A 71096-nucleotide genomic window follows, 5' to 3' on the forward strand; every position below is an offset into this window, starting at 1 on the left:
GCTTCTGGCCTGTGTAGGCCCAAAGCTGGCACACTCTTGTTTTAATCTTAAAACAGTGGATCAAGCTTAAAGAAGGCAAGCACAACAACCAATACTGAACCCCCCCCCCCACCATCAAACATTGTCTGCCCAACCTGTCCCCCAGGCCATACCTGTGTGTGGCCCACAGGCTGGCACAGTTGATCAGGACGGAGCCTGTTGGGAATCCTTGCAAGCAGGGGACCAGACACAGAAAAGCAAGCCACACCATTCCAGATTGTGGAGCACAACTGTGAGTGCCAGGCCTGCAACCAAAAAGGGTTACCTTGGCCAAACCGGCATACCTGTGTGTGGCCCACAGGCTGGCACAGTTGATCAGGACGGAGCCTGTTGGGAATCCTTGCAAGCAGGGGACCAGACACAGAAAAACAAGCCACACCATTCCAGATTGTGGAGCACAACTGTGAGAGCCAGCCAGAAGAAAGGCTTCTGGCCTGTGTAGGCCCAAAGCTGGCACACTCTTGTTTTAATCTTAAAACAGTGGATCAAGCTTAAAGAAGGCAAGCACAACAACCAATACTGAACCCCCCCCCCCACCATCAAACATTGTCTGCCCAACCTGTCCCCCAGGCCATACCTGTGTGTGGCCCACAGGCTGGCACAGTTGATCAGGACGGAGCCTGTTGGGAATCCTTGCAAGCAGGGGACCAGACACAGAAAAGCAAGCCACACCATTCCAGATTGTGGAGCACAACTGTGAGTGCCAGGCCTGCAACCAAAAAGGGTTACCTTGGCCAAAGCAGCATACCTGTGTGTGGCCCACAGGCTGGCACAGTTGATCAGGACGGAGCCTGTTGGGAATCCTTGCAAGCAGGGGACCAGACACAGAAAAGCAAGCCACACCATTCCAGATTGTGAAGCACAACTGTGAGAGCCAGCCAGAAGAAAGGCTTCTGGCCTGTGTAGGCCCAAAGCTGGCACACTCTTGTTTTAATCTTAAAACAGTGGATCAAGCTTAAAGAAGGCAAGCACAACAACCAATGCTGAACCCCCCCCCCCACCATCAAACATTGTCTGCCCAACCTGTCCCCCAGGCCATACCTGTGTGTGGCCCACAGGCTGGCACAGTTGATCAGGACGGAGCCTGTTGGGAATCCTTGCAAGCAGGGGACCAGACACAGAAAAGCAAGCCACACCATTCCAGATTGTGAAGCACAACTGTGAGAGCCAGCCAGAAGAAAGGCTTCTGGCCTGTGTAGGCCCAAAGCTGGCACACTCTTGTTTTAATCTTAAAACAGTGGATCAAGCTTAAAGAAGGCAAGCACAACAACCAATGCTGAAACCCCCACCCCACCATCAAACATTGTCTGCCCAACCTGTCCCCCAGGCCATACCTGTGTGTGGCCCACAGGCTGGCACAGTTGATCAGGACGGAGCCTGTTGGGAATCCTTGCAAGCAGGGGACCAGACACAGAAAAGCAAGCCACACCATTCCAGATTGTGAAGCACAACTGTGAGAGCCAGCCAGAAGAAAGGCTTCTGGCCTGTGTAGGCCCAAAGCTGGCACACTCTTGTTTTAATCTTAAAACAGTGGATCAAGCTTAAAGAAGGCAAGCACAACAACCAATGCTGAAACCCCCACCCCACCATTAAACATTGTCTGCCCAACCTGTCCCCCAGGCCATGCCAAGAATAAACTGCAACACCTTTTTGCAGAGGCAGGCCACAGCAGCACATTGCCCAGCATCAAAAAAATTTACAAAAATTTTAAAAAGGCCTACCAGGTGTCCTCTCAGGATGTCCAGCACAGTTGATCCTCCAGGCAGATGTCCTCCAGGCTCCAGGTGCAGTCTCTCTTCTTCTCCTCTCTCGGTCACAGCTCAGCAGCAGCAGCAACAGAAGTGTTCCAGACAGTCTTGCTCCAAATTTAAATCCCCTGCTGCAGCCTCAGCCAAAGATTTAAATCTATTGGCTGGCATGAGAATGCAGCAGTGGGATTGGTGACTCCTAAAGTCCCCACTCCCCTGCCTTTCCCCACCCACACTCCAAGAGCCACCCTCCTCCTGCTCCCCCTCCCCTACCTGTTAGTTTTGGCGGGAATCTCTGCTGCTTTGCAAATGCAAAGTGCAATGCAATGCTTGCACCTTGCATTTGCAAGGCAAAGCAGGATTCCCTATCCTCCTTTGCAAGAGGGGTGGGGGGTGACAGAAGGAGTGAGTGATTCACTCCTTCTCCCCCCCTCCCCTCTTCTAAGAGCCTGCAGGAAGCCTTTGCTTCCAGCAGGATTTTGCTAGCCGCTTGCTAAGGCAAACGGCTAGCAAAAACAAAATGGCGATTCTCGAATGCCGAAAGAATGCCGAAAGAATCCTGAAACGTTTCGGGTTTTTCTTTCGGCAATCCCGAAACGTTTCGGCATTCCCCGAAACGTTTCGGGATTCCTGAAGAATGCCGAAACACTTTTGTTTCGGCATTCTTTCGGCATTCTGAATGCCGAAACGCACATCCCTACCCACCACAGTGTATCTGTTTGGTATATGTATTATCCTCCTCTTAATGCATTTCCCCCTCCTTTTGTGAAACTATTTTCTGCATCATTTGACAGATACTTTTGGGTTTGTTTAATATTTTTTGCAATCCTATGACATTAATTATTTAGATACCACATCTTTTACATTGCAGGTGCCACTGTCTGGCTTGATGAACAGCAATGAACGAGGCTTGCAATGACCACCTGTTCGTTTAGAATGGGGCCTCACGACCAACTTGTTCACAAACAGCAGATTGGGCTGTTCGTGGCTTTTTTTTTGTTTGTATTGCTGTTCGTGCCCATCTCTAATTACCAGTTGAGGCAGCCATCCACAAAAGTTCCTGCCTCTCCTCCAGGCCTTTGAACAAATCCTTATGATTTTGGCCTTAAGGATATCAGCCAATCTGATCCCAAGAAATTCCACTGGGTGGAGAGGGCCTTAGTTCAAAAACTGGGAGGAGAAACTTCTCAGTTAGAGACTTGGAGGAGCCTCAGATTAGCCAGGGTTTTTAATTGTTCTTGGAATGGAAAGCAAGAACTTCTCTTACTGTAATTTAGCCCAGTGACAGTATTTGATCCCTTGGGGCAAGGTTTGTAATTGCTGGGTCATAGTTAAAAGTAATTTTACTCATTTAAGCTAAAACAGTCCACACGTAAAACTTACTTTATCGAATACCTATTTTTTTCTGCATTGTTTTCCCTTCACCCCTGTGTTACCTATGCAATCAACAATTTAGCAGCATGGTGACTAAATTTACCTCAAAAGTATATCCAACATTTATAAAAGTGTCTAAAGAAGAGACCTGTGGGGACACACTGTTTCCATGCTACCAACACTTCATCATAAACTCGAGTGACCCATTCTCATGAACATGGGCAGCTGGTGACTCAAAGAGAAACAAAGACTAGTGTAATGAGAGGATTTGTTCTAGGAAGGTTTATGGCAAATACATACGGTCCTAACATGTTCCTAAATGCAATAAAGCCTTGAGACTAGGATATAGTTGTTTTATGGTTTCATCCAAAACTACCAAACAGTACATTTCAAGGAAACAGTACATCTAATGAAACAGATACACTGTTTGCATTATTTACCAATAATTAAGACACATAAAAGAAGTCTCAGCAAAGAATCCCTTGGTAAGAACCATTAATCACCCAAAACTGCAGAATTAATGGAGACTACTTCCCCAATTTCAATTAGTTTATTAATGGAACTAAGAAAACAAATTTCTGAATAGTAATCAGTCATCAAATAGTCATAGGTATTCTTCTCCACTCTTTGTTCATATAACTTTTTTTTGGATGTTTATGGTCTGGACATAACAGCAAAACATAAATTGTTAGCTGATTTCGTACCTCAAATGGAATACAAATGTTAACCACTGTTTCAATTTCCTTACATGCCAAGCAAAAAATAAACAATACAGGACAGTCTTTAATTGTGCCTACATATTAGCTGCTCCCTCTTGTTCAACTCGGGCTTCCAAAGAATCACATAGCATTTAGGCAAAAAGATACAACCCAGTAACCCAGCACTGGAGGCCAAGATAGAGAAGATCTCCACGGCTACCATGTATTTCCCTTTGGTACTCAGATAGGTTGGAACAAAAGACACCCAAACACTGCAAAAGATCAACATACTGAAGGAGATGAACTTGGCTTCATTGAAACTGTCTGGCAGCTTTTGGGCAAAGAAAGCTACAGTCAAACTTATGATTGATAGAAGTCCCATGTAGCCTAGGACAATATAGAACATGACGACAGACCCTTCATTGCATCCTAAAATGATCTCTCTAGTTAATGACTGCATGTCAATATCTGGGAATGGGGGAGATGTTCCTAGCCAAACCATACAAATGCTTGATTGAATAAAGGAACAGGACAGAAGAATGGAGTTGGTCAGTCTTTTCCCCACCCACTTCCTTATCCTGGATCCTGGTTTGGTGGCCATGAAAGCTGCAACCACAGTGACGGTTTTGGCCAGCACACAAGAAACAGCCACTGTGAAGATGATGCTGAAAGCAGATTGCTGGAGGAAGCAGGTCACCTTCCTTGGTTCTCCAAGAAATAGCAACGAACAGAGGAAGCAGAGAAGGAGAGCAATGAGAAGAGTGTAGGTGATATCCCGGTTGTTGGCTTTGACGATGGGGGTATCTCTGTGCTTAATAAAAGTTCCTAGAACCAAGGCTGTGATCAGGGAACTAGAAATTGCAATGGAAGCCAAACTGATTCCTAAAGGATCTTCATAAGAAAGGAAGCTTATTGTCTTGGGAATGCATTGATTGTTGTCCTTGCTTGCATACTGATCATCTGGGCATTTGATACAGTCCTCCATATCTACAAAAAAGAAAAGAAAGAAAGAACAGTGGTTATCTCAGTGTCTGTCCCATCTTGATTTAGGGCCAGTTACCCATGATCTTGAAGATGCAGGAATCTTGATGCTGATTTCTTCTTGCTGCCTCTGTCTATGGATGTCATCCTCTGAAAAGCCATTTTAGTATCCTTGAAAAATCGTGATAAGTTAATGTTAGCTATTTTATTTTATTTATTTTCGATTTAACCCATTTTAACCCATTTTAAACTCTTTGTGTTGAAATGAGGCCATGTCATGAGGTAACTTAGTTTGGAAGGATGACTGCAGAGATTGGAGCTCATAGAAGTAGGAGAGGAGTATTGACGAAACCCCATAGTGCTGTCGGTGAATAACTGGGAGTACATCGTTTTAAACTGGGTTCAGAAAAAAAAGAGTTATTTTGTGGTATCATCAGATTTTCTAAACCCTGAGGTTACATTACAGCTGCATTGCCTCAGACATCTCGATATAAGCCAGAAAGACCAGATATCCATGACAGCAAGCCACCTTCTGAAACCAGTGGTGGAGTGAGTACTCCTTCTTCTGTATATACTGGAAATGAATATGCAATTCTAGTTCATTCATTGACCTAAAAGTATTAATAGCCTTTTAGAAAGCTTGATTCCATAATTCTAAAATAAGGGATGTAGAGATATACTGTTATTATTTTTCCTTTCCTTTTGGTTTGCACATGTTGTTGCGGTAACCTTTTGGTTGTTGTCATCTGTGACTGCTCAGAAGAGCTATATGTCACAACCTACCCTTCTCATTTGAAATCTTTTCTTCCACACATGGAACACAATCATAACAGCAAAATTTCTCCCTTTCCTTCTTTTTCTTGTGATGACCAGGATGGCACTAGTCATTGCACACAGAGAGGGGAGGAACCTATCCATGGAGATGTACAAAATACAATATTATATTATTTATATTATTTATTGGCTGATCAAAAATAAGGAAGTAACCAGTTGTAAAGTAAGAATATAAAATATTAAGGAACCAATAATCTGGTGCCATTTTGCTGATCATTGTAATTAGACATGGGCACGAACCTAATTACGAACCAAAAAAACCCCACGAACTGCCTGATCGTCTATTCATGATCTGGCGGTTCGTGAGGGTCCATGGCCAACGAACCAGCGTTCGTTGGAAGCCTGGTTTGTTGTCGCCCGCAGTTCGTGAAACCAGACAGTCGTGAAACCAATCAATTCCCTTGGAAATGGAGCTGGGGGAATGCCTGAACTCTGTCTACACTCCTTCTGTCACCCTGGAAACCCAAATTGAAGCCCAGCTTACCTTGATTGGCAAGTCTTCCTTCCAACCATGGAGCTGCAAATTGGTTACAATTGGTTACATGGGAGAAGACACCCAGGGTGAGGGAGGGGGAAGGGGGGGTGTTCTGTAAGCATGGGCACTCCAATCTCATCCCTACAAATCCTGATAGGCAGTTCTGATGGCCAACCTCTTGTACGCTGGGCCAACATCAACTGTTGGCTCTAATTGTATTGAGTATGAACCAAAAAAACCCACGAACCAGCCCGGTTTATGGGTTTTTATGGGAGGAGTTTTTATGGGAGGGGTGAAATGTGGCACTGGACATATAACTGTTAAACCTCTTGTGAAATAGTGAAGAAGAAGGAGAAGAAACATGGCAATTCCGCCCTGAGCCCACTTGGTTGGGGAGGGCGGACTATAAATCTAAGTAAATACATAAATAATAAATAAATAAAATTCCTTCTCCCAAATTATCCATTTAGGGACTGGAGTAGATCTTGAAAACACCATGGAATTCAGACCTGGTTAAAACCTCTCTGCCATACAATTAAATCCTCATGAATGATCAGTTCTTTTCCTTCACGGGCATTGGGATCCACTCTTCCAACTTTCACCCTATGGACAGATTTGTTTGGGAATGTGACCAAGGTTGTGATGTCAAATCCAGCCACCATTTCCATATTACTGTCAAACGACACTGTTTCTCCTGCTGAGTTATTAAATGAAATGCCTTGAAGAAATGGATGCAGCTGGTTGATAAAAAAGAAAAAGGGTTATAACATTTTGGAGTTTTCAAGCAGAAATTTATGAACTTCTTTTCTTGGAGATCAATGACTTTATTTCATGTAGACCTAACATGACAGCTCAGCTCTGTTTGCAACTGTACCTTTTTTGTAGGCTGCATGTTCAGGTAAGACACTGAGCATAAGTTACGTTTTGTGGAATTTTATTCAACTCAGCTCCTTATTTATATTTCCCTAGGCCTAGCCAAGAGTGAGACTTGTAAAAATGATAGAACACCCAAACCACCTGGGCATTTTGGAATACACAACACCTTTATTCAGGTAGCTGAAATACTTTTTAAATATTTTGCAGGCCAATTTCCTTTTTTTAGCCTGCACTGTCAACATCTATAGATCATATGCTGAAATTGTGTATATAATTGATATTCTGCCTTCTTAACTTTCCCTAGTTAAGACAAAAAAGGAGACTTACATGTGCAGACCAAAATGAATTGTACACATTACTAATCTGTTAAAATACATCAAGTTGAGTAACCATTTTAGTCTGTCTGTAGCAGTAGAAAAGAGCAAGAGACCAGTAGCACCTATAAGACTATCAAAATTTATTGTATTTATCAAGTTGTATCTGAAGAAGTCAGCTGTGACTCACAAAAGTTCAAACCTCTTGCTCTTTTCTACTGTTAAAATACAGTTTATAAAGGATAGGGTTCAGAATGACAATAAAATACCAGCCTACAAAACTTCATCAATGGACTATATGCATAACCATTTAACCATCATTCATTCATGGTGAAATGTGGATCTTGTAGACATTTCATATAAATCCATTACCTTCCAAGGCTGTCGATCTTGAAGTTCAGCCCTCTGATGACCTATCACAGCTTTTTGGTTGGACATGGTCATGGCATTCAAAGCATGTGCCACCGCATAGGCAGCATTATAGATGCCGTAACTGTGGCCACTCATAGTTATTTCAAAAAGAGTCCCGGGGAGGCTTTCTAGCTTCTCCTCCCCAGTACATGTTCTATTATCTTCCACTAAACCTGCACTATTTGGAAATAAACAATCAAATGCTTGCTCCCAGAAGTCCTTGAGAAAGCTTCTGTGTTGTTCCCGATGAGGCTTTATGTTTTGAAGAAATTTCTGAAATCCATGAAGCTCATTTGAATGAATTGTGAAGGAGATTGCACCATGGAATAACTGGACGTCCCAGTTCCGTTGAAGGCCTGTGACTACAAAATCAATCTGGGCTGTCATAATACAAACCTTTCTAAATGTTTTTTTCATCATTGACAGAGCTGCCTAGAAATCTAAGATCATTAAATGCGACAATGGTCCGAGATTCTCCATAGAGAATACATGTCCTGACTTTGCTGTCTGTCAAAAGCGAATACTTATTAAAGATGAAATGGTTAAGGTCAGCCAAGGAATCCCATTCAGATTGGTTTTGGATGCTGTCTGTGAAGGCCAAACAGATTCCGTATTGGGACAGCAAAGACTCTATGACCTGCACAAAATGTTCTCCACTGTCATCATCCACAGCAAAGAGCCCAATCCATGTCCATCCAAAATGTTGAAGCAATCGGACAATCCCCATGTACTGTTGGTCTTCATTTGGGACCATGCGGTAAAAAGATGGGGACTGTCTTGTATCCTTCTTCTCTGAGGCAAAAGACCCATATGTGATCTGTAATGAAACAGAACAGTTAACTCATCTGAGATGTGTGTGTTAGCAGGTAGGTTTATTTACAGTTAATAACCAATACAAACTTGTAAAAACATAAGTGAGTATCATACGAAAAATACATCACTTTATAAAAAAATAATTGTATGAAAACTTGACAATATAAATACAAAAGTGTGGGCTTTCAGGATTAAGGGTAAAACCAAGTGTTACTCCTTTGCACATTCCCTGCGGATTTTACAAGCTGCAGCTAAAAATCTGGCACTAGCCATGATCTGGGGATCGGCACCTAACAGGAGCTTATTAGTTAGCTCTGTGCCGGGAAGACTTGAAAGTTTCTCCAATACAGGTTGAATATATTTTATATGTATTTCATGGTAGAACTTACAGGCAAGCATAATTGTTTCTACTTTCCCTGTCTTGCATGGGCAAACACGCTCAGCCATTGGGACCTTTTTGTAACGGCCTTCAAGTACTGCAGATTTAAATATATTTCATCGGGCCAATGAGAAAGCCCTACGATGGGACGGGATTTCCAGACTTGATAGATAGGAGGCTGGAGAAACCACATATCTTGTTTGTGGGGGGGCTAGGAAGTTTGAGACCCTAGCAAGATCCCTCTGTCTTTCAACATCCAATATTCACTGTTTGACCACAGCCCTTGCCTGGTCTGGGGCCATTATCTGTAGGGATTCAAATGTGAAGCCCAGCATTGTTAATTTCTGATAGATGGTCCCGAGCCAGGCAGAACAGTGCCTATCTTTAAGAATTAGGGAAGTGATATCCGATGGAGTTGTGTGTGTTTATACACGAAATATTTGCTGAAGGAAGTGGCAGGTTTAAGATTTCTTCAGGTTGAATTTGTTTCAAGAACCCGGTTTCAGGAAAAAGGACATAGGAAAGTAATGTAGTGGAAGCACCTTACATTACCCTCTGTAATCGCCTCCCAGCATGTACCCCTCCATAGCAACTCAATTTGAATATGTCCATTTATGCATGAGATGAAATTTTATTTTTGAACGATGATACTTCTTCCTGCTTTATGAGACACCCAATAGTTCCCAGATATAGAAAATAAATCACTAATACTTCTGTGCACCCATCTCACCTGTGGGATTTTGTAGAGACCTAGAATGTTGGCCACATGTAAGGAGATATCCAAGCCAAGTCCCCCGATGACAGCCATTAGATTCTTTGGGCTGTCACATTCATAGTTGGGGAAATATCTAAGCAATTTGCAGAGAAGATCCAGAGTGGAACGATAGATCAGCTTCTCATTATAGTAGCTGTCGTAGATGTGGAACCCCAGGGTGACATTGGGCAAGATCTTAGAATTCTCATTGATCTCCTCTATTGCAAATGCCAGAGCCAAGTTGTGCTGGTAAAACTTTGTCAACATTCTTTAAAAAAGAGTGAAAAGTTCTCTTAGAGAAGAATTCTAAAATACCCCAAGTCTTTAGAACACAATTCTGGTCTAAAGGATACTCTTACATGTATTGCTAATGGTTTCTGAATTGTTTCTCATATTTCTTTTCTGTCCAACAACATTTATTAATTTATTGGGTCTCTTTCTTTGGAGGTTTAGAACACAATTCTGGTTTGAACTGGCTGTAACGAGATCGAGCTCTACCATGCTGCCGTCTCACCTCCATCAACAATAACAACATTTAAAAGCAACTTCAAAGAATCCGCTTTGCATGCCATGCAAGGGAAAAGCAGCAGCAACACTACTAGCCCCAACATCTGGAAGTAGTGTGGGCCTCTCAAAGCAGCCCTTGTGTCTATAGATAGTCCCACCCTCGTCTAGGATGGTAGCTGAGTCTTTTGAATGGATTGCTCAGGCCCGCTCAGAATCTTGTCCCATTTTATTCAGTGGGGTGCACTCCAAAGAAAATGTTCTTAGCATTGCATCTTGTATGCATCAGCATCTTTTTAGCTTCAGCAGGGTTTGATATGCAGTGCCGAGGGTTCCAACTGATACTTCCAATACCCTAATTTCAAGGATGTTTGTTTAACACCAAAAACGAGAAATCAATTTCTCAAGCTTCTGACTATACCACATCATTTATACTCACTCTCAAAAACAAGTTTTTGATTATACTTATTGTTAGCTCTTTTCGTCACTTTCTGATACCTCTAGAACTTTGATCAGTTACATAATTATGTTGATTTGGATAATTCCAGGGTGAGATAATTAGCTCTGAGTGACACCATGGTAGCAAACTTTGTTTTGTTTTCCAGATTTGGTCAACAAAGTCTCTTTGGTCATCTCTTCTTGTTTTTCAGATTTCCATGATGCGCAAACATGAACAAGAAAGTTGCAGCCGAAAATGTGTGCTTGAATGTGAACATGGTACAGCATTGGTTTCTATGCTATGCAATCTCTAAGCATTCTTGTTCAGAAATAAGCACAACAGAGTTCAGAGGAGTTCACCGTTTTTCAAAGGTTCTAAAGGAACGTATCTCTCTCTATTTCAAACATTTCTACTCAACATTTCTATACTCACTCCAGTTGACTTTCGGGATCCTTCCTGAGAAGAAAGCCACTGCCTCGACCCAATCTTATCAAGGGCCTGAATTTTAATATATGATCAGTGATTGTGTCAACAACACTTGAACCTTTTTTTAAAACCATAAGTAGTTATATTGATCTGTTGCAGGATAAGGAATCTGTTGGAACATGGCAAATCTGTGTTGTTATCACTGTGTGTCAGACGGAAATTGTGATTATCATATATAATTGCCAAAGGAGGAATTTTTCAGGAGAATGAGAATAATTTGATGAAGAAGAAAGGGGAGGGCAAAATCTTTTCAGGGGTATTAATAGTTCTCCTTAGTAAAATACATGGGCACTGAAGACCTAGACTCCATTTTGCATGGAAAGATGATTCAGACATAGAATCAAGAATCATAGGGTTGGAAGGGACCGCCAGGGTCATCTAGTCCAACCATCTTGTTTTAAATGAATGAGAAATTATTTCCCTCCTTTACCTTTAGTTCTCTACATGCATTGAATATTTCCCTCCTTTACCTTTAGTTCTCTACATACATTGCCCTCCTTTACTTTTCAATATTCTCCACGTGAATATTGCCCTCCTTTACCTTTAGTTCTCTACATGCATTGAATATTTCAGACCTTGAAGTAAGAGAGGTAGTTGTTCTGAGGAGTTTCTGCTTATTTAATTAATCTACTTAAAAGATTTTTATCCTTTATGCTACCAAGTCTGCATATTTCCCTGATATTTACACACACACCCCACTTCAAATAAGAAGCCTTTTGAAACAGAATGTATTGATTTCTTCAACCAAACATAGAAGCTGTCAGGGGTCAGAGGAGCAAAAGATGCATCCTGAATTCCATTCATCGTAACAGAGGAACAATTCAACAACCATCTCCCCTCGTGTGTTCTGTCTCACTTACGCATGGACACACAGAGCGAGAGAATAGAAGACAAATATACAAAGTAGGAGACAGAAGTTAGAGGTGGGAAGATAGAAGCTTGGCCATTACCCTCTGTATAGCAAGGTGGATAGAAACATAGAGACTAATAAAAGACGTGCTAAGTATAGGGAAGAGATTGCTTGCTTCAACATGGCATAATGCTGTGGTTAGTCATTGTGGAATGTGTTGGGTTTAGTTAATGATGGCTGGACCAGTCAGACAGCCCTTCCTTTCTTTATTAAGAAAGGGCTCCTCCTGAGGTTCAGTACAGCAACGTGGCCTAAACTAATATTTACCACACCATCTTATAGATTGCACACAGAGATCCTCCCATTTGAGTTAAAGAACCAATAATGGTTTATTTATTTAGAGAAGTACGTTAACAAGTATAGCGGAAAGAGAGAGAGTGACTAAGTAATCTAGCTAACTAGGATGGCTTCAGATGGATAACAGGCCATCTGCTTCATTTTGTCCCAGGAGGAGATGACATGCTGCTCCTCCTGGTGCAGGCAGGAAAAGGGAAGAAAGAAAAAGGAAGGAAGTTCCCTAGGACTACATTCTACCAATCAGAGAAAGTGAGTGATAATAGAGGAGGCAGGAAGGAGACTGATACTAAGGTGATCTGGCTGTGACATCTGTCACCCCATCGATCACCAGCGTTGATTCGGCTGATCTGGCTGGCTAGGCGGGTGTCCCCTTCCTCCTTCACCGCTCCATGTGCATCCCTCCTGAAGCTGCACGCTCGGTGGAAGAGGACGACAATCCCAGATAGAAGGAGTTTACCGTTCTTCAGTCAAGGGGATACGATAGCTGTGCTCTCCTGCTAGAACCTCCTACTAAGCTATCTATCTATCTAGCTCTATGGTTCTTATCTCCTTTTTATTGTTTGTAATCTTGAAGGTCTGAGCCAGAAATATCACCAGTCCCCTTTTCTAACAGAATGGTCTTCTAAGATCACTAGATAAGGAGGCATCTTAAGAGGTAGGGAGGATGGAAATGTCTAATTGCTAACTTGCTATCAGTTACATTGAAAACAGTAAAGATCGACTTAGAATAATATAGATGAGATATATAATTGTTTCTCCTGGTTAGTTGCTCCCTCTTATTCAACTCTGGCCTCAGGAGAATCATATAGCATTTAGGCAAAAAGATAAAAGCCAAAAGCCCAGCACTGGAGGCTAGATAGAAAAGATTTCCACAACCACCATATATTTCCCTTTGGTGCTCAGATAGGTTGGAACAAAAGACAACCAAACACTGCAGAAGACCAACATACTAAAGGACATGGACACACAGAGTAAAGAAGACGGCAACCCCCAGCCACGGCACAGCCGTTAAGGCTGGGTGCCTCTTTTGATGCCCTGGAAGGAGAGAGAGCAGAGCTCCCCTTCCAGGACCCGTGGGGTGGGCGGAGCTTGCACGTTTAGGCGCGCTCCGCCCGTTTCCCCTCAGTCGGTGCCTCGAGCTCGGAGAGGAAGGAGCCTCTCGGCAGAGCTCCGAGCTGCGAGGCCTGGGGGGCGAGCGGCAGCGGCGTTATCTGCTGCATTGGCAGCAGCGTGTGCGGCGGCAAGCGGGGCGGCATGCGGCGCTTCCACGCAGTGCTCGGCTTGCCGCTTGGGCGGCCCGGTTTGTAGCGCGGCGGGCTTCACAGCGGCGGCGCTGCTCGTTGGAGCCTTCAGGGAGTGCGGGCTTCGTGGCTGCGTGCCCGCCCAGTGTGGCCTGTCTTGAGCGGGGGCCTTGGGTGACCCATTAAACCCCTCTCCCTGCCCTGCGGAGTTCTCTGCACGCTGGTGGTGCTTGGCGCGCTTTTCAGCGGGGTTTTTCTTCCCCCCCCCTTTTCCCTGTGCAGGGTTTGCAGGAGGCTTCTGCTAGCCCGGTGGCCATTTTGTCCCCGGGTGGGCTATTTCTGGCGGCAGCCATTTTGTGAGGCTGCTGCCTCTGGGTGGCAATATCTAATACAGGGGCCTTGGGGATTGGGGCAAGCGGCCAATTGGGGGGTTTCTTCCTTTGGCTGCCAGAATTTGCCATCCCTATTGGCATTCTATATAATTTGAATTAGATTTCAGGAGTGAGCAATATTTATACTACTTCTATAATGTTACCTGGGTAGTGCGAGCCTTCGGTGGGGTCACATCATTTAGAAGGGTGGTGCTACTTGTTGCCCAGATACAGGTGATATAAATAAATAATTCAGAGATGCCACCTAAGAAAGGAGTGGGTACCTCTAAAGGGAAGCAGCCTGCAAAGCGGCCTCCCGCTAAGCGGGCTCCCCCACCTGCGTTATCCTCATCTGATGATGAGGGTGTTGATGATGCTCAGCAGGAGATCTTGGCGCGCATAGCAGCGTTGGAGAGCAGTCGGGGAGTTTCCGCCCCTTCTGGTGGGAGTGCGAAGAGGCCTAGGTCCACTAGGGCATCTTCGCGTTTAACTTTTCAGGCAGAGGTTCTTAAACGTTTGTCTGCCCTTGAAGGTGCTGCCAATCCGGCTGGGGACGACGTCGACAGAGCTGTGGAGTCTGGTGAGCCTGACCTTCCTGGAGAGTCAGGGGTTGAGGACCAAGCTGGATCGCAGGTGGCCCTGCCAGTGGCTGTCGCGGTTGATAACACCATGGGAGATGGTAAGTCGACCTTAACACAACATACAGCTGCCTGGCCTTGGGGTCAGGGTGGGCAGGCCTCATCTGCTGGCGGCAGTGCCCCTGGGCCTTACCCTTCTTGTAGTTACTGGCCTGCTGTACCTGCTGGATCGCAGTCACCATTGGAGCCATACGTTAGGCCAGGGTCAGGTCCGGCTGCGTCCCACTTCCTGGTGGGGGCATGGCCACAGTGGGGTTCACCCGGCTGGCAAACAAGTGGCGCTGCCATGCCTGCGGCTTCCCAAACTGTGCCCAATGCTCAGCAGTTTATGCTTTCCTCTTCACAGGGCCTGGCTGGGCAGCCTAGCTGGTTCTCTGGTCCTGGTTTTTTCTGGCAGGGTCAGCCTTATGTTCAGACCCCTTATGGGTCTGTGCCATTCAGAGCTTTACCCTTTGGCGATACCGCCTTACCGTTGGGGGACCATTTGACCCCGTCCACTCGTGATAAAATATTAAAGGGGGAGTACATCGACGTCTTCACCCTTCTCTTCAGGGAACTGGAGAAGAAGGACAAGGAGGACTTAGATGACAGGGAGAAGGAAAGGTTAAAGCGTAGACGGGTGGATAGGACGTGGTTTAACTGGTTGCCGGGGTTCCTTATATATGCAGGTGTCCTGGCTAGGGCACAGCCTTGGAGGGCAGCCTCGCTTATCCAGTACATGGATATAATTTACAAGGGCTATTCGGACTTCAGTGGTGCTGCATGGTTGCAGTACGACGAGGAGTTCCGGATGCGGGCTGCCATGAACCCCGCTATACCGTGGGACCAGATACACCAGCAATTGTGGTTGCAGGTGATGTCCCCTGCTAAGCCTAACTTCGGGGATAGGTCTGATAGTGGGCACTTGGTGCACAGGGCATCAACTTCTTCTGGCACCCGCGCCTCCGCGGGGCAGTCGGTTCAGACACGGCTGCTTTGCTGGGAGTTTGCCTCACAGGGTGTCTGTGCCAGGAAGTCTTGCCCTTATAAGCATGAATGCCCCATGTGCGCAGGGCCCCATGCTTTTACAGCCTGTCCCAGATCCAAGAAAAGGGGTGGAGGTAGGCGCCCCTGGGGAGGTAACCAGCCTCCGTCTGGAAAAGGGTCCCAGCCCCATAAATCTGAGAATCCTCAGTGAGTTGTTATTGGGTTACCCACGGCGGGACGATGCAGTTTACTTGTTGAATGGGTTTAAGTTTGGGTTCCGCATTCCTTTTCAGGGGCCAAGGTCCTCCTTCATGTCAACGAACCTCAGGTCTGTCGTTGGCATGGAAGGAGTGGTTAGAAGTAAGATAGCGAAGGAATGTGCGGCAGGCCGTGTTCTGGGCCCGTTTTTAGCCCCTCCTGTGCCATGCCTGCGTGTTTCTCCTTTGGGGGTGGTGCCCAAGAAGGCTGCGGGCGAGTATCGCCTGATACACCACCTCTCTTACCCAAAGGGGGCATCAGTGAATGATGCCATCCCCGATCATCTGTGCACGGTCCGCTACACGTCTTTTGACCAGGCTATGCGAGTGGTTAGACGGTGTGGAGTTGGGGCGGAGATGGCCAAATGTGACATAAAGTCAGCGTTTCGCCTTCTCCCCGTGCACCCAGATGATTTTGAGCTGCTGGGTTTTGCTTTTGAGGGCCAGTATTACATGGATCGGGCTTTGCCTATGGGCTGTTCTATCTCATGTGCGGCCTTTGAACGGTTCAGCTCGTTTCTTGAATGGGCATTGCGTCAGCAGACAGGCTGTGGCGATACCAGTCATTATCTCGATGATTTTATTTTCGTTGGGAGGGCTGGCACGGGTCAGTGTGCGCGCTTGCTGGCAGGTTTTACTGAGCTAGCTCAGCGTCTGGGTGTTCCTCTTGCAGAGGAAAAAACGGAGGGACCCACGACGGTGCTAACCTATTTGGGGATTGAGCTTGATACCGTTCAGCAAACCTTTAGGCTGCCTGAGGCGAAGATGCATGACCTTCAGGAGCGTTTGGCCTCCCTTAAGGAGAAGCATAAGGTGTCCCTTCTTGAACTGCAGCAGGTTGTAGGGCACCTTAATTTTGCCTGCAAGGCTGTCGCCCCGGGGAGGGCATTTCTTAGGCGTCTATGTGACGCCATGGCTTCCTTGAGGCTGCCACATCACAGGTTGCGCATATCCAGGGGCATCAGGGAGGATTTGGAGGTTTGGGAATCGTTTCTTAACTCATTTAATGGGGTTGCCTTTTGGAGAGAGGACCTATTGCTTGAGGCCGAACTCCAGATCACTTCCGATGCCTCTGGCGCGACTGGCTTTGGGGTTTATTTTCGGGGGCACTGGTGCGCTGAAGAATGGCCAGCGGACTGGCATGATGGAGTTTTGGATAGGGATCTTACTTTTTTGGAATTTTTTCCGATTCTGGTAGCGATCTGGCTGTGGGGGAGGGAATTGGCCAACCACACGGTGCACTTTTGGTGCGATAATTTGGCTGTGGTACAGGTGATTAACTCCCTCACTTCCAGATCGCCTAGAGTAATGAGATTGGTTAGGTTGTTCACGCTCCGGTGCCTTCGACTGAACATTTTGTTCTTGGCAAAACACGTTCCAGGGGTAAACAATGGACTGGCAGACGCTTTGTCTCGCCAACAGATGGAACGGTTTCGCCAGCTTGCTCCCGAAGCCGATCCGCAGCCCTCCAGGATGCCAGTGGAGTTGTGGCGCCTTGGGAACGTGAGGTTCAGCGCGCCATTTCTCTAGCTATTGCCCCCAGCACCCGGAGGTCCTATGACCGTGCCGTTCAGCAGTTTGCCACTTTTTGGCTCGGGGCTGGACTGCCCCAATTGTGGCCGATTCCGGTTGAGCACATACTGCGATTCTGTGTTGATCGTAGAGGTAAGGGTTGTGCTCCTAGGACAATCAGAGGTCAGCTGGCAGCCTTGGCGTTTGTTAGCAAGGCTCGTGGCTGGCAGGATTTTACAGGGGACTTTAGAGTCCGCAAAATGTTAGAAGGTTGGGTGCGGGAGCTGGGAGCTGCGGTAGATGATAGGGAGCCTATGTCCCCGGCCATTTTGAAGGGGTTGGGAGCTACGTGGGCTGATGTATGTCGTTCTGACTTTGAGGCCAAGCTCTTCCATGCAGCGGCTCTTATTGCCTTCTTTGGGGCCCTGCGGGTAAGTGAGCTGGTGGTCCAGTCAGCTCGGGACTGCTCGAATCGGGCCTTGTTGGCCCGAGATGTTAAATTGACAGGGGATATGGTAGCAGTCACCATTAGGCGATCTAAGACTGATCAGCTGCAGAAGGGTTCGGTGGTGCAGCTGGGCTCCTGTGCTGATAAGGAGCTTTGTCCTGTGCGTGCGCTTAGAGCATATTTGGAGGCTCGAGGGGATGAGCCCGGGGTGTTGTTCATTCACAGGGACGGGGCTCCACTTACTCGTTTTCAGTTCTGGGCAGTTACTGCGCGGGCTCTTGCCAAGCTTGGTTTGGCCGGTTTTAGGTTTGGCACGCACTCTTTTCGGATTGGAGCAGCCTCGACGGCCGCTGCAATGGGTTATTCTGGTCCAGCCATTCAGAGGGTAGGCCGTTGGAGGTCTTCGGCTTACAGGTCATATGTGCGCCCCCTACCAGGGCCATTATAGTCTTTTAACTGTTGTCTTTTCTTAGGTGCTGTGGCGCGTTGAGGAAGGTGCTCTATCCTTATCTGCGGGCACAGCTTCGTCTTTTGGGCCGCCCACCAAGCTAAGAGGACGGCGTTCGGGTCCCAGCTTGGCCTGAGCCGGTGGGCTACAGTGGAGTGGCAGGGCCGTCGAGGCCTGCGTTGGCCTGGCCTGCTTCCACTATTATTTGAAGGCAGGTGTGCCCCTCCACCTCATATTCTCGTCATTCACCTGGGGGGGAATGACTTGGGTTTGGTGAAGGGCAAGGCCCTGTCACTGCAGGCACAGGCAGACTTGCAGTTGATAGGCAAGTGCTGGCCTGGTGTCTTAATTATATGGTCCGATATAATTCCCAGGAGGGTTTGGCGGGAGGCCTTGGATCATAAGGCCATTGAGGGAGCACATTATAAGGCCAATAAGGCTTTGCACAAGGCTTTGGAGAAGGGGTTGGGGGTTTATTTGCCCCACCCCTGTATAAGGGCTAATCTGCCGGACCTCTACCGAGGTGATGGAGTTCACCTTTCTTTTAAAGGCAACAACATATTTCTGGACGACTTGCGGCGGGGGTTGCTGGAGGCATTACGCCATATTTGGGGCGTCGAGGCCTAAGCAGAGGCTTGACCTCGTCGGTGGCAGGTTAGAGTTGGGATTTGAGAGCGGGCCGGTGAGTACCCTTGGCACATCCTCATTGGTGGGGAATTGGGGTCTGTCAGGAGCGGCTGCAGCCCTACGGCTCAGCTGCGAGGGCAGACTGCCTGGTGGGACCTCCCAGACAAGTCCTTATCCCAGGCTGTACGGCTTGGGGTGTTTGGAGCTTTATGGGGGGAACCATTCGCCTGGCCGGCCGGGCCCAAGCCATCTCCGTTGGATGGCTCGCACCCGGGGCAGTGGGTCTCGCCCAGGCAGGTTCAAGGAGAAGGTCCCATGGTGACCACTGGCTTGACCTGTACCGCTAGTTAGCTCCCCTTGTTGCCGCTGTTAAGGTTATGTTGTTGCTTTAATAAAGTAGCCCTTAGTACCCAAAACCTGTGTCTGCCTCTTTCTTCCGACTAGGGTATCAAGACGGCAACCCCCAGCCACGGCACAGCCGTTAAGGCTGGGTGCCTCTTTTGATGCCCTGGAAGGAGAGAGAGCAGAGCTCCCCTTCCAGGACCCGTGGGGTGGGCGGAGCTTGCACGTTTAGGCGCGCTCCGCCCGTTTCCCCTCAGTCGGTGCCTCGAGCTCGGCCCACCCTCCGCACCCTATAACAGGACAGGATTAGCCGGTCGCCTCATTTGGGGCCAGGTAGGAATTTTTCCCCCTTTTGCAAATTGGCATGGGCAACAGGGGTTTTTTCGCCTACCTTGTTCTGTTGTGGTGGTTGTGGTAATTGGCAGGCGGTGCCGCAGCCTGTTAGGTTAGTGGCAGGTTAGAGTTGGGATTTGAGAGCGGGCCGGTGAGTACCCTTGGCACATCCTCATTGGTGGGGAATTGGGGTCTGTCAGGAGCGGCTGCGGCCCTACGGCTCAGCTGCGAGGGCAGACTGCCTGGTGGGACCTCCCAGACAAGTCCTTATCCCAGGCTGTACGGCTTGGGGTGTTTGGAGCTTTATGGGGGGAACCGTTCGCCTGGCCGGCCGGGCCCAAGCCATCTCCGTTGGATGGCTCGCACCCGGGGCAGTGGGTCTCGCCCAGGCAGGTTCAAGGAGAAGGTCCCATGGTGACCACTGGCTTGACCTGTACCGCTAGTTAGCTCCCCTTGTTGCCGCTGTTAAGGTTATGTTGTTGCTTTAATAAAGTAGCCCTTAGTACCCAAAACCTGTGTCTGCCTCTTTCTTCCAACTAGGGTATCAATAGAAGACAAACATACATAGTAGAACACAAAAGCTAGGGGCAGGAAGACTGAAGCTTGGCCATCACAATCTATCTTGCTTGGAATATAGTCAGGTGGATAGGAACACAGAGACTAATAAAAACATGCTGAGGATGAGAGCCAGATGTTTTTTAAGCATGGCAAAAAGCTATGGTTAATCTTTGTGTCATGGACCAACCTGGCCCAGCGGAACAGAGAGACTCAGAGGATTCTTCTGAGGAAGAGGCAGCTGGTGAACCTGACCCAGATCCACAGCCAGTGGCAGAGGCACTGCAGGAGGATGCAGGCCCTGAAGGCTCAGATACTGATCCACAGCCAGGTCCCAGCACATGGGTTCCTCAGCTTCCAAGCCCTGGGATGGCTACAGAAAGCCAGGTTCAGGCCAGCTCTCCCCCTTCATCACCAGAGCCTCGGGAGTGCTGCCGGAGGAGGGCTAGAAGAGCCCTCCAAGCCAGAAGGCGCAGTGCCAGGCTAGAAGCACAGCACTGGCCCAGCATCATTAGTGATGATGAGTGCTCGCAGGAGCAGGACTGAGACAGCCGGCAGGTGCTTGCTGTAGCACAGGCAGCTGAGCACTGTGAGGGTTAAAAGCAGCTGAAGAGGGAGTGGCTGCGTGGAAGCAACGAGTCTGCTTATTACTGACCTTGCTGCTGTGTTTTGAACTGATTCTCTTGTCCCTGACCTTGGCCTGTTCCTGTGGATGTGTTTCTGGAAGTCCCCTTTGGACTTGAAACTGTGAGTGTGCCCAATTGGTGCCTGAACCTTAGAACTTGGTGCTGCCCTGCTCGGACAACATGGGAGTTTTCCCTTGCCTGCTGCCAGTGTGAGTCTGCATTGGGACACTTTGGTTAGTAGTCTTTTAAGTCTAGTAGTCTTTTGGTCTAGTAGTATTTTAAGACTACTAGATAAAGAGGCATCATAAGAGGTATGGAAGACAGAGACTATTGCATCACAGGTAAGTCAAGCACAGCAGCAGGAAATATCTTATCTAGCTGTTATCAGTTACTCAGGGCGAAGCTACACATGACCAATGACACTTGAACGGCAAGTGTATTTCTCCCTGTTCACTTGCCCTCCACTCAATCCACTTGCCGTTCAAGTGTCATTCGTCATGTGTAGCTTGGCCCTCAGAAACCAGCAAGGCCATAATTAGAATAAGATAGATGAAATATTTAATTGGTGGGGAGGATGGAGATAACTGCACCATGGCTAAGTCAAGAACAACAGTAGGAAATATCTAGTTGCTATCACTTACATTGAAAACAGTAAAGATCTACTTAGACTAAGATAGATATTTGTTTCTCCTGATTAGTTGCTCCCTTTTATTCAACTCTGGTCTCAATATAATCACATAGCATTTAGGCAAAAAGATACAAGCCAAAAGCCCAGCACTGGAGGCTAAGATAGAGAAGATTTCCACAACCACCATGTATTTCCCTTTGGTGCTCAGATAGGTTGGAACAAAAGACACCCAAACACTGCAAAAGATCAACATACTGAAGGAGATGAACTTGGCTTCATTGAAACTGTCCGGCAGTTTCCGGGCAAAGAAAGCTACAGTCAAACTTATGATTGATAGAAGTCCCATGTAGCCTAGGACAATATAGAACATGACGACAGACCCTTCATTGCATCCTAAAATGATCTCTTGAGTCAATGATTGCATGTCAAATTCTGGGAATGGGGGAGACATTCCTAGCCAAATTATACAAATACTTGATTGAGTAAAGGAACAGGACAGAAGAATGGAGTTGGTCAGTCTTTTCCCCAACCACTTCCTTATTCTGGACCCTGGTTTGGTGGCCATGAAAGCTGCAACCACAGTGACGGTTTTGGCCAGCACACAAGAAACGGCCACTGTGAAGAGGATGCCGAAAGCAGATTGCTGGAGGAAGCAGGTCACCTTCCTTGGTTCTCCAAGAAACAGCAAAGGACAGAGGAAGCAGAGAAGGAGAGCAATGAGAAGAGTGTAAGTGATATCCTCGTTGTTGGCTTTGATGATGGGGGTATCTCTGTGCTTAATGAAAGTTCCTAGGACCAAGGCTGTGATCAGGGAACTAGAAATTGCAATGGAAGCCAAACTGATTCCTAAAGGATCTTCATAAGAAAGGAAGCTTATTGTCTTGGGAACACATTGATCATTGTCCTTGCTTGCGTATTGATCCTCCGGGCATTCGATACAGTCCTCCACATCTGCAAAGAAAGAAAGAAACACAAGACAGAAAACTCAACTCTGAAACCAGTCTTGGAAATGAGTTATGTGGAGAGCCAACATGCAAGATTCTCTCACTGACTAGCTCAAAAGAATCATGGCACTTTTAGAATTTTAGATCTTCCAGTTTAGCATTAAGGAATCTATGGATATGATTATTATCTTTCATGTCACTCATGCATGTTGATTGCATTGAGTCTTTTTTTTTTTTTCGCCATTTGCACCCCCTCAGAAGTGCTGCATACAACAACCTACCCTTCACACTCGAAATCTTCTCTTCTGGGCATGGAACACAATCATAACAGCAAAATTTCTTCCCTTCCTTCTTTTTCTTGTGCTCACCCGTGTGGCAGTGGTCATTGCACAGAGAAAGAGGACGAACCTATCTGTGGACATGTAGAGAAAAAAAAAGTATTATGCTATTTATCTGCTGACCAAAAAATAAACCAGCGAACATATATTGTCGAAGGCTTTCACAGCCGGATAACGATGGTTGTTGTGGATTTTCCAGGTTCTATGGATGTGGTCTTGGCACTGTAGTTTCTGACGTTTTGCCAGCAGCTGTGACTGGCATCTTCAGAGGTGTAGCACTGAAAGACAGAGATCTCTCAGTGTCAATGTGTGGAGAAAAAATGTTTGCAGGTAATTTATATCTACTCAGAAAGGTGGGTTTGGGCTGAGTCATCCTGTAAGAGTTCCCCAGGGTGTGGAATGCTAATGAGGGGAAGCTTCACTGTATCCTGAGGAGGTTCTTTTGCATATGGATTGGTGGTTGATATGCTAATCTTATCTGCAGAGCAATTGCAAGATGTAGAGTATTTTGTTAGTCTGGTGTTTCTCAGGACTGGAAACCATGCCCTATTCATTCTTAAACTCTCTTCTTTCCTGTTGAAATTGTGTTTATGCTTATGAATTTCAATGGCTTCCCTGTGCAATCTGACAAAGTAGTTGGATGTGCTGATTTTTCAGGTTGGCCAAGTCTGCAGTGTCTTTCATGTTCTTTTATTCTTGTCTGGATGCTCAAAGAGTACACACACAGTATCTTATTCCAGGACACTAAAATACTGGACAATGCATCCAACACCAGACTAACAAAACAAAACATCAGGAACTACAATGCCAAGATCCAACGCCAAAACCACGGCTATACAACCCAGAAAATCCACAACAATCAAACAAGTGAACCATTACCATGAGGAAATATAGATCATGAAGCCTGCAACAATTTGGTGGTATTTTCCTGATCTGTGCTGCTAATGCCTTTTAAAGGTCATTTCCACATGTCCTGGCATAGCGCTAAACAAATGAGACAAGGTTGCCTTCCTGATGCAATTTCTGACTCATCACATCACAATCTCGTTTTCATGGCACGGTGACGTCAGAAATTGTGCCAGGAAGATGCCCTCGTTGCATTTGTTTAGTCCTATGCCAGGACGTGTGGAAACAACCAAAGTCTAATTTTGGCTAAGGAACGTTTGGAGATGAAAGAAAAGACACTGGCCACTAATTCTAGCTTCTTGCCCCACCGGATAAATGCTATCCAGCTTTCTCAGAAACCCCATAAATGTTAATGAAATTATGGAATGTGAATTCCATATGTGGAAAATATACAACTAAAAGTTGGGGGACCCTCAAGGACTTTCTGGGGGCATCTTTCTGGGGGCATCTCATTTCTCTCTCCCCCATCATGCCCTTTCTTGCTTCCTTCTCTCCTTCCCGCACACCTTTATGTGCTTCACTGTCTTCAGCTCCTCCTGCCCTGTCAGCCTTTCTCCTATGATCCAGCTGCTTTGTGCCAGTTGCTCTGGGCCCAGGAACCTGCAAGAACTTGCTGGGAGTACATCACTTTCTCCTGTATCCTCTTCCTCATACTATTTCTTCTTTCCCTTCTCCTGGTAGCCCCATATGCTCACCTTTCCCCAATTCCTTCTCTCCTTCAAACCTACTAAACAACATACCTTTTCTCTGTCTCCATCTTCATCTATATTTCCCAATTTACTTTATTTATATACTGCCCGAGAGAAAGCATTAGACAGAAAGCATGTGACTGGATCCAAGTCATCTAGTGAGCTACCACAGTAGAGTGGAGATTCAAACCTGGTATCCTGATCCTACCCTGAAACTCTAACCACTACACTGCCCTGCTGTTGAAGAATTTGAAGCAGCTAGTTCTGGATGAGTCATGCAAACCATATGTTATCAAGTCCCCTGGTGCGTGCTTCTGGGCCTGGCCCCAATGAGTCCTCCTTCAAAGGTCAAAACACCCCTGGAAAGGTCCCTGCCCCCCCCATGCTTTTTCCTAACAGAAACCAAGCTTGGAATACTGGCCAAACCATTATGGTTGATTAGCATTTCCACCAAGGGATGTGGTTAATGCCTTTTTGGTTATTTACCCCTCCCCCCACTTGTCTGCAATGTGGAACATTTTTCAAGTATGTATGAACATCTGTCCTGCCCATTCATGGCTCCAATCTCCAGATTTAAATATTCAGAGATCAGGGCAACTTTACTACCGGAATATGAGAATACACACACAAATAATGTTAGGAATAAGAGATTCTAGCAAAATTATTGTTACATCACTGTTTAGGTTTTTATGGGAGGGTGAAATGTAGCATTGACATATAACTGTCAAACCTCCTTCAACACAGTGTTGTTATGGAGAACATCAAAATTCCTTCTCCCAAAAAGTGTATTTAGTAATCAAAGTAGACCTTGAAAACACCATAGAATTCAGACCTGGTTAAAACCACTATGCGATAGAATTAAATCGTCATGAATTGATCAGTTCTTGTTCATTGGGATCGAGCCTTCCAACTTTCACCCTATGGATGGACTTGTTTGCGAATATGATCAGGGTCGTGATGTCAAATCCAGCCTCCATTTCCATATTATTGTTAAAAGACACTGTTTCACCTGCTGAGTCATTAAACGAAATGCCTCGAAGAAATGGATGGAGCTGGTTGATAGAGAGAAAAGGAACAAAAAGGGTAATTGCATGTTGGAGTCTTCAGATGGAGATTTATGGACATCTTTCCTGGGTGATAAAAGTCTTTATCTACAGCCAGCATGAAACTGCAACTCTTTTTGCAGCTGAACTTTTATTGTAGGCTGCAGGTTCGATCTGCCTGCTGATGGCTGGCACTATTTCTTGTGCCTTCTCCCTCTGCCCTGGTCCCCTCCTGGCTGTCCAGACTCCTTACTCCCCGTCAGAGCTCTTAGTCTCCCACTGGAGGATGGGGCTAGCTGACTTCCCCCTGCCCCGTTTGACTCTCTGGGCTTGGGTGTTTAAAGGTGCTGCCACTTGTAAGGCAGGAAAGGGCCCTTTAAACTCTTAAATGCCCCTTACCAGGGCTTTTTTTTCAGCTGGAATGTGGTGGAATGGAGTTCCGGAACCTCTTGAAAATGGTCACATGGCTGGTGGCCCCGCCCCCTGATCTCCAGACAAAGGGGAATTTAGATTGCCCTCCACACTGCTCAGCGGCACAGAGCGCAATCTAAACTCCCCTCTGTCTGGAGATCAGGGGGTGGGGCCACCAGCCATGTGACCATTTTCTCCAAGGGCAACCCACCGAGTTCCACCACCTCTTTTCCCAGAAAAAAAGCCCTGCCCCTTACCCTGCTGCTTCTAAGTGGCTGGAAAGGGGCATTTAAACCCCACGAACCATGAACCACAAACTGGTTCATAATTGGCCCCAGTTCCATGCCAGTTCATGGTTCCTGGTTTGTAAAAACCCACAAACCACGAACCTCATGGTTCATTTTTGGGGGTTTGTGCCCATCTCTAATTACAACCTACATTTAAGCTTTAACAGTATCGCTAATGGACTACTGGGCATTGTGTAGTAGCGGACATAGAAGCCAGCTGGGTGACCTTGGGTCAGTCACAGCTTCTTGGCACTGTCTCAGCCCCACCCACTTAACAGGGTGATTGTTGTGAGGATAATAATAACACACTTTGTAAATCGTTCTGAGTGGGCATTCAGTTGTCTTGAAGGGTGTTATATAAATCAAATGTTGTTGTTGCTGCTGCTGAAGATCTCCTGAAGATTCTACATGAACGGTGCCTGATGTGCTTGAGGAAGCAGTGTGGACGGGGCCTTTTTTCACGGTCCCTGGCTGCCCACTACAAATGTAATGGAGTCATAGAAGCTGTATCAGTTGCCTGAAGCACAACAAGAACAAAGGCAAGGGAGAAAAGGAGTGGACAGGGAGGAATAGAGTGAGTGCTTCATTCATTATTATTCCTGTTCATTTCTATTATCCCCAAACAATAGCGGTTCTTTTCCGGGTTATTCATTTGCTTGGGTATGAAGGAGTACCTCTAATAAAACCCAGATCCCATTGTTAATCAGTCTAAGTAACAAAAATGTATGACCTCAAGAACTTTTGATGCCACCCTATTTAGAACCTGGATCTGGGAACTTGCTCTCTTTTCAGTGATAATGTTGTAAAACACCTTGAAGAACTGTGAACAAAGGAACATAGAAAGAGCCATGCTGGATCAAACTAAGGCCTCATCTAGTCTAGCACTATGTTCACAAAGTGGGCTGGCCAGCTGCCTCTGGGAAGCTCACAAGTAAGATGAATGAAAGAGCATCTTCCTGCTTGTGATCTCTAGCGACTGACAGAAAGAGGCAAACTGTTTCTGGTACTGGAGGGAATAGGTACCCAAATCGGACCTGATCTGTAAAGTTTTGAGATTTCCCGAATCTTTACAGGGACAGTAGGACAAAGCTTTCCCCTTACTTCGGTGTGCTCCAAAGCTTTATGGAGCATACCAAAGCAATTTAAATACCTGAATCCTGAAGCGGCTTGCCGCTGTGGGATTCTAGTTATTCCAGATCATTTTTCTGCTTCAGGTAAACCCGAAGTGGGAAACTCAGATTTTTTTCTGGTGCACACCTCTATTCCTAACCCATATAGAACAATGTGAAAACATGATAGTGTTGGTTTGACCTGAAATATAGATAGTAGTAGATTGCATCTATTTCTTTATTATTATTATATTGTGCATGCAGTCTAATATGATGGGTTGGGTTTTTTCCCCCTTTTACTCTTTTCACCCTCCTGGTTCATTGTGATTGCAGTAATAATTTTTCTTTTAAATTGAAAAGAAGGAAAAAGAGAAAAAAAATCAATGTAACAAAATATCAATCCATAATACATAAAAGGCCACTTCGTGAAACTGGATACAAAGTCCACAGTAAGACCAAAACCACCCTGAGCAGCTTCGCCCTACAGAGGGACACAAAAATATATCATAAATAATACATGTGCTAACAAATAAACTGTACCATTCAAATCCAATTTCTCAAAATCAGGGAGAAACCCATTCAAGTATCCTGGCCTTACAAGCATTCTGGAAGACTCTTCGGGAGGAGGAATCAGTATCTGGACAGTTTCTGGAAACCAGTGACTGGAAAACGTTCACAGCTATGTTCACAGTTATGTAATACCTTTAAAACTAACCAACTTTATTGTTGCACAAGCTTTCGAGAACCACAGTTCTCTTGGTCAGATGCATCTGACCAAGAGAGCTGTGGTTCTCGAAAGCTTATGCCTCAATAAAGTTGGTTAGTCTTAAAGGTGCTACTGGACTCTTTACTATTTTGCTACTACAGACTATGTTCTGGATCTATGTGCACAGTTATGTAAACCCATTTATTGAAAGTAAGCCCCATTGAAACAAGAGGGATTGTTCCCAGTTAACCTAGTCAGGATCTAGAGGATTCTCACAGTTTAACAGATCCAAGATGGTGCTGAAAGTTAAGAAGTATATCTTTTATAGGGAAATAAATGGTCTGATATAGGAAAGCTAACTATATGGCTATGGTTTCTTAAGAGCAATTCTATATCTAAATCAATCAGGTCTGACTAGAGTTATCAAGAACACTCTACTTGTTATAGACTATGAACCAGAGCCATGGTTTTTGTCTGGGCTTGTACCATTGTGGAAACTCAGAAAACAAAGAATGCCACACTGTTTGGGAGAAAGTTAACACTACGAAATTTAATTTCATTTATTTTTACCAGCCATCCCCACAAGCAGGCTCAGGGCTGGTTACAACAATATAATAACAGTGAAACAATTTACAATACAATACATAGTCATAAAAGTCACATTATCAAGTTAAAACCAGGGTACCCAAGATGGCTATCAATGTTCACCATACACTCCATCACTCGAGATGCTATGGGGTATGGCAGGCAGATGATATATGATGTCAATAACCATGTACTATTGTTATAAAGATTGATTTCATTTGATCCCTTTCCTTTCCTCCAAGGGAACTGCATATATAAGGACATTCCATTTCATCCTCAAGACAATCACTTGAGGCCAGTTAGGATGAAAATGAAGATTTGTGCAGGTTCACTTAGTGAATGTTATTAAAATTCAGGACTAACTGGTCCAATATTCAGTCCAGTATTGCTTCACTGAGGTTGTACTATAATTTGTACTATAGTTTCTACAGAGATGTATGATGTGTAGTAAATGCAAAGTAAAAATCACAGGCAGGTAAAAACAACAGAGAAGACAAAACATCAACAAAATGGTAATGCTAGAGAAAGTTACTTACAGCCAATATAACCAGAATGCAAAGCACATCCTTTGGCAGTTGATCACCCCAGTTTAATGGTTGAGCAAGTATAATATAGCCACTGGGACTTGAAAACAAATATGACAATAGAAGTATGGATGGAGTAAATACAATAATACAACATGAGTATCGAAACACAGGATTTGCCAACATGTACTTCATACCTGGTATACTTTGCAGAAGATAGCGAGGAATCAACCATTCAGCTTTCACAGGAAATAAGAGAGGATTATATATGCCATAATAAGGCAACAGTATCACCTTACCTCACTATCTGAAAAAATTAACTCATGTTCTCCAAGCACACCCAAAAATGCTTTCCAATCTCCTCATTTCATGATTTTAGAAAGCTACCTAGATGTAGATCCATCATGCTGCGATTTTAAAAATCAGCTAGCTATAGAAAAAGAATTTAAGAAGATGCTCGTGAGAAATCTTTTTTCTCCATCCCAAACTCATAATGCACATGCCTCCTGAACATAATTGTGTTTTTCTCCCTGTCCATGTATATACATTAATCCATAAATATATGTCTACTCCTGTCATTCTGTCTAAGTTGTATATATTAACTCAGCACTTAGATCACTCTCTCTCCACCTATCTGATGATATCTATCACAGATAACGTCTGGATCTCCAGTGGTACTGTCCCAGCCATCTATCTTTTATGAAGATCTTAATGCAATTCAGTGTGATGTGAAATTGGCACCCCCTTTGCTCAGGGAATCTAAGATTAACCATATACAGGAAACTCTGCTATTTCTGTTTCCTCACACAGTTTAAGTCAGCAGTTGGAAAATGTCTTGAGGTTGGATGGATGGATGAGAAATAACTAGTGAGAAATAACTAGTGGGGGATGGGGCTATGAGTGAAGTGAATTTCTCTCTTGTTTTTCAGATGTGAATTTATATTATTGATACTACCCCATGGAGGTAGGAAACTGATATGGAGAACAGTTTGCTTCTGTTAAGGAAGTCAGTTACTTCTGATAATAAGATAACCAAAATGGTTATCAGAAGCTACTGTTTGCATCTACTCCACCCTCCCCTCTCCACCTATATATCTGACCAGTTTCTTCTTGCCCTCCATGAAGCTGATGAAGAGAACTGTGATTCTCGAAAGCTTATGCTACAATAAAGTTGGTTAATCTTAAAGGTGCTACTGGACTCTTTTTGATTTTAGTAATTATAGTAATACATTCACAACATTTGCTATGACATCGGTGCAAGTAAGTCTGGATAATCCTACAAGGTAACCAGAAAGACAGTAAAGTCCTCAATGGTTCAAAATTAATGGAAATCTTTATGTTTTCTTTTGTAGATGGCAAGCTTCCAAGGGCTGTGGACCCAACAAGGAACCAGTCCTCAAGACACTTGTTTCCGAGGAGCTTGCTTCATCGGGGTCAAACAGACCTTGCCATCAAAAACCAATCTGACACCAAGTCTATTCATCACTTTCAGTTGACAGAAGAAATGAGAGAAAAAGAAGCTACAGAATTATCTCGTTTGTAAATTAGAGTTCAATGTGTTTAATAGCCATTACCTTTACCCACTAAACCCACAGAATACTCCAGAATACTACAATACCAAACTATTATTATATTTTTCAGAACCATTTTTATGAATTTTTTATCAAAATGCAACATGTAAAGTGTTATTTTTTGTCTGCCTAAACCGACTGAGTGATGTATTTGAGTACTGTCGGTGACCACCATTCATAAAAATTATGCCTGTGAGGAAGTAAAAGTACGAAACGGGAATTGGATATCCGCTAGCAAAAACCCGTCAGAAGGTACTACCCTCCTCTCCATGTTTGGTCTGCTTTCCTTTATTCAGAGTTTCTCCAGACAGGTTGATATCTTTGAACGAAACCGCGGTTACTTTGGCTTTGGTGCAAATGGTCCAGGTTCCAATTTCTAAGCTAAGTGTTGTGCCTGGTTGCCTGAAAACCATGGTCCTTGTTGACCACAGCATAGCATATTGCCAGGTCTATTTTCTCTGTTTTGCTCTTTGGCAGGAGTTTACTGCTCACTGTAGCCAGGTCTGAGAACCGAGAGAATGTGACTCTAGGAAGGAGTGGAGCTGAATTGGGAGTTGTTGTAAAAACTCTTGTTTTCTGTTGCTTTCAGCAGGAAAGTGTATCTCAATTAGGAGGCTAGAAAAATGTGTATCTGTGTCTCAATATGCCTTACATGGAACCTACATAAATTATCTCCACAATATCACTGTTTCCATTCACTGATAATGGAAGGAGATATTCTCTTGGGTAAAGCTTTTCTCCCATAAAAACAGCAGGGGGCATGTACAGTTTCTCTCAACGTCTTGCCCAATTATTAGTTTGTCTTTCATTTATGCGTTGTCCTATAAATCTAAAATTCAGAATTAGGAGACCAGAGTGGATCCTCCAATGACTGATGGTTCCTCAACCTCTGGTAAGTTTTTAGAGCTCACCTTTATGAGACTGTGCAGTAAATTGCATAAATCTGGGGGAAAGAAGATAAGAAAACCAGGAGTGTTCTCTCTACCCAAAATCATTTTATCTTCTGTGTTCCTGGATGAAAGACTCATGCAAATCCCTTCAGGATGTGGGTGGGTAAAGAGAGCCCATCTCCAAAAGAAGCCTCAAATTTAGATTCCACATGATCTCACCCCAAAGACGCATTCTTCCTGTCTGTAGGACTGTTCTTCGTTAATTATGAAACTCATGCTTTTCTTCTTGTTTTCTGTGATGACCACTTCAAGACGTAAGCATATATTTTGTGGAAGATAGATTTTGCCTAATACTCTGATTTTATAATATGCCGTATTCATAAAAACCTTCTTTTCCCCCAAGGGGCCTTCTCAGATATTCAGCTCATTTCTTCTGGACCAGGAATTGGCAGGCCAGGAGAGAATCTTAACCTGCTCTGTAAAGTGACTGGTTTCCCCATCTCTGGTTCGGGTTATCTTTGGCACTGGCTCCGTCAGCCTCCTGGGAAAGGTCTGGAATGGATTTTAGGAATATACCCTTATGATGGAAGAAAGTGGTATAACCCTTCTCTCCAAAGTCGTGTGACCAGTTCTTCAGATACCTCTAAGAACCAGTTCTCTCTCCAAGTGAACTCTCTAACGGCTGCCGACTCTGCTGTGTACTATTGTGCCCGAAGAGACACAGTGAGGGAAAGTCAGCAGAAGCTTAGCACAAAATGAGGAAACTGTATCTAAACGCAAGTTCCTCATTTTATTGAGAGACCAAGAAACAAAGAAAGCCGAGTCCCTGACAGACTGCTATTTAAATTCACTATGCCAGGTGCAAAGCATAAGATATAAGAACACAGGAATTACTAAATAGTACTAGGTTCCTTCTGGTCCAGCATTATTTTTTACCCAAAGTCAGATGCCTTTGGGAGCCTACAAAGAGGTCAAGATGGTTCAGAGGGTTGAGAAGGCGATAAACAAAAGAAATCATGGAATCATAGGGTTGGAAGGGACCTCTAGGGCCATCTAGTCCAACTCCCTGCACAGTGCAGGAAATTCACAACTCCTCCCCCCCCCCGGCTGCCCCAGTGACCCCTGCTCCATGCCCAGATGTCAAAACACCTTCAGGATTTGTAGCCAAACAGGCCTGTGGAAAATTGCTACCTGACCCCAAGGTGGCATGTAAGAAGGGCCATGAGAACTAAGCACTTCCTGCCCTGCCTCTCATGATCTGCCCAGGTTCACAGAAACAGCATTGCTGTCAGATAGCCATCTAGCTTCTGCTTAAAGACCTCCAAAGAAGGAGAGCCCACCGCCTCCTGAGGAAGCCTGTTCCACGACCTCTCAAGGAAGTGTGTTCCACTGTGGACCGCCCTAACTGTCAGGAAGTTCTTCCTAATGTTTCACTGAAAACTCTTCTGATTTAATTTCAAGCCATTGTTTCTGGTCTGACTTTCTGGGGCAGTGGAAAACAACTCCGTGTCATCCTCTATATGACAGCCCTTCAAGTACTTGAAGATGGTTATCATGCCACCTTTGCCATCTTCTCTCCAGGCTAAACATTCTGAACTCCTTCAACCATTCCTCATAGGATTTGGTCTACAGACCCCTCACATCTTTGTCGCCCTCCTCTGGACTCGTTCCAGTTTGTCTATATCCTTCTTGGGTGCCCAAAACTGAACACAATACTCTAGGTGAGGTCTAACCAGAGCAGAGTAAAGTGATACCATAACTTCTCATGATCTGGACTCTATGCTTCTGTTGATACAGACCAAAACTGCATTTGGTCTGTATTATGCTGACTCATGTTCAGTGTATGGTCTACTAAGACCCCTAGATCCTTTTTGCACATACTACTGCCAAGACAAGTCTCCTCCATCCCATAATAATGCATTTGATTTTTCCTTCCTAAATGCAGAACTTTGCATTTATCTCTGTTGAAATTAATTTTATTTGTTTTAGCCCAGTTTTCCAGTTTGTCAAGATCATCCATATTGTAATAAAATGAAACATTATTTCCAACTTTTCCTTGTACAGTTGGAGAATCACCAGTCTCTTCAATGAACAGAATAATTCACTCTGTTACTTACTAGCATCTGTCAATGTGAAAAAATAATGTGAATAATGTTCCCTGAACATTATTGAAGAACAGTCATAAAATCAGCAGTCTTTATTTTGTTTCCTTACTCATGTTGATATGTTACGTATTTGCTCTGTTTTGTATAGAACACATGACATGAGTTCAAGAATGTCGAGTTAAAGTGCATGATATTCTTACAGTAGGCCTTCAGGAATGGCTGTGGCTCAGTAGAAGAACCTCTGCTTGACATGCAGAAGGTCCCAAGTTTAATCCTCAGCTTTTCCAGTTTATTTATTTTATTCGATTTATATTCTGCTCTCCCTGCAAGCAAGCTAAGGTACATCATGTAGGAAGTGATGTGAAGTCTCTACCTGAGACTCTGGAGAGCTACAGCCAATCTGTGTAGACAATATTGACCTCGACAGACCAATGGACTGATTCAGAATACTATCTGAACAAAGATGAAAGAGGCAACTCTTCTAAACAACCTGTAAAAAACTGTAACCGTACAAAAGGGGGAGGGATCCCAACACCCATGACAAGTGAACGATAAATACAAACTATATTTGAAAATACAGACAAGTAACCCTGCATGACTTGAAAGAGAAAAAACTGTTTACTTTCAACTTCGGATTTTGGTAGTGGCCTTGTAGAATGACGAAACAAGTATACTCAACGTATCTGAAGAAAATAATAAGATTTATTTATCGGATGAAGATCACTTTAAATATTTTGCAAGCAGCCATTAATATATATGTTATTCAACAGAATTCCAGCATTTTGAACTGTGGTTGTTTGAGTATGATGCCATTCAGGTCTCTCTCGATCTCGATCTTGTTCTCGATCTCGATCTCGATATATCGACTGTATGATGATATCATGTGATGATGTCATCACGCAGTAAAGCCGGGGCCATTGGCTGGTGGGTTGCTGGGGTGGTGCGAGGAGGCTGCCCACGCTGTGCACGCTGCCCCAGCTGCCTGCCATCCCTGGTCCATGGCTGCTGCACCCGCCCGGGTGTGTGTGATGGTGGTGGCAGTGGTGGTGCAGGTCTGGCTGGTGGCAGTGGCGCAGGCCAAGGATGCCAGCTCCATGGCACGCCCCTCTGCCCCGGCGCCCCTCTGGCACCCCCTTTGACCCCGCTGCGCCCACAGCCCCCGCCTAACCGCCTCAATGGTGGCACTGGGCCTGTCTGGGACATTCCATTGCTGAGCTAAAAGCAGCTGTTCTCAGAGAACCTTCAAGGGGAGATGAAAACATGAGATTGCTGAATTTGAGTTTATTTACAAATTCTAAAAAATGGAAACCCCTTCCCTTCTCATCCAGGGCTGAACAGAGACTTTGGATTCCCATCTCTCTATGGATGCTAATTTCTACTCTTATCAGCGGCATTATACCTTTACATCCTGAGGCCCAATCTTATGGCTGGGATATAAAGGTTCAAGGATCTGCATTCCTACTTACGTCTGAAGAAGGGAGCACTGGCTCTTGAAAGTTTACACTCTGAAAACCTTGTTTGTGTCTAAGGTGCCACTGGATGAAAATCTTGCTGTTCTACTGCAGACCAGCATGGCTATCCACATAACTTTCTTATAGACTGATTCAGTATAATGCAGCTTTCTGAATGTCTTCATACATACAATAGAAGTCATCAATCCTTTAATTGTTTCTCCTGATCATCTTATCTCTGCTATTCAGCTCAGGCCTCCACACAATAATGTAGCATTTGGGGGAAAAAATACAACCCAGTAAGCCAGAACTAGAGGCTAAGATGGAGAACGCCTCCACGGCGACCATGTATTTCCCTTTAGTGCTCAGGTAGGCTGGAACAAAAGACACCCAAACACTGCAAAAGATCAGCATGCTGAAGGTGATGAACTTGGCTTCATTAAAAGTGTCAGGCAGCTTCCTGGCTAGGAAAGCCACAGTCAAGCTGATGATGGACAGAAGTCCCAGGTAGCCCAGAACAATGTAAAACATGATGGCAGACCCTTCATTGCATTCTACGATAATCTCTGTTGTCAGTGACTGTGTGTCCAAATCTGGGAAGGGGGGAGAGGTTCCTAGCCATATTGCACAAATGCCTGCTTGAATAAGAGAACAGAAAAGGACAATAGAGATGGCAAGGCTTTTCCCCACCCACTTCCTCATGCTGGACCCCAGTTTGGTGGCCATGAAAGCGACAACCACAGTGACTGTTTTGGCCAACACGCAAGAAACAGCTACTGAGAAGATGATGCTGAAAACTGATTGCCGGAGAAAGCAGGTCATCTTCCTAGGAAGTCCAAGGAATAGCAAAGAACTGAGGAAGCAGATCAGAAGGGAGACCAGAAGAATGTAGGTGATCTCCCGGTTGTTGGCTCGGACTATGGGGGTATCTCTGCGCTGAATAAAAATGCCCAGCACTAACACTGTGATCAGGGATAAAGAAGCAGAAACTGAAGTTAAACAGATCCCTAAGGGTTCTTCAAAGGACAGGAAGGTTGTCCTCTTTTCAAGGCATTGGTCTTGGCCTTTGCTTGGATACTGCAATTCTGGGCAGCTGATACAGTCAACCATGTCTGTGAAAAAAGGGAAGAGTGGCTGTATCGGTACATATTCATGGTGGTCATTGACCTAGTTTTCATGGGTCTCTTCAAAGTGGGAGAAACATTGGAGGCAGGGCCATCTCTACTCTCAAGATCTGCCTGCAAAGCCCAGCTCTCTGTGCCCCCACTATAACAAAAATAAGAATAATAACAATAACCTTGTGCTTATATAACAACAAACAAACCACATTCAATTTATATACTGCCCTTCAGGACCACTTAATGCCCACTCAGAGTAGTTTACAAAGTCTGTTATTATTATCCCCTCAGCAATCACTTTGTAAGGTAGGTGGGGCTGAGAGAGCTCTGAGAGAGCTGTGACTGGCCCAAGGTCACCCAGCTGTCTTCAAGTGGAGGAGTAGGGAATCAAACCTACTTTTCCAGATTATATATATATATTTTCCAGATTGCTCAGTCTTGCCCAATTCTCATTGTTACTATGACCCACAAGTCTTTTGACTACACAGCCTAACCTTTGGTGGTGGTCAAAGGGCTTTCTTTACCATAAGCAGAAAAGCTGGCTTATAACTGTACACATGGGGTTTAAAAAAATCTCTTATCCATTCCCGCCCTATGGTGTAATTCTCTAAGTCTTCCAGCAGGTAGACCCTGACCAATAAGTTACAATGTTTGGATTTGCACATAACATTAAGCCATTAATTGGTCAATGAATGCTAGAGGGCTGGCTATGCTAACAATACAGTCCTCAGCAGAGTTAATCCTTCCATGCTCATGACTACCTTTCTGGTTTGATATCTTTCCTTCTGGACAAGGAGCACAGCTGTAGCAACAAAATTTCTCCCCTTCCTTCTTCTTTTTGTGATAACCAGGGGGGCAGTAGTCATTGCACACAGAAAGGGGTGCCTGCCCAGAAAGAAATGCATTTTGCACTGCATAAGTAAGCAAAGGAATTGTTGAAATAACAGGAAACAAAACCTTAAACCTATGTTACTATTACCACCTGATCCTTGGCAGATATTAACATTTGTAGTCACTCGCTTAGTTGGGGAAACAACTGAACTACCCAACCTAGCTCAATATTCCATTGAGAGAGGGATGGCCCAAAGGGGTCATCTGTGACTCCAGAAGTAAATTTTACACGGTATCCTCATTTACTGTGCTTCTCATATACAACAAGTCACCAATTGTTGTAAGAAATACTTTTATGCCAGAACCAATGAGAAACATCTCTTCAGTGTTAAAATGAAGGTAATAATTTATTTATTTATTATTAAGCCATATCTCCCCAAATATGGATCTACATATGCAACAAGACTCATCTTAAATTGTCCTTCAGGTGAGGATATGGAACCTGCCCCCTCAAGACCCACAAATTTGTACCTGGTGAAAACCTTCTTGCCACACAATTAAATCCTCATCAATTGTGATTTTTTTCCCTTCCACCTTTCCAACTTTCACCCTACGGAAAGACTGGTTTGGAAACGTGACCATGTTCATGATGTCAAATCCAGCTCCCATTTCTTTGTTTTCATTAAAGGACACTGTTTCTCCAGCGGAGTTGTTAAACAAAATGCCTTGAAGAAATGGATGGATCTAATTGACAGAGAGGCAAAAATGAGATGCTATAATAGACTGATACTTAAATTTCCAAAGATCTTTCCTTGTTTTCAAGCATCTATTAGTTTCGTCTATACATAGTCTGACAATGCAGCTCTCTTGCAGAGATAAAAGGCAGCTTACCTGAACTCCCGTAATTCCATACACAGAGACTACCCCCTCCCCTCTGCAGCCTTGGTAATGTGTGTCCATTATTCATGCTGGAAGAGGCTAGATGTGGTCTCACCTCATATGTACTAACCTGTTCAAGACATTACCTGCCAAGGATGGAGATCTTTAACTTCTTGTTTTTTGCCCTCCACCATTGGTATGTGTTTGGATTTAGCTAAATACATGGCATGCAAAGCATGTGCCACAGCATAGACACTGTTATAGATACTATAGCTATGTCCAGTCATGCACATTTCAAAAAGAGATCCAGGAAGACCCTCTAGACTCTCCTCTCCAGTACATGTTTCATTGACATTTGTGGGCTCCTGGGCATTTAGAAATGAACAATCAAATGCTTGCTCCCAAAAATCTTTGAAAAAACCATCTCTTTGTGTCCCCCAACTATTGACATTCTGAAGAAATTTCTGGAATCCCGGAGGCTCATTTGAGTGAATGGTGAAGGAAACGGCTCCATGGAAGAACTGGAAATCAGAGCTCCTTTGAAGGCCTGTTGCTGTAAAATCAACCTGGCCTGTCAGAATCCACACTTTTCTAAATGATGTCTGTTCCATAATTTTATGATCTGTTAAGAACATAAAAGTAATCATCCATACAATGGTCCTAGATTCTCCGTACAGGATAAATGTACTAGCCGTGCTTTCTGCAAAAGGCAAATATGTATATAAAATGAAGTCAGTCATTTCATACAAGGTATCCCAATTGGCTTGGTTTGAGATTCTTTTTGTAAAGGCCAAACAGATTCCATTCTGGAAAAATAATGGATCCATGGACTGCAAGAAATGTTCTCCGTTATCATCATCCACAACATAAAGCCCAAGCCATGTCCATCGGAAATGGAGAAGTAATCTAATAATCCCCATGTATTGCTCGGCTTCATTCGATACCGTTCGGTAAAAGGAAAGGGGCTCTGATTTATCATCATCCCGTACTGCAAATGATTCATATGTAAGCTAAGAGGAAATGAAATTTACAGATGAGTTAAGAATATGTGTTGCCTTGTAATGGTTATCTAATTTTTCTTTAGTGTGTTTTGCATTCCTGTTCCTTTTTCCCCTGATATCCCTTTTATTGTTCAGAAAATAGATATATAGATACATTTATATACAAATATATACATATATATATATTGCAAAATAAAAAGAATATATATTGATTTTTATACAATGTATATTATCTGAAAGAAAATTGGCAGGTTTGGATAGAGGTAATGTCAAGAACTCTTCTTGGTGAACAGTTGTGGGAATTAAGATCTTTGCAAAAAAATCTGGACAAATCTCCACACTTCACGCACAATACATTTTAATCCTCCTCCCCAAATCTGTTCTGGATTATACAGCCCTTCATTCATCTCTCTTTCTTATCAACCACCAAATGTACTTCGTCGTCACTTACATTCCTTTGTATAGATCCTACCTGTGGAATCTTGTACAGATCCAGGATTTCTGCCATGCGGAAGGTTATGTCAGCATTCAGTCCCCCAATAACAACAATGAGGTTTTTCTGTCTGTCACATTTGTAGTTAGGAATGAATTCATACCATTTGAAGAGCAGGTCCAGAGTAGTCCGATAGGTCATCCTTGCATCGTAGTAGCTGTCATAGATGTGGAACCCAAAAGTGATATTGGACAAGATGCTGGGATTCTCGTTGATTTCATTTACAGCAAATGCCAAGGCCAGGGCATGCTGGTGGAACTTGGTCACCACACTGCAAATAGAATTAAATGCTGTTTTATCAGACAATTCTTAAGTGCACCAAGGCATTTCACTACAATACAAGTTTATTCTGGCTCCAATATAATTGGTCCAGTATAAAGGTTGGATTGATAGTTCTATTTCAGAGCTAATCATTGTCCCCCTCTTTGATTCAATTAATGATTTTGGGGCAGCACAACATCAGCATTGCTCATCAGGATTTAATTGGTTGTGTCCAGGTAAACACCATGAGAGGACTTCAGTTCAGCAATCTAGAGAGTGAAGGAGGCTGTGAGGATTACTTTGAAAAGAGCAGGGGCAATAGACTAAGGGCCAAGCTACAAGTGACGAATGACACAGGTTGAACACTTGTCAGCTTCCCTCAAGTTTTGATGGGAAATGTAAGCATCCTGGTCTTGCAGCTTGGCTCTCTGACTGCTGTCCAATGGACTTTTCAACTGTCACTTGTCCAACATTCCGCCAAGCTGCCTATATTTCCCATCAAAACTTGAGGGAAGCTGACAAGTGTCCAACCTGTGTCATTTGTCACTTGTAGTCCTGCCCTCAGAAAAGAGCAGGGGATACAGACTCAGAGTGTACAGGAGAAGATAATTCATCATAGGACAACATGGTAGAAAGCTCCAACTCCAATAGTAGAATGGAAGAAAGACCAATGGAAATAACTGGAATTCCTTACTTTGGAATGTCCAACAACTCTTGAGAAGGATTTCTTTGGAAGGATGGTTTGTGAAAATGGAAATATATTTGAGAAAGAATGCCGCCAACGAGGAGGTTCCCTGATTGAAACCACTCGTGTGGAACATGGAGGGGGTCCTGCATGGAGCACCTCATAGACTTTATGATGTAACTCATTTGAAGCAGAAGAAATGGAAACATCCCTGTTCCTAAGGACCTTAGCGACATTGCTTCCGTTCGGGGGCAGGTTTTCCTGTATTCACCTACAGTATCACCTGATACATTTCTCAATGCATTGACTTTAGGTTTAGTTCCAGCACGGTGAACCAAGGCATGCCTTAAATGACAAATAGATATCAACAAGCTTAACTGTATGTCTGGCTTACTGAGACAAAATGGTAATTACTGAGATCGGACAGATTCAGAGACTGGGCTGGCTATTTCTCGTTCCTCCTACTCTGAGCTCTCTTGGTGACACATAGACATTTTACACCACTTCTAGATTTCCTTGTTTTCCTGCTCCTTCTGAAAAAGGGGCTTTGAAACGCGAAAAGCAAAATTATAGTGATTTGCATAATTCCTAGGGGAGATGATGATCTGTGAAGCATTTATGTTCTGAGCGGCACGTTGTAAACTAAAAATGTGTTCAATATCAATCTGACCTCAGTTCCCTTTTTCTCCTTGGGGAGGTGAATGGGTTTCAAGATTTTCCATGATGAGCAAACTCCAACAGAAGTGTTAGTAGGCCCCGATATGAAACTGGTGTGGGTTGAATGGGGAAATAGCAGGAACGTTACATCCTATCCAACTTGAGTTTATTAATGTGAGAAGATCACACAATATGTATAACAATAAAAGAACTTTCCATCTGTTCGTTCATCCATCCATCTGTCCATATGTGTCAGGCACAAATCCTCCACAAATAAAGCTAATTCTAAAGCAGGTCTAAAACTAAACCTCAGCTTCTGACATTTTCCATGGGATGCTATGCATGTCTATAGTGGGCATATGTCATCCAACCCTGCAGCCAGGTGTCTCAAAATTGGCCTCTAGCTTTCAGATTATGGCAATTGCTATACCCAAGCCCCGAATACCCAGAAGGTACAGGTATTCTGTAAATAGGGGCCAGTATCCTATTTATCCTATTTATCCAATTGCGGGTGCACCAGGATAAAATGGGCACCATGGAATGCTGCCTCCGGAGGGTGCTGCTGGCGGCAGCTGGCCAGGCAACTCTGCCTGGCCCTCTCCCACTGGCCTTTATAGCCCAGCCACAGGAGGAGGAGGAGGAGGAGGAGGAAGGGGGGCAGTGGTGGTGGCGGCCAGATGGGAAGGGTGGCGCATCTGCAAGCCCCAGTGGAGCTGGGGTGGGGGCAAAGCTCCCGCTGCCCTCTGACCCCCACTGGAGCTGAGCTGCACCACTTTTGAAAGAGCCGGGATCACAGGGTGGGGGTGAAGTGCCCACCGCCCCATCAGCCCCACCAGAACTGGGCTGCACTACTCTCCGTTGAGCCAGGGTGACTGGGGGGGGGGGCAAAGCGCCCGCCACCCTGCGAGCCTCGCCGGAGCTGGGCCACACCACGCCGATCTCCGTGGAGCTGGGCAATGGGAGCAACGTGGCCCAGCTATGGTGGGACTCGCAGGGCGGCAGGTGTTTCGCCCCCCACCCTGTCGCCTGGCTCTGCCAAGCAAGAAGAGAAAGAGAGTGATGCGCCTGCAAGCCCTGGAGGTGCAGGGACAGGGGCGAAGCGCCCTCCGCCCTCTGAGCCACGAGGAGCCAAGTTGTGCCGCTTTCGACAGAGCCGTGGTGATGGAGCCAGGTGGCGATGCGCTTGCCAACCTCTAAGCCCTGCCAGAACTGGGGCATGCCCTTCTAGCAGGGATTAAAGGGTGGTGGGCACTTCACCCCTCTGCCCCAGCTCAGCCGAGAGCAGTGACATGTGCCATGGGCTCACAGGACAGGGTGTGCATCACCCACTGCCTCTCAGGCCTCCGCCGACTATTAGCTCTCTTCAGACCCGCCTTGCCCCCTCACTTGCCATTCCCCCCCAGACTCCAGCTGCCTCTCAGCCCTCCCCATACCCCTCCTGCCTCTCAGCCCTCCCCAAACCCCTTTGCCCCTCCACCTGCCAACCGGCCCCAGACATCTTCTGCCTCTCAGCTCTCCCCAGACTCCCCCTTGCCACCTCCAGGCCATCTCTCCCCAGACCCTTCCTGACTCTCAGCCCTCCCCAGACCCCTTTGCCCCTCCACCTGCCAACCCACCCAGACCTCTTTTGCCTCTCAGCTCTCCCCAGACCCCCCCTTGCCGCCTCCAGGCCCTCTCTCCCCAGACCCCTCCTGCCTCTCACCTCTCACCAGACCCCCTTGCTCCCTTACCTGCCAATCCTCCCTAGACCCCTCTTGCCTCTCAGCCCTCACCAGACCCCCCTGGCCCCTACTTGCCAACCCTCCCCATACTCCCCTTCCCTCTCCACCTGCCAACCCTTCCTAACCCCTCCTGCTGCTCACCTCTCCCCAATTCCCCTTTGCCCCCTACCTGCCATAATTCCCCAGACACCCCTTGCCCCCTACCTGCCATCCCTACCCAGACCCCTCCTGCCTCTCAGCACTCTGCAGACCCCCCCTTGCCCCTCCACCTGCCAATGTTTCCCAGACCCCTGCTGCCTCTCAGCTCTTCCCAGACTCCCTTGCCCCTCCCTATATCCCTCCTGCCAGCCTTTCCCAGGCACCTGCCAACCCTCCCCAGATCCTTCCTGCCTCTCAGCTCTTCCCAGACAGCACTTGCCCCTCCACCTGCCAACCCTCCCCATACCCCTCCTGCCCCTCAGCCCTCCACAGACCCTTCATTGCCCCTCCACCTGCCAGCCCTTCCCAGTCCCCTGCTGCCTCTCAGCTCTCCCCAGATCTCCCTTGCCTCTTACCTGCCAACCCTCCCCATATCCCTCCTGCCTATTAGCCTTCCTCATACTCCCCTTGCCATTGACACGCCATCTCTCCTCAGACACATCCTGGCTCTCAACTCTCCCCAGACCTCCCTTGCCCCCTTACCTACCAATCCTCCCCAGACCCTTCCTCCCTCTCACCTCTCCCTGACTCCCCTTTCCCCCCTACCTGCCATCCCTCCCCAGACCCCCTTGCCCCTACCTGCCATCCCTCCCCAGACCCCTCCTCCCTCTCACCTTTCCCCAGACCCCCCTTGCCCCCTACCTCCCCATATCCCTCCTGCCAGCCTTTCCCAGACACCTGCAAACCCTCCCCAGATCCTTCCTGCCTCTCAGCCCTTCCCAGACAGTCCTTGCCCCTCCACCTGCCAACCCTCCCCAGACCACTCCTGCCTCTCAGCCCTCCACAGACCCCTTATTACCCCTCCACCTGCCAGCCCTTTCCAGACCCCTGCTGCCTCTCAGCTCTCCCCAGACCCCCATTTCCCCTACCTGCCAACCCTCCCCATATCCCTCCTGCCTATTAGCCCTCCCCAGACCCCCCCTTTCTCCCTTACCTACCAACCCTCCCAAGACCCCTCTTGCCTCTCAGCCCTCCCCAGACCCCCATGCCCCTCTACCTGCCAGCCTTTCCCCGTCACCTGCTGCCTCTCAGCCCTACCCAGACCCCCCTTGCCCCCTACTTGCCAACTGTCCCCAAACTGCCCTTGCCCCTCCACCTGCCAGCCCTTCCTATACCCCTCCTGCCTCTCACCTCTCCCAAGGCTCCCCTTTGCCCCCACCTGCCATCTGTCCCCAGACACCCCTTGCCCCCTACCTGCCATCCCTCGCCAGACCCCTCCTCCCTCTCACCTCTCCCCAGAAACCCCTAGCCCCCTTCCTGCCAACCCTCCCCAGACCCCCTTGCCCTTCCACCTGCCAGCCCTTCCCAGACCCATGCTGCCTCTCAGCCCCCCCCAGACCCCCCTTGCCCCTCTACCTGCCAACCTTCCCCAGACCCCTTCTGCCTCTCAGCCCTCTCCAGACCCCTCCTGCATCTCAGCCCTCTCCAGACCCCGTTTGCCCCTCCACCTGCCAGCCAGCCCTTCCCAGCCCTCCCCCAGCAGCCCTCCCCAGCTCCAGCTTTCTAGAGCCCATTGTATTTTTTTGCACATTGGGCTTTGTTTCTAGTTCTATATAGCAGTGCTGCTACTCCATACCAGCACATATCCCCTGAAGAAAAGCAACGATTCTGTAAAATAAATCCCCCAAAGTATGGCAGGGGCCACCATGACAGAAACACATTCATATTCCTGCTCACATACAGCTTACCACTTGTAATAAGAAAGCATGGCATTTAAATGAGGGTTCTATTTGTATCTTCTGCTACAACAAAAATACAAGTGAATCGATAAGAGTACTTTTCGTCTGTTGAAGAGTGTTACGCCATACGTGATTCTGCACTTTCCTGACTGTTCAACTGTCCTGGCTGTGCAACTCCTGCAGAAAAAGGCATTCACTCATGCAATCAGATCCTAGAATGAGATGAACCCAATTGCCTGATATTAGCTTCCTATGTCAATCAATGGCCAATCAAGCATACAAAAGAAAACATTTCAAAAAATTACTTTGCAGTAACAGATGATTGTGGAACAAAGGAGCTCTACCGAGAACAGCAACTTGAGTTCTGCACATTTCTATTTGTCACCGGAACGAAGAAATCACATTACTGAAGAAAAGTCTAGCAGTTAGCAATCACAGATATCGTTCTCCATTACCTATTTATAAAAAGGTGTCACACGTTGGTTGTGTTTCCTAGGATCACACATGAAAATGGAATTTTATGGACATATGTGATAGCCAAGATTATCCATTATTTTATTTATTTATTTAGATTTATATTCGGTCCTCCCTGCATCAGCATTGGATTAGTTCTGTTCCTTTCTATTTCTACACGGTTAAGCAGAGTAAGTCTAAATGAGAGGGCCAAATCAGTCCCTGCTGTAACTTGACCGGAGAGGTCAGTAGGAAGAGAGGTGGACATATCACCATCCGTTGGAGGGTGGAAAGGCATGGACACTTTATTTATACCCCATTTCCCCCCAGTGGGGAACAGAAGTGTCTTATGTAGTTCTTGTTTCCAAAAACTACATCAGGTAGGTTAGACTGAGAGTGGGTTGCCTTTCAAAGTTTGGATTTTCAAATTGGATACTGTTGCGCCTCATGGCTTGAATTTATGTTTGGATTGTTCTTGTTTTCTTTAAAAAATCAGTGACTACTTTTCTCAGCCCTTTCATATTAGTGTCTGGCATTGCATTGCCAGGTGACATCATCCCCTATTCATTAAATTTGAATCCTTTATTGGCGCAGAGTGGAAAGCTGCAGTAGTGCAGTCCAAGCTCTGCTCATGACCTGAGTTCAATCCTGGCAGAAGCCAGATCCAGGTTGACTCAGCCTTCCATCCTTCCACGGTCGGTAAAATGAGTGCCCAGTTTCCTGAGGGTCAAGCGTAGATGACTGGGGAAGGCAATGGCAAACCACCCTGTAAAAAGTTGTCAGGCTCTGCCGGTTAGATCCCTCAGTACTTCACTGCAAACACGCCAGTGTATCCATCAGTATCAGTGCACTCAGACAGTAACATTGGCAGAAGTGACGCAATGGGAGAAAGCAATGTGAGTTATAGGGTTGTGTTCCCGCCATGGCATAGGAACCGTTAAGGGTTTTGGCGTGCAAGGCCCAGAAGAAGGGTGAGGGAAGGGATGGGGGAAACAGGGGAGCTCATTCTAGTTCTCAGAGTGATATGGCTCCGGCTGGTACTTCAAGGCCACCTTCTCAAGCCAGCTGCAGAAGCAAAAGCAAAATATCTGCAAGATAAGTATCTGGCAGTCAAATAACATGAATACCCTTTCTACATTCTCAGAGGTTCATGGCAGATATTCAGGCGGTATCTGACAAAAGTCTGTCAAGAAAACGTGATGTGACATCCCCCCATAGGTCAGCAATGACTTAGGGCTTGCACAGGGGACTACCTTTACATTTTTATCACTACTTTGTAAGTTTCCATAAAACAGAGAATTGCACTCTGTTATTTTATAAGTTTATGCAATGGAGAACTGAACTCTGCTATAAATCCTGTTAATAAAGGTTCCTAAATAATTGCAGCAAATTGGGACCAAAGGGTATTTATGAGTCAATTCAGGTAATTAGCTTCTGATATAATGCCTTGGATTTTGGAGCACTTACTTAGGTGGCTTGGCTTCAAGGCATTTTGACTGTGGCATATTGAATGCTATTGAATGGTAAAGGTAAGGTAAGTAAAGGTAAGTAAAGGTAAGTAAAGGTAAGTAAAGGTAAGGTAAGTAAAGGTCCCCTGTGCAAGCACGGAGTCATTACTGACCCATAGGGGGATGTCACATCATGATGTTTTCTTGACAGACTTTTTACAGGGTGGTTTACCATTGCCTTGCCAAGTCATCTACACTTTACCCCCAGGAAACTGAGTACTCATTTTACCAACCTCACATGACTACACAGGGCCAAGCTACACATGACGAATGACACTTGAATGGCAAGTGTATTTCTCCCTGTTCACTTGCCCTCCACTCAATCCACTTGCCGTTCAAGTGTCATTCGTCATGTGTAGCTTGGCCCTCAGTCAACCTTGAGCAGGCTATTTGAACCCGGCTTCCACCAGGATCGAACTCAGGTCATGAGCAGAGCTTGGGCTGCAGTACTGCAGCTTACCACTCTGCACCATGGGGCTTCCAAAAGGTAAAGTCCCCTGTGCAAGCACCAAGTCATTACTGACCCATGGGGGGATGTCACATCACAATGTTTTCTTGGCAGACTTTTATATTACAGGGTAGTTTGCCATTGCCTTCCCCTGTCATCTACACTTTACCCCCAGGAAAATGGGTACTCATTTTACCAACCTTGGAAAGATGGAAGGCTGAGGGCCAAGCTACAAGTGACAAATGACACTTGAATGGCAAGTGTATTTCTCCCTGTTCACTTGCCCTCCACTCAATCCACTTGCCGTTCAAGTGTCATTCGTCACTTGTAGCTTGGCCCTGAGTCAACCTTGAGCAGGCTATCTGAACCTCTTCTGATGGGTTTGAACTCAGGTTGTGAGCAGAGCTTGGGCTGCAGTACTGCAGCTTACCACTCTGCACCACCGGGCAGAGTATTGGAGATGGTATGGGAGATATAAAGTTAATATTATGTTACCTTTTGAGGTGAAAGTATTAATTTTTGAGTGATTCTATTTGCCTCTACTTACTGTAATTTGTCATAGTACCAAAGAGCATTGTGGATAAGGCAATTACACTTGAGGAGGACCTGGCAGAAACAGGATTTTTTCACACAGCCAGCCATTGTGTTACAGCCATTGGGAGTGGAAATGCTGCTACCCATAAACTGTACTTGAAGGGTAACGGCTGTCAGCATAAGACAACCATTATTGTGTGTAGGTTTATTAATCCAGTCTTGAAAATTTGTTTTGCTAATGTACCTTTTGAGAATTTTACATTTTCCATGAATGTTTGATAAAGCGTATTTTGTAAATACTAGCAACAGAGCCCATTTTTTTGAAAAACGGGCTCTAGAAAATGGAGAGCAGAAAAGCTGGGCTTTCCACCATGGCCGCACCCTCTGGAGAGATGGGCCACTTCGTATGGGCTTCCCACCGCAGTGGTGGCCTCTGGAGGGAAGGTCCACCTTGCCTTGGCTTCCTGCTAGGTACATCAAGATAGATAGTGAGTCTTCACCAATATGTCTTGCCTTTTATGTAGAAAGATAGTTTATTTATTTATGTCAATAATGTGGGTTTAGTTAAGGCTCGTTAACTAAACAAACCTCACAGAAAGCTCTCACCCAAGTTACAGAACCAATAACTGTTTATTTATCTAAAGAAATACATAAAATTAAGATTAGTGGAGACAGAGAACAAATAACTGAGCTAACTAGCTAAGATGGCTTTAGATAGAAAGTAGGCCCTCTCTCTCAGGAGGACACATGATGCTGCCTCTCCTGGTGCATGCAGGGAAGAAAAGAGAGACGAGGAGGAGAGAAGGGAGGGAAGTTCCTCTGGCAGGAAGGAGACAGATAGCAGCCTATCTATCTAAACTAGCTCTATGGTTGTTGCCTTCCTTTTCTCTGTTGGTGATGCTGAAGGCCTGAGCAAGAGATATCACCAGTTCCTTCTTCTAACAATTAATAATCCACCTTTCTTACTGAGACTCAAGGTGAATTACACAGTATGATGTTAGTACAATCAGTATCAAGTACATTTCAATACAGTATTAAGGACATTTCCATAAACAACGCCATAGGGTAAATGGATACAAGTTAAAAACACATAGCATTAGCAAGAATCCAAGACAGAGTAGAAAAAATGCCGAAGTAGAACATAATCAATTCTAGGACTAATGTTAAACAACATGGAGTGCTGGTGGTACATAGGAGTACATATTTAAAGCAGCAGATAATATATAAGGCAAAATAGTGATGAAGTCTAGGATCCTCAACTCATTATTGAAGCATCTGAGGGCCAAGCTACAAGTGACAAATGACACTTGAACGGCAAGTGGATTGAGTGGAGGGCAAGTGAACAGGGAGAAATACACTTGCTGTTCAAGTGTCATTTGTCACTTGTAGCTTGGCCCAGAGACCCCGTTTCTACCCATTACTCCCATTTGAGTAAAAAATCTTTTTGAATAGTTCAGTTTTGCATCATTTATGAAAAGCCAGGAGAGTGGGGGCTCTACTGAATTCCTCAGGCAGGCCATTCCACAGGATAGGGGCCACCACAAAGAAAGCCCGTGTACGGGCTGCTGCTGACTTCACCTGTGTATATCCTTCATGTATTCATGTAAAGAAGACACAGACATAGTTAAATTTGTTAGATTATTTTATTCAAAATTGTTATTAGTTAGGTTATCACAGGCTTTTCTGTCTCTTCAACACATCAACGTTCCATGGCAGAGCAGGGATTTGAACTTCTGTCTCTCAAATCTTAATCCAATATTCTAAAAAAGGCACCACCTTTCTCTAACACGTAGAAACCATAAGCATGGCAGTTAAAGCTTATAATTCTTTCTCCTTATTATCAGCTCCCACTTGTTCAGCTCAGGTCTCAGAAGAATGATGTAGCACTTTACAGGAAAGATCCAAGCCAGTAGTGCAGCACTGGAGGCCAAAATAGAGAAGATCTCCACGGCTACCATGTATTTCCCTTTGGTGCTCAAATACGTAGGAACAAAAGACAACCAAACACTGCAAAAGATCAGCATGCTGAAGGTGATGAACTTGGCTTCGTTGAAGCTGTCTGGCAGCTTCCTGGCTAGGAAAGCCACAGTCAAGGTGATGAGGGACAGAAGTCCCAAGTAGCCCAGAACAATGTAAAACATGACGGCTGACCCTTCATTACATTCTGCTACAATCTCTCTACTCAGGGAGTGCATGTCTAAATCTGGGAAGGGGGGAGAGGTTCCTAGCCACACCATACAGAGGCCAGCTTGCATAAGGGAGCAGAAAAGGACAACAGAGTTGGTGATTCTTTTCCCCACCCACTTCCTCATGTTGGATCCTGGTTGGGTGGCCATAAAAGCTAGAAGCACCGTGATGGTTTTGGCCAAGACACAAGAAACAGCCACTGAGAAGATGATGCCAAAAGTCGACTGTCGGAGCAAGCAGGTCATTTTGGTTGGTTTTCCAAGAAATAGCAAAGAACAAAGGAAACAGAGCAGAAGCGAGACAAGGAGAGTGTAGGTGATACCCCGATTGTTGGCTTTGACGATGGGGGTATCTTGGTTCTTAATAAAAACTCCTAGCACTAAGGCTGTGAGAAGGGAAAGAGAAACTGCAAGGAAGGCTAAACTGATCCCTAAAGGTTCTTCAATTGACAAGAAGGTTATAACTTTGTGAATGCATCCATCTTTGTGCTCGCTTGAATACTGGTCTTCTGGGCATTTGATACAATCAACCATGTCTGGGAAGGAAGAACAGAAAGAGGCATTGTCACTGTACACATGTACACGTCTCATACTGAGTCAAGCCATTCATCCGTCAAGGTCAATGTTGTACTCTTTGACTGGAGGCACCTGCTACATTTTAACTGGAATCACTGGAGTCTGACTCTGGGACTTTCTACATAACAGGCTGATCCTACACAGAAGAGCCACTGACTCGTCCATCAAAGCTTGAGGTTGAGCTGGGCACCTTTACATCTTAATTCTATCTCTCTATCAGATGGCCTATTTTTTACCAACACCTTGATGCTGCTCCATTTCTAGCTGAATTCTATGCAGAGATATTCAGTTCAAAGCCCATTGATCTCGACTGGCTTAGACTTCTGTGAGCCTGCATAGGATTGGGCCACCTACCTTGTTGATCTGAAATCTTCCCTTCTGGACAACGAGCACAATCATAGCAACAAAACTTCTCCCCTTCCTTCTTTTTCTTCTGAAAACCAGGGCGGCAGTAGTCATTGCACACAGAAATGGGCCGCCCCTTTTAAAAACAACAGTAACAACAGAATACGGTAGGAGAAACTCAATTTTATTTTACTCTTCATGTGAATGATAAGAAGCGAATAATAGCAAATGTTGTATTTTAACAAGTTTAACAATAACCAAGTATTTCTCCAACTGTAGCTCGTATTATTTTTGTGAACTCTTACTTTGTAAGTTTGCCCACCTCCAGGGTTCTTCCTGAATTATAACTGATCTTCAGTTGACAGAGGTCAGTTCCCCTGGATAAAATGACTGATTGGGATTCTATAGCATCACATTCCTTCACCCTCCAATGCTGTGCATACTCTTTGGGAAAAAATAGATTTTTTGTTGCTCCTTTAACTGGCAGAGCTTCCAACAGTGTACCTTCCTGCATCCCCTTCAGCCTCTACTCTTTAGGATATGAAAGTGAAATAGGTTCCTATATTATGTAACCGATCAAAAATGAAAGGATAAGAATACTGCTTTCCCTGAATCACTCATCCAGATAATGGAGTGGCCCCAGAAAAGACCCTGCAATCTGCACCTGGTTAAAACTTGTTTGCCACACAATTCTGTCTTCATGAAGGATGAATGTTTGTCCTTCTGGAGCATTGGAATTCACACTTCCAACTTTCACTCTTACAAAAGTCTTGTTTGGGTAAGTGACCAGGTTCATGATATCAAATCCATCCTCCGTTTCCCTCTGATCATTAATAGACACCGTTTCACCTGCTGAGTTGTTAAATGAGAAGGCTTGAAGAAATGGGTGGAGCTGATTTGAAAAAGAGAAAGAGACAAAATATTGTAGCTTCAGTGCTAAGATTGAAAACACCTAAACAGTGCAATCCTAAACAGTCTTAAATCAGTCTCTGCCCACTGAAATCAGTGAACTTAGACTGGAGTAACTTTGCTTAGGATTGCATTGTCAGTCACTTTAGGAAATGTCATGTAGAACAGCTGGACTATGCAACTATTTCTAGCATATGAAGAATAAAAACCTATGGCCAGTCTTTTCTTGAAGCTCCAACTATTGGAATACAGCAACGCCTAATATTTAAAAAAAAGAAGAGGAGAAGATCCTGCAGGGGCAGAAAGATTTATAGAAGTAGGACTGTAAGGGGAGTACTTTCTTTCTGAAGGATCTTTCCCCTTTGTCTGTCTGCAGAATCGTAACCTTAGGCTGTCCTTCCAAGACTATTCACACATCACTCTCTTCCTCAAGCTAACTAAGAGGCTTATCTGTCCACTTTACTATCCAATTTGTCAGTTCAAATAATAAAGCTTTTATGATTCTTAAATCACTTTGATTTCTTGACTTCTACAAAGACACTCTGCAAACACCAAGTTTAGTAAAAAATGAAACCCCACTAAATTTTGTCCTGAATATTATGTACATCACTTTACTAATAATTGATAATGCCACATTTTGACCCAATGTGTTCGTCAAGGTCTTACCTGCCAAGGCTGGAAATCTTGAAATTCAACTTTTTTGCCCCATGATATTTCTTTGTGATTGGACATAGATGTATACATGGCATGCAAAGCATGTGCTATGGCATAGACAGTGTTATAGATGCTGCAGATATCATGTGCATTTCAAATATATGCCCTGGAAGATTTTCTAGGCTCTCTTCCCCAGTACATAATGCATCCTCCTTCTCTAGATCCTGAAAATTCCCTTCAGCCTCTACTCTTTAGGATATGAAAGTGAAATAGGTTCCTATCTTTATTATGTAACTGATCAAAAATGAAAGGATAAGGATACTGCTTTCCCTGAATCACTCATCCAGATAATGGAGTGGCTCCAGAAAAGACCCTGCAATCTGCACCTGGTTAAAACTTGTTTGCCACACAATTCTGTCTTCATAGAGAATGAATGTTCGTCCTTCTGGAGCACTGGAATTCACACTTCCAACTTTCACTCTTACAAAAGTCTTGTTTGGGTAAGTGACCAGGTTCATGATATCAAATCCATCCCCCATTTCCCTCTGATCATTAATAGACACAGTTTCACCTGCTGAGTTGTTAAATGAAAAGCCTTGAAGAAATGTGTGGAGCTGGTTGGAAAAAGAGAGACCAAATATTGTAGCCTTAATGTTGAGATTACAAACAGCTAAATAGTGCGATCCTAAACAGTCCTACACCAGTCTATGCCCATTGAAATCAGTGAGCCTAGACTGGAGTAACTCTGTTTAGGATTGAATTGTCAGTCACTTAAAAAAAATCATGTTGAACAGCTAGACTATGCAGCCATTTGTAGTATAAGAAGAATAAAAATGTTTAGCCAATCTTTTCTTCAAGCACCAAGTATTGGAGTAGAGCAATGTCTGATGTGTATAAAGAAATAGAAGAGAAGATCCTGCAGGGTCAGAAAGATTTAAAGAGGTAGGATTGTAAGGGAGTACTTTGTTTCTGAAGGACTTTTCCCCTTTGTTTGTCTGCAGAATCCTTCCAGAATTCTTCACACATCACTCTCTCTCTCAAACTAACTAGGGGCTTATCTGTCCACTTTCCTATCCAGTTTGTCAGTTCAAACAATAAACCTTTTATGAATCTTAAATCACTTTGATTTCCTGACTGCTGCAAAGACAATTTGCAAACACCAAGTGTAGGAGAAAATGAAACCACAAATATTTTGTCACTGAATACTATGTACATCACTTGACTAATAATTGATATTGCCACATTTTGACCCAATGTGTTCATCATGATCTTACCTGCCAAGGCTGGAAATCTTGAAATTCAAATCTTTTGCCCCATGATATTTCCTTGTGATTGGACATAGATGTGTACATGGCATGCAAAGCATGTGCTATGGCATAGACAGCGTTGTAGATACTGTAGCTATGTCCAGTCATGTGCATTTCGAAAATATGACCTGGAAGATTTTCTAGGCTCTCTTCTCCAGTACATAACACATCCTCCGTCTCTGGATCCTGGAAATCTGGAAATGAGCAGGAAAACGCTTGTTTCCAAAACTCCTTGAGAAAACCATTTCTTTTTACTCTGGATGGTTTAATTTTCTTAAGAAAGTTGTGGAACCCTAAAAGCTCCTTTGAGTGAATTGTGAAGGAAATTGCACCTTGGAAGAACTGAAAATCCCAGTATTGCAGAACGCCCGTTAAAGCAAAATCAACTTGGGCTGTCATAATCCACACCTTTCTCAGTGATAATTTTTCTTTATAGCCAGGATCTACTAGAAACATAGCCTCATTCAAAGATATTATTGTCCTTGATTCTCCATAGAAGATAAATGTACTTACATTGCTATCTCTGAAAGGCAGATAAATATCTAATGTATATTTAATAAGGTCATCCACGGTATCCCAATCAAATTGGTTTGGGATTCTTTCTGTGAACGCCCAACAGATACCATACTGGGAAAATAATGACTCCAGGGCTTGCAAAAAACATTCTCCAGTGTCATCATCCACAGCAAAGACCCCGACCCACGTCCATCCAAAATGCTGAAGCAATTGCACAACCCCCCTGTACTGCTGTTCTTCATTTGGGACCATGCGGTAAAAGGAAGGGGACTCTCTTGTGTTACTCTCCTCTTGGGCAAATGAACCATAAGTGAGCTGAAAAAGATGCAGAGGTATTTTAGAAATTTATAAAGACGAGTGCCTCTTTATGCTATGAACATTTGCTGAAGGAATGTTGACAGTTGCCCGGAGTTAAACTCAAACTTCAGTTTGGTGGAGTGGTTAAGAGCACGGGACTCCAATCTGGAGAGACGGGTTTGATTCCCCACTCCTCCACTTGAAGCCAGCTGGGTGACCTTGGGTCAGTCATAGCTTCTCGGAGATCTCTCAGCCCCACCCACCTCACAGGGGGATTATTGTTGTGGGGATAATAATGACAAACTTTGTAAACTGCTCCGAGTGGGCGATAAGTTGTCCTGAAGGACGGTATATAAATCGAATGTTGTTGTCATCGTTGTTGTTGTTGTTGTTGTTGTTATATCATCTATCCTACCACTGAGCTTTGCCTTCACATTATTTGCAACAAAATAGAGCAACACGGTAATGTAATTGTCACAACAGAGAATCTCCCGTGTGGTATTATGTCTTCATAATTGTTTTAATAAAGGATATATTAATTGAGTACTGTTTCACAAATTTGTTTATACAGAGTAAGGGATGTAATAAACAATTTGTATATTCTTTTGTTTCTTTTGACACAACCATATACTACACCATATATTGCAACCTCCCTAGACCTCAATTATACAGGCATCTTATGCGTTCTAAAAACAATTCATTAAAGTGTCCCGTGCTCAAAATGCTATCATGGATGTTATTAAAGTGCAATTGCTTTTGGCATCCTATGACACTATTTCTCATATAGAACTCGATTTGCCTTGCATACAGGTACAATACAGGTACAGTATAAGGGTAATTCCAGACACTGTGAATGTCACAGATCAAAAAGACCTATAATCATAGGTACACGTAGTTGGTTCTGTGACTGCATTCTCTAACGGACGGTCCAGATCCTTGTAAGGTCCGTTTCCAAGCTTCTTTCTCAAAGAGCACAGATGTCAAAGATTCATCATAGTTAACCTTCCATATCCCTCTTTGATTTGTCAATTACTTCCATTTCACATTATTTGCAGCATTCTGTCCGTCGCATACTCTTCATGGAGCAGATTCTGTAGCCTTTCTTCCACCCTTACTTCATATGCTACAGTATGATGCGCAGGCTGTCTCTTGCTAAATAACCGAATTTCTATTTTGTGCTATAGCTAATCAGAGGAGCTCTTCATTATAACATTCTTCATCATAGCAGAGGAAAGTGGCTGCAAAGAGAATGTTGGCTTTTCCTCTTCCAGCATAATTATAGTTCCCTTGAAGAAATGTGAGAATATGCATGTGTGAGGATTTTGTCTCCAAAAATTCAAATAGTTCCCCTGCTCTAATAAAGTCAGGCATGATAAAGTGTGTGATGTGAGACACCTCTCCAAGTTGCTACAGGTGAACTCTGAATGGTTCATGTCCTTACATAATGAGGCAAAGGAAGTAGATGAGGAATGGTTTTGCATACATTACGCGTCTGATACAAAAACATAAGGAAAGGTTTCGCTGTATAACAACAACAACATTTGATTTATATACTGCCTCCAGCATGTGGATGAATTACAAACCAATGAAGGTAACAATGCACCCATGTCAAAGACCGTTCTCGCTGGATTTTCTCAAGCGGTGCCAATATGGTGAAATTTCTGGCCAATTATTATGAGAACATCATCGATAACTAGATCTGACGCAACAGCCTGTACTTTATATTTCCTCTACTGATTGAAGCAACTCTCATGTCTTTTCTTATTAATTAGCCAAGATTACAATTTCTATCATACCATTTCCTCCTTTCTAATACCTCAAAATAACTTCCAGAAAAGAAAGCGTCATTTTAAAGTAGTCACTCTCCCACACATAAATCTTACCTGAGGCATCTTGTAAAGACCTAAGATTTCTGCCATACGGAAGGATACACCAGAGCTAAGCCCTCCAATGATAGCCATGATGTTTTTCGGGGTATCACAATCATAGTTGGGAAAATATCTGTGCAATTTAAAGAGGAGATCCAGAGTGGCACGGTAGGTCATCTGGACGTTGTAGTAGCTGTCACAGATGTGGAATCCAAGGGTGACGTTGGGTAAGATCTTGGGATTCTCGTTGATCTCCTCTACAGCAAACACCAAGGCCAGGACATGCTGGTGGAACTTTGTCAGCATGCTGTAAACAGAGTTGCATGCTCTTTAACAGGAGAATTCTAGAAGGGTTTGCAACCCTTCTGCCTCTGATTTAATTACCGCAGGGTAATTTCTACCCTAACCTGGATGGCCCTTGCTAGCTCGAGCTCATTAAATCTTGAGAGCTAAAGAGGGTTGGGCCTGTTTAGCACTTGAATGAGAGACTGCCAAGGAAGTCTAGGGTCCCTTCGCAGAGCCAGGCAACTGCAACGTACCTCTGTTCATCTCTTGCCTTGAAAATCCGACAGGTCTCCTTATGTTGGCTGTGCGTTGGTACTTTCGACCACCGAGGTCATTATTATTCCTATTGTTGTTCTCTGAGCTAATTAACATATTCTTCTTCAGCCCAAATAACATTTCCAACATTTGTTATATAAAGGTAAAGATAGTCCCCTGTGCAAGCATTAAGTCATTACTGACCCATGGGGGGATGTCGCACCACGACATTTTCTTGGCAGACTTTTTATGGGGTGGTTTGCCATTGCCTTCCCCAGTCATCTACACTTTACCTCCAAGAAACTGGGTACTCATTTTACCGACCTCGGAAGGATGGAAGGCTGAGTCAACCTTGAGCTGGCTACCTGAACCCGGCTTCCGCCGGAATCGAACTCAGGTCGTGAGCAGAGCTTGGGCTGCAATACTGCAGCTTACCATTCCGCGCCACGGGGCTCTGTTATTTGTTATATACAAAAAGATTAATATTATGTAACACACTATAAGAGTTTAAAATGTATGTCAACAGTTACAGAATGTGAAATAGACTGTAGAATGCATGGTGACTTAGGGTCCATGCACGGGCAATGGACAAGATGCAACCCCTTCCTCTCTCAAAGGGTGTATTTCTATGAGTCTTGGGGATAGAACATAAGAAAATAAGGAGAGTTTTCACATCCTGTCTGACAGAGCAGCCAGCCAATTACGCAGAAAGGCAAAAAACAGCTCAGGTTTCCCCTAACCTAGCCTCCTGCTACTGGTATTTAAAATGTTGCTGCCTCTGAACGTGGCTTTCTCTTTAGTCATTCTAGTCGTAGTCATTGAGGGACCTATCTTCCATTAACCTTTCTAATTCTTTTAATTCTTTTATCTGTGCTCGTAACCATCATTGTGTCTACTAGCATGGACTTTCACAAGTTAATGGAGTGAAGAGCAAGATTTGAATCAAATAGAAACATTTTGAATGAAGAACCACTTCCTTTTTATATCCTGCCTCTATTGCCGGTCACTTTCATTGAGTGTACCCGATTTCAAGCATTTCAAGTATTACGGAGGGGGGGGAGAGTGAAAGAGGGCAAAAGAGCTACATCCTCCACTCCATGCATAATTTCATAAACTACCAAGTACTCTAGCGTTACGTTGTAGCTTTATTTTTATTTTTAATTAGCCATACCTGCAAATAACAGGGATATGGTAAAGAATTTTAGATTTGTTTAAAGTCTGATGAACACAGAGTAAAAAAAAAAAACTTGTCTTTTTCACTGATTTCCCCATACATTTATATAACGTAATTTTAATACATATTGCATCTTGAAGGCTTTTCTTTTTTTTATTTTTAAAAACAAAAAAATAAAAGAAATACAGAAAGGAAAAAGGGATTATATGGCACAGCTGCATAAATCACAGATAGTTTTATATATAACAGAATATATAAACCCCAGAGTATTTTCCCCACCATTCTCTTCACCTATTTTTTTTAAAAACACTTTCTGTGCTAATTCTTACTGATGTGAATCTACATAGATATTCAAGTTTTTATATTCAGCATTTTGAATAACAGACTTAATAACTGATCAATTTACTGACAATTGTTCTTAGTTATTCTTAGTTTTCAGCTACATAATAAAAAAGCTTTCCATTTTTTTTTTTGAAATTCTAGGATTGGCCTAATGTGTATATAAAATGTTACTTTTGTCATTGACAAATATTTGTATAGCTTATTCGTCCATTCTGTCAAATCTGGACAAGATTCTGCCTCACTTTGAAGGGGTTTCTTGTTCCCTTAATTTTATCCAGTCTTTTATACTCTTGTAAATACTCATTCTATAGAACTTATGTACATCTAATTGACAGCAAATTTGGTGCAATTTACACATGGACAGTACAATAGTATCCCCTGAACTTCATTCCAGTTCTCATTATGGGAGAAGAAGCACTGTATGTATTACAAACAGAGCAAACACTTTGACCATCCTATCACTGTCAAGAACAAATGCTAGGGTTTATGATCTAGTCATGCTCATACAATTCAAGGGAGGGGACAAATCCTTACTCTGGAAAGGCAAACAAGCCATCTGAGGGATGCTGATTGAAATGAAATATGTGACGAGAGTAAACAATCTGAGAAACAATTCCACCGAGAAGGATGTCCCCAGACTGGTAGAAGTCGTGTGGAAGTAGGAGAGGATCGTTCATATGGCACTTCAAAGCATCTACTTTAAAAGCCGTAGGAGGCCACAGAATCAGCAATATCATCAGCTTCACCATCCCAGATTCTCTTGGGTCTATCAGCAATACAGCAGGCTGCCTCGGGAGCTAGCTACCTGGAACAACATGTCCCTTAAAAGAAAATATCACAGCCTTATTTCTACCGACAGCAAACTCGCATACTGTTAAAGATAGCTGATACACCAATCTCAAAGTTCAATTATTCAAACCGACTATGAAAGATAGAACTGACTGCTCCCTTTGGCTTTCTTTGGACCCGTTTTTAATAGCACAGGGGTGGGGGTGTTTATAGCTTCTTTCAGATTTGCTTACTAATCCTACCTCTGCTTTGGTTAAGCAGGGGGAATTGCAGCTGTGTAGATAATTGCGGAGGGAGATAATTACATCTGCAAAGTTTGAGCTCTAAATGGATTCCTTGGTAGCAAACTTGTTTAACGGTCTGGTTTGAAAGCAACATAAAGAAATATTGCAATTACTCAAGTGCAAAACTAGGTCCCATCCCTGCCCAGCATGCCGTAAAAAATAGAAGGTCATCTTACAATTGCATACAAGTTACAGTTTTGTCAACTAACTAAAAAGAAAACCCTGTGTATAACTTTGGGGAGGTGTTATCTTACATTCAGGGTCTTCTTCCACTCAAGTAGCTTCCTTGGTAATTTGGTGGGGCCAAAATGGTAGATGGTGTCCAGAGCTTCATCATGAAGTAAGCAACAAGATATAAGTCTGGCCCCGAGCTGAAGCCCTTGGATTGCCTGGGAACATGAGGCAGTGTTAGACTTACATGCAGAACAACGTTAATCACGTTTGTGCTGGAGAGTGCCATCAAGTCATAGCTGACTTATGGTGACAACTGGCAAGGTTTTCATGGCAAGAGACTAATTAGAAGTGGTTTGCCATTGCCTGCCTCTGCAATCCTGGTCTTCGTTGGAGGTCTCCCATCCAATTACTAGCCAAGCCCAACCCTGCTTAGCTTCTGAGATCTGACAAAATCAGGCTCACTTTGGTCACAGCAAATCATGTTTACTCAAGTCCAATTGAGTTCTAAACTAACCACTCCTGTTAAATGTGCTTAGCTTTGAATCCTCATGTAATTAAAACATGTATATCCCACCTTTCCACAGATGTCTGAGGAGGCCTACAACATCAGCACTGAAAGACCATTTCCCAGATCTAGTTTTATTAAGGGGATGTCAAGTGTTTTCAGTGAGAAAGGTAGACTATGAATGAATAAATAAATACATATCATGCCTTTCTCACCGAGCCTCAAGGAAGATTTCAGGATATAGACAGAAGAAGCAAACTGTATAAGACACCCAATGAACAATGCAATAGAACTAGGGTTACAGAATTATAGAGCAATGTGGGCAATGAACTATTTAAGGCAAATATATTATATATACAGTATGGAAAGTGGATTGTCTGAGGTCTAATGAGATCAGGCTCACCTGGGCTATCCAAGTCATATTTACCGAGGTCCAATTGAGTTCTAATCTACCTACTCCTAGTAAATGTGCTTAGTTCTGCATCTCCATGTATTTAAAATATGTATATCCCACCTATCAACAGATGTTTGAAAAGGCCCACAACATCAGCACTGAAAGACCATGTCCCAGACCTAGTTTTATTAAGGGAAGATTAGTATTCTCAGTGTGATATATTTCTCAGTGAGAAAAGTGGACTATCAATCAATCAATCAATCAATCAATCAATCAATCAATCAATCAATCAATCAATCAATCAATCAATCAATCAATCAATCAATCAATCAATCAATCAATCAATCAATCAATCAATCAAACAAACAAACAAACAAACAAACAAACAAACAAACAAACAATCAATATCATGCCTTTCTCAGAGACTGCAAGATATAGACAGAGCAAGCAAACTGTATAAAACACCCAATGAACAATTCCATAGAACTAGGTTTACAGAATTATAGAGTAATGTGGGCAATGAACTATTTAAGGCAAATATTTTATATACACAGTATGGAAAGTGGATTATCTGGTGAAGGCAGTGTAGTAAAAGCCGGAGGTGCCTACGATACTCGTAGCAGACTATCCCAGCCTCCATGGCCATTCTACTACATTCCAGTCTACTGCAGTTCTAATCTCTTTCTTTAAAAATGCTCTCTTGAACAATATGGTTTTGCACATTCTGTGGAATGACAAAAGTGTAGGAGCCTTCTTGACCTCCTCAGGCATGCCATTCCATAATGTTGGAATCACCTCCAATAAAGTAAATGAATGGGCAGCCGCCAATCTTACCCAGTTGCATGCTGGCACCTTTAGAAGGCTTTGCTTGAATGAGTGAAGCTGTCTTAGGGCCAAGCTACACATGACGAATGACACTTGAACAGCAAGTGTATTTCTCCCTGTTCACTTGCCCTCCAATCAATCCACTTGCCGTTCAAGTGTCATTCGTCATGTGTAGCTTGGCCCTCAGAGGAGTATGGAGAGAGAGGTGGTCCTCCTGACCTGGCCATATAGATCCATAGTGCTATCCATAGCTGTGTTGTAACAAGACCATGGTATTCTGTGTATTTGTGTTCCTCCAAAATTCAATATAGATGTCACATGGCTCCAGGACTCTGGAAAGAACAAAAATATACCCACTCACACACATACACACACACACACACACAATCTGCAGGAAACTATTGTGCACATATGGCAACAGTCTCACACGACCCATTTCAGTCCACACAGAACATTGGAAGTTCCATGGCCATCCTTGATCTAGGCCTGGCAAAGCCCCTCAGTTCCTTACTCCTGTGTAACCTACTTCTTTTTGGCTATTTCTACTGCCACTGACGAAGTGTAAAGAGTATCTTCTGCTAAAAGACTAGCACGCTAACACTCCTTACAATTTGGCCATTTAAAGTCACCCTCCAGTACTGCATCTCCTACTTTTCTCTCGCAAGGCCTAGAATATTCCAGTGATGAAGGGATCAACCACAGCCCGCCTCCCCCCTACTTTTCCATGAATGAGCTTGGTGTGGACACAGAGATCGGACAACCAATAGTCAAAATGTAAACAAGTTTAATAGGCAAAGACAACAGATGCAGACTAAATATACAGCAGGAAAAACAAGGATCCAAATAAAAAACAAGATAACTGTAATCATCGGAATCCTTATTCCATATACACCCTACAAGATGATAAATTTAGTATTTCATTTTGAAATGTCCTTTACTTTGGTTTCATGGTGTGGGTTTTTTCCTCTTTGTGATCACGGGAGCCATTGCGATGGAGCCCAGGTATGAGATAGCTCCCACTAAGACGACAAGGTGGCCAAGAGAATGAGTCACTCTTCCTCATGTTCAGCGGTTTCCTTTACTTGTCTCCTTCTCCACCCCTTAGCTAGAACTCTTTTCCTCTTCCCCAAAGGAAGACCCGTTCTTTCCCTTTTGACCTCTCAGGCTTTGTGGCTTAGGTGTGCCTTTTCTGTCATTTGTTCTTCCCTGGTTAGGCCATATGCATACCTATTGATTCGAAGAAGGGAGATTTGACACTTGAAAACTTACACTCTGAAAATTCTGCTGGTCTCTTAGGTGCCACTGAACTCAAATTCTGCTGTTCTACTGCAAACCAACAGGGCTACTTAAACTAAACTATCTGCACTAGAGGTGAGCATGGATCGGGGAAAACCCATGGGCCATGGGTCTGTGTCTGTGGTGACTCACAGATCATGGGCCATGAACTTTTCATGGACCAGTGGTGGTTTATGAACCAACTAGTTTGTTGGTCTGGGATGGTGGTGGGATGTCTTTAAACCCCCTTGCTGCCAGTCAGCTGGAGCAAAGGTGGATTTAAATGTTAAAGTTCTCCTTGCCAGCAATGCTGGAATGCTCTAACCTTCTCCCCTTGCTCCAGCTGACTGAGGGTCACAATGTAACTACAGTTTCAGTAGTCTTCATTTCTGAATATTTGTCACATGTTGGCTTTGTTTCCTTTTAATAAGAGTCACAGACAATTGTCAAAGCAATTGGCCAAACTGACTTTCAGACTAATTGCATTCTCTCCCTTCTGTAAATACCGCAGTCAGATTCTTGATGCTTTCTTCCACATTAGTTGCTCTCTGTTGTTCAGCTCAGGCCTCAGAAGAATAATGTAGCATTTAGGTGAAAAGATACAAGCCAGTAAACCTGCACTGGATGCCAACATAGAGAAGATCTCCACAGCTACCATGTATTTCCCTTTGGTGCTCAGGTAGGTTGGAACAAAAGTCAGCCAAACACTACAAAATATCAGCATGCTGAAGGTGATGAACTTGGCTTCGTTGAAACTGTCTGGCAACTTCCTGGCCAGGAATGCCACAATCAAGCTGATGAGGGAGAGAAGTCCCATATACCCCAAGACAACATAAAACAGCAGAACAGACCCTTCATTACATTCTAGTACAATCTCACCGGTCAGGGATTGTTTATCCATATCTGGGAAAGGGGGAGATTTTACTATCCACACCGTACAAATGGCTCCTTGAATAAGGGAACAGGAAAGGACAATGGAGTTGGTCAGTCTTTTCCCCACCCACTTCCTCATGCTGGAACCAGGTCTGGTGGCCATGAAAGCTACAATCACGGTGATGGTTTTGGCCAAGACACAAGAAACAGCCACTGAGAAGATGACGCCAAAAGCAGATTGTCGAAGAAAGCACGTAACCTTCCGAGGTTGCCCGAGAAAAAGTAAAGATGAAAGAAAGCAGAGAAGGAGGGAGACCAGGAGTGTGTATGTGATATCCCGGTTGTTCGCTTTGACTATGGGAGTACAGCTGTGCTTAATGAAAATTCCTAACACCAAAGCAGTGACTAAGGATGAAGAAACAGCAACTGAAGCCAAAGTGATCCCTAAAGGTTCTTGATATGAGAGAAAGCTTATTTTCTTGGGAATACATTGATCATGGTCCGTACTTGGATACCGATCTTCTGGGCATTTGAAGCAATCAGCCATGTCTGGGGGGGGAAAGCAGAGGAGGCATATCATTGCAAGTACATATGGGCCATTTCCACACACGTTAAATAATGCACTTTCAATGCACTTTAGCAATCCTTTAGAAGTGGATTTTCCCCCCACACATGGAAAAGCAGTTTCAAATGTTCACTAAAGAGTAGTGAAAGTGGATTATCCAATGTGTGTGGAAGCAGCCATGGTCTACAGGGCCAACTCATTTCACCATGTTGAATATGGGAGCAATCGGTGAGGTGTTCTTCATGCTCATTTTAGCATTTGCTTCTATGTGTGGAAGGCAGCTGATCATATTTTCTGCCCTGCAGCTGTGCCCTCTCAGCCACCGATCCCTCTACTCATGGTGGCAGCAATGGCTGCTTCTGTTGCATCTTCTTTCGCCTTCCTGTCCCTCTGCCTGGTGGCTGCCCACCCATCCCTTCTCCCACAGTGGTGAGACAATAACTATGTGCTCAGGGCTACATAACAGCCCCTCTGCTCACAGTGACTGCCACTGTTTACGCTCCGTCACCTCATTTCTTACAGCAGGAATGCCCGCCTGCTCAACTCTGTGTTCACAGCAGCTGCTGCTACTGCTTGTGCCCACCCGCCCACCTATACATTTGTGTCCAGGTCTCTTCCTCACATGGACAATGTGCAGCTAGCAAGCCATTGACCTACCAGGACTTTTCTTGGTGCCTTAATCGCTAATCTGCCCCAGCAGGAGTATCACTTTATTTCTCATTGGTAATGGTCAAAGTTGGATGTGTGAATCAACAACACAGGGAAGGGAAACATTGTTTCTCAGTTTATCTCCTTCCAAAATTTTTGTGCCCCATAATATTTGAACATGGAGACTGAGGATAAAAAGTTTCATAGTCACCATGGGTGCGTTGTGGGAAGTCAGAGGTGAATGAACCCTGAACTCCACCACATCACCTACCTTTCTTGTCTGAAATCTTCCCTTCTGGGCATCGAGTACAATTGTAGCAGCAAAATTTCTCCCCTTCTTTCTTTTCCTTCAAATAACCAGGGAGACAGGGGTCATTGCATAAAGACTGGGGCACCATCTATCCATAGACATGAAAAACATAAAAGGAGATTCGGATGGGAGGCATTGGACAATACCAAATTTGCTCTTCAGCTGTGGTATAAAGATTTATTTAGAAAACATCTCTGCTGCTTTCTCCAGAAACTTGCCCAAGACAGCTCAAAGAGGAAAAACATAATAAAATTATAAAAAAACAACAGCATAAAAGGGTCATATAATTTGCCAATCATAAAAACAATCCAGGACATAAACTCAGCATGAAAACAAATCAGCAGCCAAAAATGATATACATAAAACGATCATGAATCTAGAAGCAGAAAGAAATCAGCAGCCAAAAATGATGTATATAAAAAAATAATCAAACTTGAAGCAGAAAGAAATGTTTTTATCAGTGATAGGAAATCAAACGGTAAAAGATTGGCCAAAGGACCAAAGAGTTGAGGGATCCTGAAGGGGCAGGGCATTCCAAAGCCAAGCTGCCACGCCAGACAAAGTCCTGTATCTTGTCTCCTCTGGCCTACATCTGGAGGCAGGGGCAGAGAGAACAGGGCTTGAGAAGAGGATCTTAACACGTAAGCTGGCTAATGTAGGAGAAGGTGCCCTTCAAGTACCCCAATCCCGATCCATTTAGGTCCATAAAGAACCAGCACATTGAATTGTGTGCAAGAAATCATGGACAATCCAATGCAGACCTTTCAGCACAGTATGCTACAAACCCTCTATACATTTCCCAACAATTGCCTGGTTACTGTGTACTGTTGAAAGAAAACATGGGGGGGGGTTTCTTTCTTTTGCTTTTGAATGTGGTTTGAAACAATGCTTTCACTATGGAGCCTGATCAATTATAACAATATTAGTTGGACCAGGAACAGAAATCTCTGGTCCTCTAGGCACATCTGTTGTTATCTTAAACAGAGTTAAACCCTTCTAATCCCACTGATTTCAGTCAGTTTAACTCTATTTAGGACTAGAGATGGGCATGAACAGCAATACGAACAAAAAAAAAAAAGCCACGAACAGCCCAATCTGCTGTTTGCGAACAAGCTGTTTATGAGGCCCCATTCTAAATGAACAGGTGGTTGTTTGCAAGCCTTGTTCGTTGCTGTTTGTCACGCCAGACAGTCTGGTACCTGCAATCAACCCCTTGGCAGCTTAGGCAGGGATTGTCTGAACTCTATCTGAACTCCTGCTGTTGCCCTGGAAACCCCAAACCAAGCCCAATTTAGCTTGCTATGTAGGTCTTCCTTTCAAGTGTGGAGCTCCAGATTTGTTACAAGGGAGCAAAGACGAGGCGGGAGGGGGGCTCCCAGCTCTGTCTTTGGAGAGGGAGAGACAGTTGCTGTTGGCATTTTGATAGAGAGAGTGCATTGAAGCTTGAATATTCTTTGTGTGTGGTGGGATAGGGATCTACCCCTTCAAGTTCCAGGGCTGCTGCCAAGCTCTGGGCCAAGCTATTATTTATTATTGGTACCTTTCCTGGTGTCTGCTCAGGTCAGGTTTCTGGGAGTGGTGCAGTAGGGATCTTGACTTGAATGATGACTGGAGGAGAGCCTGCTGGCCCCCATGAACAGCCAACCATGAACATGTTCATAAACAGGGCCATGTTTGTAGTTGTTCGTGAGTCCCTGTTCATGGATGGCAACGAACAATGAACATCATGTTAGGGTTTTTTTTTCTATTTGTGCCCATCTCTACTTAGGACTGTGCCACTTGTCTACTTTCTTTAGTTTTGAGAATAGAGTCCACCCTAAAGATATCCTGGAGTCCACACCTGATCAAAATGGGATTGCCACACAATCTTCTCATCATTGATGCTGAAGTCTTCTCCTTTGAAAGTGCTGGGTTCCACTCTTCCAACTTTCACTCTCAGGAAAGAATGATTTGAGAACGTGACCAGGTTGATGATGTCAAATCCACGATCCATTTCTTTCTTATCATTGAATGACAGTGTTTCTCCAGCTGAGTTGTTAAATGAAATTTTTTGGAGAAATGAGTGGAGCTGGTTAAAGTAAAATTTAAAAAACAGGATAGTATCATATGGAATTATCCCTATGAAGTTTCCTTAATCCTTTCATTGTCAACACTCTTTGATATGATTCCATCTACAGCCAAGTGCTGGTATTTTGCAGTGGCAGATCACTAAATAATCATAGCAGAATTTCTTCATGTTCCAAGTAGAACAAGAAATCTGAACCCTCAAAACAAATAAGACTAACATTTTTATTTAGTCTACCACAAGACTACCAAAATTTTTATTAGTCTTAAAGGTGCTACTGGACTCTTGCTCTTTTTTATTGCTACAGATAGACTAACATGGCTACCGATCTTGATCTACCTCAAAAAAGTCAAAGAAAGCACCATTTCAAATAGTACTCATTCGGGCAAATGATAGATTCCATCTCACCTTGTACTATTCAAGACAATAATGCCTTTTCACCTGCCAAGAATGGAGGGCATTACCTGCCAAGAATGGAGCCCTTGAAGTTCCACACTTCTTGCACCCCTCATTGAGCTGTCCTTATACCTAGATGTGGACATGGCATGCAAAGCATGTGCCACAGCATAGACCGCATTATAAATACTGTAACTCTCAGCGGTCATGTGCATTTCAAAAACAGGAGCAGGGAGGTCTTCCAGCGTCTCCTCCCTGGTACATGTCTCATTAATATTGACCGGATGCTCAGGACTTGGCAATGAGGAGATGAAAGATTGCTCCCAGAATTCCTTCAGAAAACTATCATCTTGTGCCCAGGATGGTTTCACATTTTGGAGAAACTTCTGGAAACCTGGTATTTCACTTGAATGGACAATGAAGGACATGGCTCCTTGGAAAAACTGGAAATCGATTCCACTTACAAAGGCTCTTTGGAGGCCTGTTACTGCAAAATCAATCTGTCCTGTCATAATCCACACCTTCCTAAATAATATATTTTCTTTATGTGTAGAATTTCCTATAATCATAATAGAATTGAATGAAGCAATAGTCATAGCATCTCCATAGAGAATTAACGTTTTGACTTTGGTGTTGACAAAATATCTATTACTTTTTGAAAAAATGGCCCGTAGTTCCTCCGGAGTATCCCAATTGGTTTGCTTTGGGATTCTTTCTGTGGTGGCCAAACAGATTCCATATTTGGAAAGCAATGGTTCTATGGTCTTTAGGAAATGTTCTCCACTCTCATCGTCCACAGCTAAGAGCCCAACCCACATCCATCCAAAATGGAGAAGCAACTGGACAATCCCCATATACTGATGGGATTCATTTGGGACCATGCGGTAGAAGGAAGTGAACTTAGTCACATGCATCTCCTCAGGAGCAAAGGAACCATATGTGACCTAAGAAGAAATATACAAATGTTTTAGACTGCAAATAGATGAAAGGGAGAGAACTTGTAGGTAAAATAAATATCATCCAATGTGCAATCTACGTCATCTCCACTCCAATCAACGGATTTACAGTAAAAGAAGACAGTTCTTTGTCTGCGACTCTTGATTTTTAAAAAAAAATTCCAAGAAGTAGTGTTATTCCTCAGACTCCTATCATTTAAAATAAAAACATATCACTATACCAGGACTCAGATGGTAAAAGATCTTTTTGTGACAAAATTTGAAGTATAGGAGTCCAGATATTAACAAATGTATGATACTTTCTTTCTGAAAAAAAGATTTGACAAATTCACTGTTACTTTGGGCAACACAAAATATTTCCATATTCAAGTGTACAAAGCTTGGATATTTAAAGATCAGTCATTTTTCCAGTTTGCTGCTATTACACGCATAGCTATAGATAACAATACTGAGATTAATTCAACCTGTGGTTTATTTACTATGTCTGAGACTATTCATATCCCGTGCCAGTAAGGGTAGAAAATAGCTAGATTGACCAATAGTTGGACTTCATACATGTGTGGAATTTCAGAGAGAAAAAAATCCCCTCCCTTTAACAACCTTAGTAGATGGATCAATGGTGTGATTTGGTACATATGCGGACTGTTTGATCGCACCAGTCTATGCATTTAACATTATTGAGAAAATGTTCAGCTTCTGCCAAAGTACTCACTAAGCATAGTTGTGGTTACATTTTCTGAAACGATGGGGATATAATTTTGGGGGGAATGGTCATGGGGCAGAAAATAAATATATTTCAAGTGCCCTGTTCTTTCTGCCTCCTCCCATGCACAGACATTGCAATCAGCCTTCAATTTTACATTCAAAACAATGGAAAGCTTTATTTTTTTAGTTGGTTCATACCTTCTGTCTTCTAAACTACAGAGTCAATCCTGGAATGACAAGAACATAACTTTTAAAATTACTCATGCGTCAATATGCACAACACCCTACCTGTGGAGTCTTGTAAAGGCTTAAGATATCTGCCATGTGGTAGGAGGTCTCAGAATCAAGCCCTCCAATGGCAGCTATGAGGTGTTTCTGGGTGTCACATTTGTAGTTGGGGACAAACCTTTGTAACTTGAAGAGCAGACCGAGAGTGGCATAGTAAGTCAACCTCGTATCATAGTAGCTGTCAGAAATGTGAGAGCCAAGAGTGATATTGGGCAAAATTTTGGGATTCTCATTGATTTCACTGATAGCAAATGCCATGGCTAGGACGTGCTGGTAGAACTTGGTCACCATTCTGTAAAGAGAGTTAAATGATCTTCAGTAGGAGTATCCTAAGACACACCAACACATTTTACTGTAATCCTGATTACATCTGGCTGATTTAATTGTCTAAGAAGAGAAATATGCTTATATTTGTTAAGAATATTTCAGAGTTAACCATCATCTCTGAAGTGAACCGGATAGCCCAGTTTAGCCCAATTTCAAAAGGTCTTAGATGCTAACCAGAGTTAGCCCTGCTTATTACTAGGATGCAAGACCACCAAGGAAATCTAGGGTTGCTATCTAGACACAGGTGATAGCAAAGCACCTCAGTTCATCTCTTGCCTTGAAACCCCTATGAGGTCGCCATAAGTCGGGAGAAGAAATCTCAGCTTGATGGCACTTTACACACAATAAACATCTTCATCTTCAGCTCACGTAAGAGTTAGGAATATGCATCAAAGTGCCAAATGTGTGTGTAATTCATGGAGCATCGACCCTTTAACTGCCAGATATGGTTCCATTATCCCTATGTATGGGACCATACAAGCTATTGTAAACCCCACACACTATTTTGTCACTATTTTGCCTTATACTTAGGTGTATTTCAGGTTTGAGCTTCCTCCCCTATGTCTCTGGAAAGCAAATCTCTCGTTAGGGAGTAGATACATCCTGTCTCTGGTGCATATAAATCCACATTCACAAACACCAATGAACCTTCCAGTGTGTCTGCAGTCTGCTATGTCATGTACATCTGCTGAAGTATATTTTGAACTTTTGAAGCTCATTACGGGATAAGCATAATAAATATTTCTTCCGCCACCTGTACTTTCCAAGATAAAAATACGAGGATGGGAGAAGAAATCTCACCACTAATGCAAATAGAATGTAGCATGCAAAATTCTAACTGAGACTGGTAAGGAACAAGAGGTGTGGGGAACCGACCCTTTAGATCCACGGTTGAGCATCTTGTCACTTTCAAGAATGGTGATTACAATCTGGTCAATTTCACATGATACGGGGACAGGGGAAGGGGGAGCCTTACTGTGGAACTTGAAAGAAGTTTTTTGAAGGATGTTTCTTGAAAGTAAATTCATAGAAAGTACAGAAGATCTGAGAAGTAATCCCACCAATGAGAAGATCCCCAGACTGGTACCATTCATATGGAATAAAGAGGCGATTATCCACAGCACACTTTGAAACATCTACTTTACATGCCACAGGAAATAAGAGAGAAAGCAGCAGCGCCAGTCTCGCCATCCTGGGGGCAAAGTTTCTCTCCAGGTACATGATCACCTGTGCCTACCTACTCTCTAACAGGCAACTTTGGGAGCTGGATTCCTGATGCCTTACTGAAAGGGAAAGAGATCCATGTTAAATCCACACTCTGCACATATAATAATTCAAGCCTTGAATGCTAGCAGAGATTGCACATAATCTGGTTTGAAGATTAGTTTAACAAAGCAAAAGCAAACAAAAACCGGCGATCAAAGTGACAGAGTCCTGCCTGCCTTTGAGCTCTGCCCCTAGCTCGAAGTGGCAAAGAGGGGCTTTTTAACTTCATTCAGGCATCTCTGCTGATTCCCCCCCCCCCGAACACCTGCTGGATCCCATGGGACTTTGCCAAGGAAAGAAATGACAAGGAAAGAAATGACAGTGATTTGGATAATTCCTGAGGGAGAGAATTATCTTTCCAGAGTCTGAGCTCCAAATGGCATCACAG

At 44.1% G+C, this 71096-nt stretch overlaps 4 protein-coding genes and 1 pseudogene across 4 annotated transcripts; all 5 read right to left on the reverse strand.

Moving 5' to 3' along the window:
- Nucleotides 1-3944: 3944 nt before the first annotated feature.
- Nucleotides 3945-8504, reverse strand: LOC129339956 (vomeronasal type-2 receptor 26-like; annotated as a pseudogene).
- A 12860-nt stretch (nt 8505-21364) lies between these two features.
- On the reverse strand, nt 21365-28477 carry LOC129339957 (vomeronasal type-2 receptor 26-like). Its single transcript, XM_054994519.1, has 3 exons — nt 28466-28477; nt 22550-22676; nt 21365-22275 (listed from the first exon to the last, which is right to left on the reverse strand). Exons 1-3 carry the CDS (start codon nt 28475-28477, stop codon nt 21365-21367), a joined length of 1050 nt encoding a protein of 349 aa, XP_054850494.1.
- Nucleotides 28478-35093: 6616 nt separating this feature from the next.
- LOC129339958 (vomeronasal type-2 receptor 26-like) lies at nt 35094-42026 on the reverse strand. The gene is made up of 4 exons (XM_054994521.1): nt 41827-42026; nt 39185-39476; nt 36763-36886; nt 35094-35995 (listed from the first exon to the last, which is right to left on the reverse strand). Exons 1-4 carry the CDS (start codon nt 42024-42026, stop codon nt 35094-35096), a joined length of 1518 nt encoding a protein of 505 aa, XP_054850496.1.
- A 7134-nt stretch (nt 42027-49160) lies between these two features.
- On the reverse strand, nt 49161-54094 carry LOC129338976 (vomeronasal type-2 receptor 26-like). Its single transcript, XM_054993554.1, has 4 exons — nt 53294-54094; nt 52406-52633; nt 50466-50592; nt 49161-50071 (listed from the first exon to the last, which is right to left on the reverse strand). The coding sequence occupies exons 1-4, from the start codon at nt 54092-54094 to the stop codon at nt 49161-49163; spliced, it is 2067 nt and encodes a 688-aa protein (XP_054849529.1).
- Nucleotides 54095-62820: 8726 nt separating this feature from the next.
- LOC129339959 (vomeronasal type-2 receptor 26-like) lies at nt 62821-69406 on the reverse strand. Its single transcript, XM_054994522.1, has 4 exons — nt 69116-69406; nt 66546-66773; nt 64667-64793; nt 62821-63731 (listed from the first exon to the last, which is right to left on the reverse strand). The coding sequence occupies exons 1-4, from the start codon at nt 69404-69406 to the stop codon at nt 62821-62823; spliced, it is 1557 nt and encodes a 518-aa protein (XP_054850497.1).
- Nucleotides 69407-71096: the final 1690 nt, after the last annotated feature.

Source organism: Eublepharis macularius, chromosome 12 (assembly GCF_028583425.1).
Source record: "Eublepharis macularius isolate TG4126 chromosome 12, MPM_Emac_v1.0, whole genome shotgun sequence".
Lineage (NCBI taxonomy): Eukaryota > Metazoa > Chordata > Lepidosauria > Squamata > Eublepharidae > Eublepharis > Eublepharis macularius.

Excerpts from the sequence above, each read along its gene's own strand:
- LOC129339959 (XM_054994522.1), bottom strand. The coding sequence starts at position 69,406 with ATGGTGACCAAGTTCTACCAGCACGTCCTAGCCATGGCATTTGCTATC. Across the intron at positions 66,774-69,115 it reads GCCTTTACAAGACTCCACAG|CTCCACTCATTTCTCCAAAA; the intron begins GTAGGGTGTTGT and ends TACTTTAACCAG. Across the intron at positions 63,732-64,666 it reads GAAGATTTCAGACAAGAAAG|ACATGGCTGATTGCTTCAAA; the intron begins GTAGGTGATGTG and ends TTCCCCCCCCAG.
- LOC129338976 (XM_054993554.1), bottom strand. The coding sequence starts at position 54,094 with ATGGTCCCAAATGAAGAACAGCAGTACAGGGGGGTTGTGCAATTGCTT. Across the intron at positions 50,593-52,405 it reads GGCAAACAAGTTTTAACCAG|GGGCGGCCCATTTCTGTGTG; the intron begins GTGCAGATTGCA and ends TGTTTTTAAAAG. Across the intron at positions 50,072-50,465 it reads GAAGATTTCAGATCAACAAG|ACATGGTTGATTGTATCAAA; the intron begins GTAGGTGGCCCA and ends CTTCCTTCCCAG.
- LOC129339957 (XM_054994519.1), bottom strand. Across the intron at positions 22,276-22,549 it reads GAAGATTTCGAGTGTGAAGG|ATGTGGAGGACTGTATCGAA; the intron begins GTAGGTTGTTGT and ends CTTTCTTTGCAG.
- LOC129339958 (XM_054994521.1), bottom strand. The coding sequence starts at position 42,026 with ATGCCCCAGTTCTGGCAGGGCTTAGAGGTTGGCAAGCGCATCGCCACC. Across the intron at positions 36,887-39,184 it reads ATCTGTACAAGATTCCACAG|GCACCCCTTTCTGTGTGCAA; the intron begins GTAGGATCTATA and ends CTTTCTGGGCAG. Across the intron at positions 35,996-36,762 it reads AAAGATATCAAACCAGAAAG|ACATGGTTGACTGTATCAGC; the intron begins GTAGTCATGAGC and ends CTTTTTTCACAG.